This window comes from Macadamia integrifolia, chromosome 9 (assembly GCF_013358625.1).
Source record: "Macadamia integrifolia cultivar HAES 741 chromosome 9, SCU_Mint_v3, whole genome shotgun sequence".
Lineage (NCBI taxonomy): Eukaryota > Viridiplantae > Streptophyta > Magnoliopsida > Proteales > Proteaceae > Macadamia > Macadamia integrifolia.
Window position 1 is genome coordinate 655,640 of NC_056565.1, and position 60,779 is coordinate 716,418.

Consider the following 60,779-nt stretch of genomic DNA (forward strand, 5'->3'; position numbering starts at 1 on the left):
TCATGAGGAACTTCTTGGACACGGTCAAAATTCCTTATGTTATCAAGAGTCTCAATGGAAGGGGAGAGTCCACCATGCAGGCAAAATATTTCAGATTCAACCTTTGGACGGTATCAAAAAACAAAGTCACAACAAAAATACAATGTTTAGAAACCAAATGCCATGAAAGTAGAGATCAATATAAACCAAGCAAAGTACTTCCAATGCACCCACTATATAGTTTGGAGAACCAACTTAATCCAGCCTGTCAAACTTGATGACAACATAATAACAATACTGGTGCAGCCTTTTACTATGACAAATCCAACATTGATTAATGAGACTGAGTTTCTGTCCGGGAAGGTAGCGTACACAACCACTCCCTGGTTCTATCTCTCTCCTCCCACAATAAAAGGCAGATATGTCATTCAATGGGGGATGAGAGAGAGACACACATGGAGACACTAGCATATGCTATGCTCCCAGACAAAAAACATTATCCTTATTTAATATACCCAAGAAGCTACAATTACAGAAACCCAGTAGGCCGTTCAGCAACCCCAATAACTGCATGAACAATTAATTGGACCCCTCTGGACAGGCCCACATCATGCACTAGTTAGGAGTATAAAAGGATCCTGCACACTAGTATATTACATATATTCTATACTATTTGTCATCTTCTTACCTTCTTGAATCTAAAATTATATTATAAGGAACAGTACCATTTTCCCCGGCTTATATTTTGACAAAGGGGGGGAGAGAGAAGCAACAAGAAGTAAAAGGAAAAGACACAGAAAGTAATCTATTGCCTGAAACAGAAGCACATAATAGGTAGACCCCAAAATCCTACTAAAAATATAAAACTACGTAATTGTTGAGTAGATCCTACTAACCAATGCTGTCAGTGGAAAATAGTCAAAAAGGTCCGTGAAGATCTTCCATACATTTGCATTACCATACCTGCAAAGAAAGCATTTGAGCAGAGTATCAGTAAGGATTTAGAAACAGATAGGGAAAACCAAAAATTCATAAAGTAAATTGCATGGCCACAGAAAAGAATGTAAAACAGAGCCTAAAATGTCTAATCAATTATCAGGTCATTACATCAGAAATTGCACTCTAAAATTTAAAAAAAAAAAAATTAAAAGAAAAAAAAAAGGAAATTCATATGAAACTCGAATACAATACAGACTTGGGCTTGAGGAAGATTATTAAATGCTCAAATGCACTAACAGAGACATTGATCCATCATTCACACACAATTGCATCATCTACAATGATAACAAGTTCGGAATTGGCAGATAATGAAATGAACTACACTGATCAAGTGACTTGACGCCAACCATCAACACACTAATCAGGAGTAAATCCAAAACACATGCCAATGCTACAAGAAAAAAAAATTTGGAGACCACATACGTGCTGAGAATCATAGACTTAATAACATGAATAAGTTGAATAACAGAGCACAGGGACCTGACATATTATGACAATAACAGAAGCACATGAAAAGCAGAGAATCACAGACTCAAGAAACTTGATAGCTCAACAAATCAGCTACTACCAAACCAAGCCCACGACTAACAAATGAGTAAACCCCAACTAAGGCCCACTTTGTGCAAGTGCTTGACCTACTTAACATCATCTGAACATGAAATCAATTTAATAGAATTAGTACCAATTTGTATTTGATTTAAGCGCTGGCCAAGTCCCACAAAAGAACCAAGATTTAATTCCTTGACAAGAAGGCAGTTAAATACCCTAAAAAGAAGAAGACAGAAAAACGAACTGTGAATAACAAATCGCTTCTCAACACAAATATAGATCCCAGTGAAATCTAGTTTTTAGACAAAATAACCTATTTCCCCAGAAGAGAACACAAGCAATAAGGGAGAAAAGATTCAGTGGCTAAAACAGTTAGCGACACATGGAGAAGAGGTCAAGCTCAAGCTGTCATTAACAAAAAAAGGAACACTAAATCTTGCACCAACTCCTCAGATCAAAGATGTGAATAGGTAACTCACTTTCGCAGGCATTCGTCATAAAACCCATAAACTTGTGTGATCTGCAAAGTAGTGGATAAAGAAAATTCAGCAAATCATGCATTACTCAGACTATTCAACTCAAAAAAAGGGGGTGGGGGTTTAAGGACCATATTAAGTTGTCATATTATTTCACATGAATCATGCTTGCAAAGTACAATAAACAACCACTTCGGCGAAAAGCATGTTCATTAATGGTATACAATAACATTAGAACTCAGTTCAGGCCACTTGTAACTCAATTAAGCAACTATAACCCAACAATAGGAATAATGATCCCCAAAAACCAAAATATAAGATATAAATACCACATATTAGAAATATCGGATAGTAACAAAATACCTGACGACTTTCATGGTTTCCTCTGAGAATTGTAATCCGTTGAGGATATCGTACTTTCAGTGCCACCAGCAGCTGAATAACATGATTAGTCAGCATCTTCAAAAGATTACAGCATCCACCAAATCCAACAAAGAGAATTGCATTCACACATTTAAAAGATTAAGGCAGTTTCAGGACATAAATTAACCTTATACGAATAAGACCACTACTTTATCAGGACATAAATCTCTATCTTATCAAAAATGTACACCATGAATATTTTCTCTTGCAACTTCCACAAATCAGAAACAGAACGGCATTGACCAGATATAAGTACAGAAGAGAAGGACTATCACCAAACATAAATATAATGCAATAAAAGGCACTCCTTTGCCCCAGGGCAAACAGCCACTGCCCCAAGCCCGCCCACTAGCTCCTTCAAGTCCATCCATTAGCCAAAAACGGGATCTTAATAAAAAATTAAACAATGTGAACTTTTGACTACAATTTCGAATAACATGCAGTTGAGCTTCTGAAGTATCTTCTTCAACAAATTGAAGCCATCAAAATATGCCGTTCAAATCGAAGTCATTATATGTGTCCATTGAGCATTAATTTCTGCTTTTGAGATAAATATTTTTTTAGTTCTATGCCTAAATTTAGGACAGAACTAAATAGTTCCAACCCCTCCATTTCAGGGTAACTAAAACTACACGAAAGTCTGATTCCAGGATATATATATATATATATATTGGGAGAGGGAGAGACAGGCAGTCAGCGTATTTTTTAGAAAGGAGGCGCAGTCGGAGACGGAAAGGAATGGGAAAGGTAGAAGAAGAAGAAGATGAAAGAATACTGTGGAGCGACGAAATTAATTAGGTTTTGTAGGACAAAGGCTATAAACGGTTGAGATCTTTTATTTTTCATCTGACAGTCACTAAACCACTAGCATACCTAATTCCAATGTAACCCGCTAGCATTCTTGTCTTTTTCCCAAAAAAAATTATACATATATCACAACCTATAATTTGGGTGTTTGGATGACTTCAAATACTGCAATGTTACCGATACCGACGTTCCCATTATTATTCCAACAGGGCCATTACTATAAAATGTAAAGACATCGCACTATCAAAAAACACTGTGAAGAAGGCTATTTTAGTACCAAAAAAAGAAAAGTGCCCATGCAGCATGCAATGGTTCGCTCATAAACTTGTATACTTTCCAAGAGCATGTATATGAGATGAAGCAGACCCAATAATTTGAGTGGAACATTGTTAGTTTACCCTTTCCACACTAATCATCTTCACAATGGCAAAATATATCAATGATCCCTCCGTCTTGTAACTTACCGTTACAGTTTCAACTGAGTAATATCCACGGTCCACATAATCTCCCATAAATAAGTAATTCGTATCTGGACACTAACAATCAAAAACAAAGGAACCATAAGATTAAAACTGAATATAATAATAAGAAACCAATATCAGAAAGAAATTAGACAAACCAACATATGTACCCCCACAGGCATGCAAAAAGTAAAATCTCAAGACATTTATATTTACACTAATAAACTGAACATCTTCCTGACAAGAAATTCAACCTTCAACAGGGACTCGATTCTTCTTCGTTTCTTCCTCTTTTTTTTTTTTTTTTTTTAAGGGGGGTGATGCAGGGGTACTTGCTTAAACTCACTCCTATGCTTAAACATGAAAAGGCACAGCAATCAAAACAATTACCTTCCCACCAATTCGAAAAAGTTCCGCAAGATCATGAAATTGTCCATGAATATCACCACAGATTGTCACAGGGCTTTTTACAGGCTGCAATGTAGAAAGACCAAAAAAAAAAAAAAATCAAAAAGTATTCAATTTTGGCACCTCTGTGAATGCAGATTACATGTGTGTGTGTGTGTGTGTGTGTGTGTGTGTGTGCGCGCGAGAGAGAGAGAGAGAGAAATTTGCAGGCCAACAACCAAGATCATTTGCACTTGAAAACTCAATCAACATTTATGAGAAGACTAGGAAGCACGGAAACCACACCAAATAAAGAGGAAGATAAAAATTAATACAAACAAAAGAAAAATAATTAAGTTCCTCATGAGCTTACTCAAATCAAGAACTAATTTGTTCAATGGACTACTCAACTCAAAAAAAAATTGATCCCATTTGGGAACAACATAAATGATTCCCTCAACAGCAAGAAACTTATAGTCGGATAGCCTTTTGAAAGCTTGGATGATGAAAAACCAGTTGCCTTCTAAACTTCAAAGTAGGTCTGGTAGCATTTCTTGACGCTCCTTTAGTCTTCAAGATGGCACCAAGACATCATCCAAAGAAATATTTCAACAAATTTAATCCCCATGACAAAACCTATTGAATTTCTATTTCAAATTTGTTAGCCTGAAGTTGATAGTATTAAAGGCAAGACCTGGAAACAATATCACTGCCTCCACAGTCTACACCAACAGATTGTTGATCAGTTCAATAAAGAATGGAGTGTAAAACTTGACCATCCAATACTGGTAGGAAGCTTTAACTACAGTTGAAAGAACCAAACCTAATTGCTTCAACTCAACTAAAATGAATGTCAAACATTCTTATATTGCAGCAACAAAATTGTAGCACCGGACTATGCACCCAGATGGCATTGAAAAATAATGTAACTTTGCACTATCATAATTCAGCTAGACCTATACACAGCAGATAAAAGGTGGAAGAAACTAAGCCACCCAAAGGAGTGTTCCTACACAACCCACCTAGTCACGTCACATGGAAGAGTTATTTGGCAGTTCCAACCATTGGATAGATAGGGTATGATCTCAATCAACGACGCGTCAAATTTCGCAGCCAAACAAAAGCACTTATTCCCCAATGCATTGCTGTTTTCCATGTATTTGCAGCCATCCAAGTATTTTTAACCATTTTTCAGAACTAGGCTTTTTAATTGATTTCCAAGATTCACTATTCTACATGGTCTGCTCAGTTTTGGACTTTTGGCCGAAACTTGGCATATATATGGGGTACCATGCACCCTACCTGTTCACGAGATTTGTCCCTTGTCCATGATCTGCCAGGTGGCAGATATAAATCCATACAGGAAGCCTTCCTTTGGGCAGGCTGTCAAGGAACCCATTTCCCATAACAAGTAAATCCAATAATAACTAATAAATAAGCTATATATACATATATAACGCATTTAACAAAAAATAAAGTGGCAGCTTTAAATGTATCAGGGAAAAGGACAGCACCTGGACATTGCTTTCCTCCATTAAGATCTCCTTGGCCTTCTCACATAGTGCCCGAACCTGTATCAGGAAAGCAAATAATGGTGAAATATCTACACTTAGAATGAGGCCAGTAGAAAGAGGAAAAAAAGAGCTATTCAAACTATCAAAAACATCAGTTTAGTTCAATATGCAAAACCTTCCAAGTGTAAACCTACTAACAATGCAACTATGAAAAAACCGAACAATCACAGAAATTCTAAATAATTTTAAATTTAAACAAAATAAAATTTCTGTTGTTTTTTATCAAAAGAAAAATATTCAACAATTTCTCAAAAAATAAATCAAGTTGTTGTTTAATCATGGAGAATACCTAACAAATATGAGCACAGTCCAGCTAGAAAAATGCTTCTAAGACTCGACTTCTCAAAGTTCACTAAGGTTAAGTTAAAAGGAAATTGGAGGGGAAGGAAAAACAAATAAAGAAAGAAGATACATACAACATTTTGAGGAAACTTAAGTACTCAGATTTGGAAGTTCACCATTTACCACCACTGATTACACTTGAAAGAGGTCAAGTCAATCCGTGCCTGCTATAATGCAAAGAACTATCAAAGAAATCTCGCAAACACTTCGATGGAAGAAGTTTTAGAAACAAAATTCCCCAGTGATGTAGGACAGGACGAAGTAAAGTGTAAATGCCAGGCAAAAGATTCGACTAGTTCTTCCCAATGAATAACCTAATGGCTAATGAATTATCTTCTCTTTGATGGGTACTTCCACATTTTGCATAGATTCATCATTCATGTTCACAAGTCATAACGCATCAAATCTAATCCCAAATCCCAAAATTTCTTCATTTATCTTAGTTCACAATTTCAAAACCTTTTCTTTCACAGCAATGCAACTTAACTCTTCAAAAACAGTAACTTCACAAGGCAAAGTTTGATCAATTCAAATTACATATAACAATACTTCTAAAAGCTAGGTCAACTAAATTTGAGAATTTCACATAGAAACATTAGATCAATCAACACGGTTCAATTTCCCAAGGGGACTCTGTATGAACATTTCCAAAGGTAAACAAGCTCTTGAAAAACAAAGAATTAGGAACACTATTTTCTATTTCTCTTAAAGAGAAGGAGAAGTAAATGCTTCTTAAAGTATGATTGGAGCAGCTTTTACAGCACAGAACTTCAAACCAAATATATAATTTTTTTTTTTTTAAGTAACAGTAAAATAAATTTTGTCAGGCTGACCATAGGAAGAAAATGGGTATGGTTTGGCACGACCGCAGAAAGTTCGAGTTGGGATATTCAAAAGTAATATTTCTCAACAAAAGCCATGAGTCTCTCCATATTCTAAGCAATGAATTGATTCAATAGACAGAGGCAAGACATTCTCAACAGGGTAAAAAAGGGGGGGAAGGAATAATGGATAAAGGATCTAGGATCTGACTTCGTAACTGGTGCGTACCGAAATAGATATCCATAGGCATCCTTTGAAATGATCCCCACTTAGGGGCAGAATAAAAATGTAGAAGTACATCTTTCTCCATACATCTATAAACCACTAATAACTGTCCATGGTACCACGACAATTTAAAGAGGGAGAGCAACCTAAAATAACCGAATTCTGGAATAATTAAAATAATTTAAAAAAAGCACCAGATTCCCAATCCGTCACAATAAGTACACTCAATTTGGGATCACAATATAACTTCGAAAAGGGATCCTACTACAGATGGAGCCAGGGTCTACAGGAAGAATTAGATTCATCACAGAACATAATTAGGGCAAGTACCCCACGATCTCATCAAATTGCACTCCCAGATCACCAAAGAAAACCCTAACTGAACCCAAATCCTAGATCACTTACAAATGAAACCGAAATGAACAAAAAAAAAATCATGTTTCCGGACAGAAACAAGCAAATCCTCCTAAATCACGGAGATCCGCCAAAAAAGACACGATTCAAACCGGCTCAAACAAGAATCAAGAACAATAAGCCGAACATTTGGCGGGAAAAAAGTCGATTTTTTTTTCACCGGCCAAAAACAGATTGGATACGAAAAGGAAATGGCAGGAAAATTTCAAGACAATAAGAGAACCTCTTGCTCGGACAAAGGCTTGCACTGCATAAGCTGAGAAATCTGCTCGTCGAGGTGGCCATGGGAGTTCGAAGGGACAGAATCCACACTCATCTTCTTCTTCTTCCTCTTCTTCAAGTTCCTTCTTCAGCAAAGGAAATTGAGATCCCTTCTCCTCAACAGTCGAACCAGATGAAAATAATCATAAACCAGAGAGAAATGATCAGATAAAACCCTAACCCTCTGGCAGCAGAGAGATGAGCGGACCCAAAGAGTAGAGGGAGCGTGAGAGCGCACGCGCGAGCGAGCGAACGGGGGTGCTGTAACCAAAGAGGAAAACCCTGCCGCTTCTGCGATTGCCTTTTTATAAATTTTACAAAAATGGCCACCCAAAATATTCTTGAAATTATAAAATGTGATTTATATTATGCTAGCATGACTACGGGAAAAAATGAAAATACCATCCTACCCCTGTCTCAAAACAAGAAAATAACCTGATTTGTAATTTTGCCACCTGGAAGCTACAATGGCCACCAATCACAGAAAATTTTCCAACAAAAGGGTTCGAACTTCAGCTCCTACGATATCAATTAAAGAGGAAATTACACTCCCCTCCCTGAACTATGGCTTAATATCAAGTTCCCTCACTTATTTTCTTATATATCAACACTCTCCCCTCTAGTTTGAAGATTCTATCAAACTTTCCCTTTTATGTTAGATATCCCTATTAAGTGATGACAACATCACTCAAGTAGGTAATTTTCTTCCAAAAATACCCTTCCATATGAATGAACCTTTAATCCCTAAAAAGACAAAATAGCGTAACCATCTCTATCGTCGTTGCTCCTCTCCACAACCCCTTCTTCATCGTCATCGCTTGCCGTTCGCAATTCTCTGCCATCAACAGTGTTTTAATTGAAATCCTACGAAGATTTGCTCCATCGTCATTGCCTGTCTTCATCGCGATCTGGATCTGCTCCCATCATGCTCCTCCCATCGTCGATGCCCCTTCTTGAATGCCCTAATTCACAACCCTAACTGCACGAACTTGTTGTTCTCATACATAGCTTTCGTCACTATGCCCTCAATGCAAGGATTAAAGTATCGGTATCGGTCGTCGTATCGGTCGGTCAAAATTAAGATACGTATCAAAGGGTATCGTATCGTATCGGAGATACGCTGAGATACGCTAAAGATACGCACATAAATGGATAGGAAACACTTTTTTATACACATTTGCATAAAAAAATAGTTAAAAAAAGTTATATATAACATGTATTATGCATAAACAGTAAATTGAGAGTATCGCACTAAGAATCCAATGTTTGTAATTGTCCCATAAATGTAAAATCCTTGTTCCCAACTTTGATTTCCACTTTAGTTAGAGAGAAAAATGGTTGGCAGCAACTTTGGAACAAAAACACCTCAAAAAATTATGTTTTTCTAAAAAATTACCCATTTTGGCCATTTTATGACTGTATCGGTACGTATCGGTATGTATCGACCGATACATACCGATACGTATCGATACATACCGATACGTACCGATACATACCGAAACGTACATTTCACTTCAATTTTGAATTTTTCATAGAGTATCGGTACGTATCGGTGAGTATCGGTGTGTATCGTAGGATACGTATCGATACATAAGGGTTTTTAAATTTTCATGATACGTATCGGTATGTATCGTGCCGATGCCTACCGATACGGATACTTATCGGCCGATACGGCACGATACGCACCGATACTTAAAACCATGCCTCAATGACTTACTTATCCCTCAATTTCGTTTTAGACGGTTGATGGAAGCAAACGAACCAACACGATGTTGGAAAATTTCAAAATCATAATAGAAAATGGCAGCAATAAAAATTTTAGGAAGCTACTAATGGAAGTGAGCAAACGAATAGCATGTCTGGATCTTCAATGGTTCGAATTACAAAACCACTACCAATACTAACAATGATGATACAAGGGAAGAAAATGATTACAACAAATAAATAGTTTTTTTTTCATAATAAGATTAGAGAAATAGTTAATGGTGATGGCCAAAAGCTATTCCTTGCATTCATTCTCTCTCTCTCTCTCTCTCTCTCTAAACCCAAGCACCCTCTCTGTTTTATCGCAACTTCTATATGAATAGATGAATGGGGTTCCCATAACCAATCAACTCTTTCTATTTTTTAGGCATTGCCTTTAACTAATATAAATCTCTGATGGTTGAGTATGATTTTGGACATCTTAACCTATGATAGTTCGATTAGATTGTATAGAAATAGATGGTTTTGATTGTTTACTCGTCTTACGTGAGGTCACTTCCCTCCATCTTCTTCTTCTTGTACTTAGGAGTCAACACTTTGAAAGCTTTTGATGGCTTCGTGATATAGACTAAAGCGACACCTAGATGAAAGTTACGCAGAGAATAGCAAGTTCGTGCGGTTAGGGCTTAATCGAAGAGTGAAGCTATTCCAAATGATTCAAGTCCAAGTGCGATTTCTCCGACGATAATGCGAAGTAGAAGAAGTTTGCTTAAGCGCAAGGTGCGAGCTTTCTTCCAAACGTGTGCTATTTTAGATAAATGTGAATTCTGATGAAGAAAAGAGAAAGAAGGAAGAGAATATAGGTATATTGCTAAAAAGGTAAACTGGTATTTTTATATGACAGTTTAATACCATCAGTCACTTATGGGACGTTTGATAGAATCTTCAAACTAGAGGGGAGGATGCTGATATATATCTATATATATATATATATATATATGAAAGTACATGGGGGGACTTGATATTAAGCCATAGTTCAGGGGAAGGGAGTGTTATTTCCTCTTAATTAAATTAGATAACCATCGGAACAGTCAAGATCATTAATGTTATTTTTCAATATTTGTTGGTGAGTAGTTTATTTCCAATTAAAAAACAAACCAAAAAAAATAAAAAAATAAAGATTTGTTTGTGGGTATAAGTAAATCTGATTGTGGAATCAACTGTCTTGGATTGGAATCATATCGTAATTGATTTTAAATCTTAATATGATCCAACTAATGATAGCGTTTTTCTCATCGAATTGCCAAGTTTTTAGATCATTAGATGAAGAGAGCATGGTCTCGAATAAACCCAAAGGGGTAGCGCAATCGGTGAGCAACGAACCTGGTACGAGCCGTAAACTCGAACGTCCTAAGTTCGACTCCCACTAAGCACATCTTGGGCCACTCACACGGGAGTGTTTAGTACTCTTTAATGTTTTAAGTGAAAATTGAATGGTTTTCATTCAACCCTGGTATGACCCAGTCCATTTGGTTGTGTGGTCAGTATGAGTCCGCGGGACTAATCAGGCCAAAGGCTTGGATACCTGTCGTTAGCCGGAAAAAAAAAAAAAAAGGTCTTGAATATCAACATGTTGAATTTCATAATCTAATTTATCAAATGTATTTGCATGCGTCTCATTAATATCTATGCATCTGCACCAATACTTAATATCATGCACTCTCCTAACTCTTGGTGAGAATGTTTGCCCCAAGGAAAAAAAAATATGAGTAAGAATAAATGATTTACATTAAAAAAATCCTAGAAATTAATGGTTTAAATTTATCTTGTGATTTGCCCTTCTAATTCCTTGAAAAATCTAATGTATAATTCAATCAAATGATGATTTGATAAGTGGATCAAATCATGATTAGATCGTATTAGAACCCTTAATGATAAGCCATTGTTTAATTCGATTAGGTGAATTTGATCCAGATCGAACTGTGGTCCATTGAGAGCCATAGCACACATTTGAGGCAAAGTGTTGATAACAATTCATAATTGGTATATGGCTACCTTCTTATCAAAAAATAAATAAAACTGATATATAACCCACGGAAAGGTGAGTATTGTGGAGATATTGTATAAATTGTTTGATGATTTGGAGGATACTTATTTTCAATATGCTTTAAGATTTCAAGATAAATTGTAGTTGGACACATAAAATAATAATAGCTAGTGGATTTTCATTGGGAATACACTAAAAGTTTGACTTCTTAAGGAAAAGAAGAGGAGTGGGGGGCGGGGGGTTTTGAAATATTAATTAATTTAATAAAGCGAACCATGCCAAAGCGGATCAAGTTTTCATCAAGCCCCCGGTGAAGATGGAATTCCTTCATCGTTGACTGTGTTTAGATTTTTTTTCTTTTGATGGAAAAAAATTTATTGATTACGTGTTGAGCTCCATGTGTCCCCATTACAAAGAGTGGTTAACTAGAGAGTGGAGTTTGGTCACGTCATCTGGAGTTTGGTCAGATCTGACCTTGAAATGTAGGAGAAGTTACAATTTCCAGGGGCTTGAGATGACAATAGAGAAATAAGGGCTTTACAATCAAATTCCACATATAAGTTGTCAATTCCCTCTCCCAGAGCATAAAGCATTCCAGGACACAGGCTGAGGGCTTCACCATTGAGGATATTCTGGAGTTTCATAAGGTCAGAAACGGCTCCTGAGCAAAGGCCATTGCTGTCTCGGATAATAAATCCAATTTCAGATTTTCCAACCTTGGGGAGAAGAGAAGCATCACAGTTCAGCTTGTGTTTAGATCAATGATAAGGAATAGGGAAGGCATTTTGGACCTCTTAAAAAATAGGATGAGCAATAATGACGGTATCTTCATGGGTGTTTCTTAATGGGGTTGTGTTTTCTATATATTTTTCCTTTCATAAAATGACATCTATGCTTCTTATTGGGGGAAGAGAGATATAGACTTCGGAAGGATACATGTAGGCCACATTCTTGGACCAAAAAAAAAAAATCCCCTTTATTAATTAATGGGAAAAGGTTCTATGAACCACCAAGATAGAGTATGCTAACACACCCAATGCACGAGACTCCCACATGTGCGACATTCGAGGGGCGAGAACTACGCAACATTATCTCGAGAATGTCAAGAGGTTGTTTTGACCACTTGACCACCAGGTCACAACATTTGTATCTTACCAATATATCAAGCCCCTTAAAATGCCCCCATTGTCCACTAATGTATGATATTGTTTTGTCAAACCTCATTGGTGTGCTCCTTTGTGCCGCTTGCTCATAACTCTCCCTTAATTTATTTGGAGAGGGAGATATATTATCTGTGTTTCTTCACAATTGATAAATTGATTTTTTTTTTTTTTTTTTTGTATAAGTATAAGAGTTTTAGGTTCATTATTTTTGCAATCATAATTATGACATAATGCCCATGGACATAGACTATAATCTACTTGTGTTTTCGATGTTTTGTGGTCATTTACTATTAGGGGGAAATATTCACTCACAGATAATGTAGGGTATGTTTTCCAACATAATTTCACATCCTAACCATGTAGGTCTTACCATAGTTATCAATTCGGCCGAATAATGAACCGAATTTTTCCGAATTTTATCAAAAATTCGGACCGAATCCGAATTAAAAATAAAATTCTTTAAAATTCACGACTTTTTCAAAAATGAATATAAATCGCGAATAATTCGGACCGAATCCGAATTAAACCGAATTATTCGGTCCATTTAAACATTATTTAAAAAAAAAAACCCCAATAAGATTTTTTGACCGCTTTTTTGACCGAATCCTTAAATTAATCGTCCGAATTATTCCGAATAATTCTCCGTCCGAATAATTCCCGAATCCGAATTTGCTAACTATGGGTCTTACACTGACACTCTCTCATTTTTTTACCATGTGAATCCTTTACTGAAAAAAAAAAAGAAAGCGAAAAAGAAAAAAAGGAACAGACCTTGCATCGTGAGTTCGTGACTAATTTAGGGTAAGAGATTCTCCTATACCATGGATGTAAGAAACCCTCTGTCTCATCATGATGGCTATTTGTGCATTAATTAAAACTCTTATAGATATCTTGAAACACAAAATATAAGTTTAAAAAGAAATTATAGATCCAAATATTGGATTATAGATTTCCTAATAATTACAAGACACTGAAAACAATCATATAAAGGGGTGTTGAGATAAAGTTTATTCAGATGCATAAACATATATTTATATTTATATATATATATATATATATTTTTTTTAAGAAGAAGAGTTTCCAATGGATAAGGATGGCAAAACCAACACGGTGGTGTATTATTGCCAAGCATGTGATGGATAGGGGCAAAGTTCAACAATTATATGGTAATAATTTATGATCAAAACTAAGTGAAATTCTAAATTTGTTTCTAATAAATCACTGATTTCCTCAAGTGTCTTATTAATTTGTTGAAAACTCTTATTCTTCAAATCATTAGTGCAATCTATCGTGGTGATGTCAATATTATTAATTGTTGGTTTTCAATTATTACGTGCAAAATTTTACCCTTAAGATTATATTTGATTGTCAAGAGATTAATGAATTTGAGAAGAGAAATAAATACATATTATATGCACTATCATAATTATTTATTTCATGATATTATTATATCTATTAAATCATCAAGATTAGCAACACAGTATATAAGGCATGTGTTTCTCATGTTTGTGATCTTAATAATCAATCTACTATAAAAGTCATATATTTTTCCCTTCTAAATATTAAGGTCTTATACATTTCCTTTCCACTTTTAATGATTCAACAAGATTTGAAGCACTTATTGTTCGTGATTTAAATGGTTGTAATGTTTTATTTTATTTTCTAAATGACCTTTGGACGAGTAATACAGTTAAATTGCTAATATCAGTCCCATGTTTTTTGTTTTTTGTTTTTTGTTTTGTTTTATTTTATTTTTTTAATGCAAGTTCAATAACTATTAGGTCAGGTAAGATCCACTAAGGTATAAAGGTTTGCAGGATCACATTTATTGCGATACTAACTACTACTACTACTATATATATCAATAATATGAAAATAGGAGGGTCGAACCAATAACCTATCATAGGCTATTGCGTATCAACATGGCACTGAGCTTCTAGTCCATCCACCCATGCAATTGTAATTGTCAAAACATCATATTTAAAAATTGATTATTGACTAAGGTAATATAATGATTTTTGGCATGTGGTCAACGTGACAAGATATAAAATGAATTTGCAACACAATCTCTATAAGTATGATAATCAGTTGCAGTAACTATGTCATTTTTTTTTTTTTTGGTAAATCTGCAGTAACTATGTCACTTGTGGGTGAAATAGATACTTCACTTGATCAAGTATTTTAAGACTTAGATCCTCTGTAGTGCAATAGGGTATGGCGTGCAACCGCATTGGGTTCTGTGCTTGAGCATTATTTACTGTTGGATACACTCCAGAGTCCAGACACGCGCCACAAAGGAATTCAATCCTATATTTTGTTATCACAAAGTCAGTAATAAATACAATTTCATAATCAGGGCTTTAATTTCCTTTTATGTAAAAGTGATGTGGCAAATCAGACTATTAGATATATGCACAATTTTTGTATTTTTAATGATTTATGCTACAATGTTGATAGTGTTTTTTACAAGAAATGTAGCCAATTTTAATTGCAAAACTTGACAATTGACAGATAAGGGTGTATCTCACTTTAGGATTAGAGTTGGGAATCGTACCATAATCGACCTATCCATCCAATTTTTTATCTGATTCTACATCTTAATTTTGGAATTGACTATAAAAGCAAGACAAGTGCGTTCAAGACAAGAATCACAACAATTCAAGAATCGAAGGTCAATTTGGAATTGATTCGAAATAAAACCAAAAGGACCCATTTAAATTTGCTATAATCATATATTTGGTGCTGATGTTTGGATTTTTAAATTTTAAACATGTTGACTATGAGTAGATATTTGGTTATTTATACGTTTATGAATGAATTATTTAATTCCTTATATACTTAAGAGTGAATATTTGGTTTATAGTATGGTTAGTTGCAAATTGTCAACACTTCAAATAATGTTTTAACCGCTTAGGAATCGGAAAGCGTCCCAACTGTTAATAAACACTTTTGAATTTTAATCTCGGAATTGATTAAATAAACAGGTTGGTTTTTGTTAAAAAACAAAAGAGTGGGGTTTGGTGCTGATCCATTGGATCGAAATTGATTAGTAATAAATAATAAGGGGAAAACAACGCTAGCTGGTGGTGTGGACTGTACCCAAATACAGGAGTATGCGAAATTACTCACACCCCTGTAAAATGACATAAATCCATCTCCATCCTTATTAATACCCTTGTGTGTGTTCTCATTGCCTCACATTTGTTCAAGAGCTACACGACTAGTTGGCCAAAAATCTCTTTTCATGAAAATAAATTCAGAATTAGTGAATGTAAGTCTGAATCTTTTTTTAGAAATACTAGCATGATATCATAGCCACATGTCAAGCAGTCATTAGAGTTTGTCGGTATCCTAAGCAAGTCCAAAGTGGCCTAGATTTAATCTTAGATGTACAATGGCCGGTTTTGCCACCACATGCTTATTAAGCAGTATTATTTATGGATTCAGTGCATGGTATCGGATCAGAGATCAAGTAATGATAATCCTTAAAATCAATATGATACACAATTTTCCTAAAATATCAGATTTTTTTGACAGTTTCATTCTTGGTCCATATTGATTCATAGATATGAGATTGACTAGATATTAATATCAGTGGATAGTGATACTAATACACATTACACAATATATCAATACCTCAAATATGGTATTATTATTAGGGGAAAACATCACCTTTGTTTTTTTCGGAAGAAGGGAAAAAAATTCCCCATGATGCAATGATACAATTTTCTTCTCATATTAGTTTTTATTATAATTATTTTCTCTCTTACTTTGAATGTATTGACTATAGGAGTGCCAAATTATAGCCTGAAACTAGTCCGATTAATTGGAATTGACTGGTTCAATCCATGATGAACATAACCCTTATTGGTTTGGTTTAGAGTTGGGGTTTATAGAATTAGTAAAAATAAATACGAAACCAATATGATTTAATGCATCAATCGAAATTGAGAACTAGATTGAACTTGATAAAAAAGCAAGATCAAATCGATCGTAACTCGACAAAAAATTGAAAAACCAAAAACCCATGATTTTCCCATTAATATACTTATATTTACATGCCAACCTGAGAGCACCAAAGTACAAACCTGATAGTAGCTTGATTATGACTCAATAAATAAAAGAGGAAAAATTAGACAGAAATCAAAACTCCTTAATGATTTGGTTTCAATTCAATATGATAATGGACCATTATTAGTCTAAGTCAGTCAAAATCGAATTGAACTAAATTTATAACCAAATTCCTTTGAGGAACTTTCTCCCTTATTATATATAAGAGATGATTTCCTAAAAGATAGTGCGACTCTTACACCAGTGTGGAGGCCAATGGAAATACATATGAAAGTATCAACAATGATGAAATTTTTACTTTTCATAAAGGGTGGGATAGCCATTTCGTCCTCCCCTAAGATGCAAGAGTTACACTGTGTTTTAAGGTTCTTTTTTCATTATACTTCGAATATATTTTTATGGGGACAAATTAGGGAGAGAGTAAATCCTTTGGATACAAGGAAAGTCGTTGTAATGCAAAAACCTATTTTCTTTTCCTTAATAGGAATAATCTTCCTTTTAAAATAAAAGAGAGGATTTTATTGTGATTATTAAGTATGTAGAGGATAGAATCGTCAAGATGTATGTTGATATTTATAATTCAGAGTTTCTTACGACTCACCGTGTAAAAAGGCACGTTTAGTATACACCGTTCGTTTATTTATGACGTCGGCACCAACTTATACGGACAGCGTTCCTTTCCTTTTCTTCCTTTTTCATACTTCGGGTCCAAGAAAGAAAGAGAAAAGGAATTTTGATCCTAGTTAAAATAGGGGAGAGAAACAAGAAAATAAGTAGAAAGAGAGAAAGAGAAACAGAACAAAAGCTGCGTAGAAGATATTTTGGTTGGTCTTTGTGTCTGATGCGATCCTTCTGCAAGTATTTTAGGGTTCCTGCTACTTCGCTATCTTACAGGTTTCTTCTTCTCTTTCTCTGTTTCTTCTTTTTATTTTCTCTTGTGTCCTCTGTTTTGGTTTTCTACGAGTGTGAAGTTGTTTTCTTCGTCTTTCAACCTTTTCCAACGATCGTTTGAATTGCTGCTCTCTCTTTTATTCCTGTAGATCAAAGTTCTTACTTTTTCTGAATTTCAGTCTGTTTGCATTTGGTGTATTTTTTTGTCTAGATTTCGTTTATATGTATATTCTTCCCTTCCATCCCACCTGCACTTTCTGGGTTTGTTTTGCTTATATCCTTTTGTTTTTGTTTGTTTTGTGGTGGGGGTTTTGAGAAGAAATCCTGCATAGAGAAAAGAAATCTGTTATTATTGGGATTTGCGGATTATATTTACATCGACGTGGATGGTAGAAAAAGTTGGATCTTTTCGATTTGAAGATTGGTTTTGGGAGACGGATTGCTTTGGGGCTTGAAATTTCAAATTGTGGTTGTGGATCGGGGTTTCAGATTAGGGTTTACAAGAGACTTTGGAAAAGAAAAGGAGATCATTATCTAATTATGCGAACTTCGTGGGCGGATTCTGTCTCTGCAGCTGAGAATACAGCTGCTGGATCCTCTGCTAATAACGGAGTTGGTAGCACTTCACGTCCTGCAAGATCGTCCTATGTTCCTCCACATCTCCGTAACCGGCCATCATTGTCTGACCCTCCTGCTGCTCTTGCTCCTGCACCTGCTCCAGCTCCAGCTGCAGCATTTGCATCCAGTGGTTCTTCCTTTAGCAATGATCGACCTGGTTATAGTGCTGCTTTGGGTGGGAACCGTTGGGGTGGTCCAAGGTCTGATCTAGGGCGGCCTGGCTACAGCAGCGGTGGCCGCGTTGGTGGTGGTGGTGGTGGTGGTGGTGGTGGTGGTTGGAACAACAGTCGTGGTGGATGGGATCGTGGAAGGGAACGGGAGGTAAATCCTTTTGGAGAGGATGTCGACACCGAGCCAGCGTTTGCTGAGCAGGAGAACACTGGCATTAACTTTGATGCCTACGAAGATATTCCAGTGGAGACCAGTGGGGAGAATGTGCCACCACCTGTGAACACTTTTGCTGAGATTGACCTGGGCCAAGCTCTCAATCAAAATATACGGAGGTGCAAATATGTTAAACCAACCCCTGTGCAGCGACATGCCATTCCAATTTCCCTTGCGGGGAGGGACTTGATGGCTTGTGCACAGACTGGGTCTGGCAAGACAGCTGCTTTCTGCTTCCCAATTATCAGTGGAATTATGAATGGGCAGTTTTCTCAGAGACCACGTGGAGCACGTACAGTTTACCCACTTGCTCTTATTCTCTCACCCACAAGGGAGCTGTCTTGCCAGGTTCGTTTCTGATACCACTTTTTGCATCATATAATAAGGACGCCCATGCTAAATTTGAATTATCAAATCACATGACGTTATCTATATTCTTTTACTATGCAGATAAATGAGGAAGCTAAGAAATTTTCCTATCAAACTGGTGTCAGAGTGGTTGTTGCTTATGGAGGGGCACCCATTAACCAGCAGGTTTTGATTAACTTATGTTTGTCTTGGTTGTTTATTTTATATGAAACCTACATGCTTAATGATTGTTGATGGTGCTTGCCTGGTTTTTTCTTTGACATGAATTATGGAATAAATTAGTACACTATTCATGCACATTGTGGCCATGACTCTGTTTCTCTTATTCACATATTGTTGATACTTGATATGTATCTGTTTCAATGCTTCTTTGGTTACTTACCCACTTCAGTTAGCTACTTTTTCAAATTGCATCGTTAAAAATTATCGACCATAGTATTGTTTTTCAGGCTTTTGACAGTTACAATCTGGGGCTGTATCCATGTGGAGTTGGTGCTTCTTTGGATCTATAGAAAATGATTTTAATTGTTTTACAAATCCTCCTTTGAATGTGTAATGTTTTGTTTGTGAAATTCCATGTTTCTATACTACCCTTGGCTATGAAGGTGTTTTAATGTGCTTTTCCTTCATGTATTGTAACACACTCCCTTGTTCAGTGGAATGCTTAACGTTCCCCAAGGTTTACGGGTTCCATCTAGTTGTCATGGGGTTGTTCTTGTTCTTTTGGTGATAATCATTCAACATCTAATCAAATATCCATGATCTATAGAAAATGATGTTAATTGTTGTACAAATTCCCCTTTGAATGTGTAATGTTTTGTTTGTGGAATTCCATGTTTCTAAACTGTCCTTGGCTCTTGCAGTGGGATGAAGGTGTTTTAATGTGCTTTTCCTTCATGTATTGTAACACACTCCCTTATTCGGTGGAATTCTTAACGTTCCCCAAGGTTTGGGGTTCCATTTAGTTGTTATTTTGGTCATACCCATTCAACATCTAATCGAATCTCCATCTTTTGTTGGATGATTACTCTTTATACTGTGTACTGTGGTTAACATTGACTTTTAGGAAGTTATGCTTGGAAGTCAATCTGCAATTTGTTTTTATATAGCTTCCAATGTATACTCTAAATCTCTCTTTTTCTCCCTGTTAAGAAGTAATTAGTTGTTGGGCCAAGTTGTTACATAATCACGAAAGAGCTTTCGTCCCCTTTGGACGTGTAATGCACTGAATAGGAATTTTATAGCCCATGCAGAGATATTTAAAGGATAACTTAATCAATATGTGTGGATGGACTTGTTTTTATACACAAAATATGGTCTCCTAATGATTTGGTTGATAGTTTTTATTAGTTATGAACCATGGATCTAGATTGTGGCTTCAAAATATTATTACAAAGGGGTTATTTGTTTAGAAAACATTAATTATAAGGGTACACGTTCTATTCTTTTGGATACAGATGTTTTTCATGGGTCTGGCAATAAGTTCTGGAAACGTAATGTGTTAGATTTGATTACCAAAAAATACTGCAAAAGCAGTAGGAAATCCTGAGGACTAGGACTAGCTGGAAGTAGCAATTTACTGCCTAGATCGGTCCCAACAATTGATAACACATACCACAAGCTCCGAAGATCTGCATTGTAATTCAGAGAGTGAGATCGCTAAATGTTAGCAGCATTATTCTTATTGCTATAAACCCTAGACAGTTCTATCAGGCCCGGAAGAAAACCCTCTTTAACTCCAATTTTTTGACCCATTGAAAGAAAAAAAATTCCCAGATCTGGGCTTAATCTTTTTTGTTACTAAACAAATTGTATTCCCTTGAACTAATCAAGCATCAGTGATTGCTAATCCATGCAATGACAAAGAGATAAGAATTGGTGGCTTTCAAAAGTCTTTGCTTTATTGGGATGTTTAGCTAGCAATAAAGTGTTTTTTTTGCCATTAAGTTATTTAGGATAATAGCTTCCTAACTTATGATGACATTAGTAACTTTATTAATTTGGACCATATTTCCTATTTTCAAGAGAGACCGAGTTACAACTATCCCCCACCCCCAAAAAAGGGCACTAAGTTATGAATGAATAACTGCTAGCCACATGGATTCAAGTCTTGACATCCGCTTGGGGTTTTACTTTGCTATTCAATTCTTGTGCACTGTAAAAATTGAGAGAGAAGAAAGGTTTCATAGGATTCCTCATCACGTTGTTGAACTAGATATGTTAGTGATCTTGCATATATGAGGTAATAAGTCGTTAATAGTTTGAATAGCAACATTTGCAGCAGTATATGCTTGTGCTTTGTGTCTTTGGTACTTTGTCGTAGTTTATTACATCTTGTGGTACTGATTCTGAATGGTTGCTGCTTCTGCCAGGCTTGCTCCTCTCAGAAATTTATTTATCTTGATAATATAATGGGCTTAAGCTGTGGCTTTCTTTTTCGTGCCTGAATAATCATGGTACATTCACTATGTATAAATCTATGATGTACCATAACTGTTTGCTGACGAAGTATTATTATATTCGTTCAGCTGCGGGACTTGGAGAGGGGTGTTGATATTCTTGTGGCAACTCCTGGACGGTTAGTAGATTTGTTGGAGAGGGCTAGAGTGTCACTTCAGATGATCAGATATTTGGCTCTTGACGAGGCTGATCGAATGTTGGATATGGGTTTTGAACCACAAATTAGAAAGATTGTGGAACAAATGGACATGCCTCAACGAGGTGACAGACAGACAATGCTCTTCAGTGCTACTTTCCCCAAAGAAATACAGGTTTTTAGCTGTTTACAGAAATTAATGTTAGTTCTGGTTAATTGTCTCAGTTACTTTGTGATAATGTATCTGGGTTGTGTGCTTGTTGGAGTTAAATGAAGCTTATTACATTTGAATTACTTACTTAGTCCACAGATTCCCGGATTACCTGCTGGTAAAAATGTAGTGAACAGCGGAAACAATTCACTGGGAAAAATCTTGGATTTAATAACCTGAGGCATTTGTGCAAGAGGTTAGGTTCAATAAAGGGCAAACCAGTGTATGGAAGGTACCTCCGGCTGGTTTTCCATGGCTTTGGACACTTCCATGGTTCGTTCTTGGAAGGATACTCCCATGAGGGGGAAACTAAAATAAAAAGGAAAATTAATACGTAACTGGCAAAAGTTCTTGTTCATCGTCTAAGAAAATAGTTTACCCTGCAGAAAGTTCTTGTTCATATTCTATCTACTGTTGATGCTTGCAGTCTGGTGGGTTCTGGATTTAATGGTGGTTTTGTTATGGTTGGAATTAGCGTCTGATATTTCAGCTACATCTGTCAGTCATTTTTCTTTTATTTGTAATGCAGAGATTGGCCTCGGACTTTCTTTCCGGTTACATTTTCCTAGCTGTTGGAAGGGTTGGTTCAAGTACTGATTTGATTGTCCAAAGAGTTGAATTTGTTCAAGAGTCTGACAAGAGGAGCCACCTCATGGACCTTCTTCACGCACAGAGGGCGAATGGAACTCATGGCAAGGTAATATATGGATTGCTGCACAGCTAATTTCATGGGGGCTTTTATACTACCAAACCTCCCTCCAATTATATATGCCTTTTGGGGATGCATGGCTGTGCAGAAGCTCCTTGTATGGTGTCCACAGAATGAACAGGGAGAAATAGAAAGCATATCTTTATCTATTTCATTTCACCAATCCCAACCCCCGCCACCCCAAAAAAAAATAAAAATCAAAAATCAAAAAGGAAAAATCATGTCTTTTTTGCCACCAAAAGCAAGTGTATGAAGGCACTATATAGAGCTCCTTGTTCTTACTTTATCTTATTGTTCTTTTTGCAGCAATCTCTGACTCTAGTTTTTGTGGAGACAAAGAAAGGAGCCGATGCGTTGGAACACTGGTTATGTATGAATAGTTTCCCGGCAACTACTATTCATGGTGATAGAACACAGCAGGTACGTTGGAACTATTGTTTATGCTGTCTTTTACAGTACTGATATACCATTTATCAATTTCTGAACTGAGGATGTATGGAGTTGTTAGGTAGTTATTGTTATTTTCTCTTGTTTATGTTGCTTAGTTGTTCTGAGAATTTATTTGACTACGTTAGGTGATTGCATAAAACCAAGGTTTCTTAGGGAACATAGTTCTTAATTGGTATTTATGTGGGCATGTTAACAAATTTATGACTTGGCTTCGACGTCTTATTTGAAAGTGGACTGGCTGGATTAATTGGGCCTCAAACTACATCTTGCATCAGATTGCGGGTGGGTAGTGCCCATGGAAAATGGCATCTAGGGCCGAGGACCGGGTGACTTGCGGGATTGCGGAAGTACTAGTATTTTTACATATAAATGATTCTTGCTCTTCTTGTGATATCAATCTCGGGAATGTTGAATCAGTTGGGGTAAGCTTTTGCCTCTGGAGAAGGAAATGTGGCTTGTGTCAAAGATTTACCATTTTTAGTAGAGAGACCTAGTCACCACTCACCAAAACTAACCTTATTTTCTCTCTGGATAGATGACCAAAAAAAAAAAAAATTTGTTACTAGGAGAATTACCTCTTGGGGTACTTGGTTACAACTGGAATGGTGGTTGTCGAACCTAGTGAAATTGGTTTGGGCTTTGTGAATTGTGATTTTACACCATTCCCACCCCTCATCATCTCATCATCCCAGGCTTGATCCAATTGCCCACCAAATCTCTTGATCTCATGTGAATTTTTTCCCTTGTAAATTTTGAATTCTATACGATAGCAGCCAGCTCAAACTTGCCTGATGTGGATGTTGTGGTAAGTTTGTCTAGCAACAGAATACCTCTTACATACCCCCCCCCCCACCAAAGAGGGACATACAAACACTCAAGGAGAGGTGTGAGAATAAGTTAGAATTACCAAGATGGCCCTGATTTATGGAGATTGAACGTGCCCATTTAGTTGGATCTGTTTTCTTGTCACCTATAGAGATTAGAGACAGGAATCGTTTCATCTATATGCAGCAACTGCGTGCTCATAGGTTATGTAGATACCTTCAAGAGGTGGTGATGTGTTTATTCTATCTTCTGCAGGAAAGAGAGCAAGCATTGAGATCATTTAAGAGTGGTGTAACCCCAATTTTGGTGGCAACTGATGTGGCAGCACGTGGTCTTGATATACCTCATGTTGCGCATGTAGTCAACTTTGATCTTCCCAATGACATTGATGACTATGTCCATCGGATAGGACGGACAGGGCGAGCGGGTAAGACAGGTTTGGCCACTGCCTTTTTCAATGAAAACAATGGCTCGTTAGCTAGGCCATTAGCAGATCTGATGCAAGAATCGAACCAAGAAGTACCTGCGTGGCTCACTCGTTATGCATCCCGAGCTTCATATGGTGGTGGTAGGAATCGGCGTTCTGGTGGAGGCCGTTTTGGTGGGCGTGATTTCCGTAGAGATGCATCATTTAATAGAGGTGGGGGTGGTGGTACAGATTACTATGGTGGAGGCAACAGCAGTGGATATGGGGCCGCTCCTGGAGGTTACGGCGGTGGCGGCTATGCTAGTGCATGGGACTAGACATCTAGTATTTAGAGGACTTTTTTTTCTCAGAATATAGTTTTGACATGAGGTGCATACTTTTCTTAATTTATAGGTTTAAAGGGTAATTCTTTTGTCTCATCAGTGTTTCTGAAGTCCCCTTCTGGTTGTCCTGCTGTTGGAAGTTTTATATTTTTCTTAGGTAGAGGGGCTGTCCCTTCAATGAGTTCACGCCAGGAGAATTTGGGAGAGTTCTAAGTTGAGTGAGATTATGGTGGGGTTGATACTGAGAAACAACTAACAGGTTTAGGATTTTCTACGTCTCGTCACTTTTTTGTGGTCCTCTTAAATTTTGGGTGGGTCATGGGTTGCAGAATATGTAATGAGAGGGAGGGGATGCTCCAATTTTGGCCCTTTTTTCATGTGGCATGTTCTTTACAACCTGATTGGATGAGCGAGACTAGTGATTGACTGGTGATCATCTGGATTTGTATGGGATTTTCCATTTTCTTGCTCGTTGGGTCTTTTGCCCCTTTTTGCCTGGAGCCTGGAGGGGTCTCCAATCATTGTAATTTTCTGAGTGACTCAAATAAATTCAGAGCACTTCCAGAAAAAAGAAAAAAAAGTCTCATTCTCCTGGTGTTTTCTTTGCGTCAGATATGATAATCGGCTAAGACTCTAAATTAACCAGATGTGCGAGTGAGGCCATCCCAATCCTAATCAAATGATAAACATTTTATGTTCTAGTTTCATTTTTTTTTGGTGCTATACAGTTTCCTGCCACCCTTAACAAAATCCCCCATTCCCCTCCCCAGATATTAGAAAATAAAAAAGCCACAAACTTCTCTAGAGATGGGATTTGAATTCATTCGATCTATGCTCTTGGTGACCCCCACTTTGATTTCTATTGTAAGTTGGTGGTATAATATGTAATTGAGACCATTCAGGGTCACTCGGATTTCTGTACCTTGGCTCATTTGGGGAGGCTCCCCTATCCGATGGTATTCGGTTCTGTCAACTTCTCATTGAGTTTCGTTCATGTTCAAATCTAGGAAACCATTTGAGAAATGGGAGGGACAGCCTACCTGGTTAAAAGCAAGTACACCAACTAATGATCTTCAATCAGTTTATACAAGTTATGAAGTAGGGTTTTGTCACTGCATACCCAAACTCTCAAATTCATATCTGCTAGACTGCTACCCTCTTAATTAAACTTTAGAAGGTAATATACTTCAATTATCATCAATCTAGAAGCTTGCATCGACTCTGCTTCTTATAGCGGGATCTTAACCACTCCAATTAGAGTTCTTGAAATTTTGAATCTTGATGCTTCCCAGAAAAAAAATTTAATGTCACTCGATTTTGGCTTGAGGTTTGTGTTTGCAAAGACAAATAATACAAGCCCTTATTTTTTATTTTATTTTTGGTATGCAAGCCCTTATCAGTCATCCTGTTTTGAGGGTCTCAAAAAAAAGTTGTAACCACTAATGCTAATATGATGATATCTGTGCTTGAAGTCAACATACCGAGAAATTTCTTTAAGCGATGGAGATGTCACCTGTTTATTGCTCATTGATAGTCTTTCCTGTACCTTTGGCTCAACATGGTCAACGCAAACTTGGGAATTTATGAATTGAAATGCCAGAACATCCACCTATTTTCACCAACTTGTTCGACAAATGATGCTGCCTGATAATTTATCTCTGAGCATCGTTGTCTTTGTCTTTAAAAAATCTTTTGGTTCTTGCTTCTTGTCACTTGACATATTATAGAGTACTTGCTCAAGCTGATTCTCCTGTACAGCCTCTAAATTGAGAGGAAACCTGTATCAAACAAGTCAATTATTTGGAGCCAGTCATAAATGAAGATTGAACCGTCTTGTGCAAATGCAGGGTCCTTCCTTTTTTATTTTTTTATTTTTTTTATTCAATCATTTATATAGCATAATGGTTTTATGTGTAAAGGATTCATCAGAGTATTCTTGACAAGTGTTCTAAATTTCTTTAAAGAAAAAAGGAAAGAGTTCTGGGTTCTTTCTTTGTTCTTCTATATCTCCTGGCGAACTACAAATTCTAGCAATGCTCCTGTCCTATACATAATAAAGCTCCTTTCCATCTCGCTGATCAATTAAATGAATACACAACAGAACCATGAAACTGTGTTGATATTGAACAAGAAAATGCATGTATTAAGCCAACACTTGCCTAACATAGATAAGCAGCCAGTGTTTTTTTTTTTCTTCTAATAAGAACCCAAACAGAACAGAAAAATAAACATGATGAAAGAAAAGCATTTGTGATGATAATACAGGATAGGTTAAACCATATTTATATTAAGTATATTCCTCAGACAACTATGAGCAGCCAATACTTGAAAAGTTAAGGTGAACACAATGTAAGTGAATGCATTCAGATGGTAGAATTTTATTGGGGACCTGAGAAGAAGTTGGTTATCATATGTTGCTCAAATACCTAACTGCATATTATATACAATACTGGAACATCAGAGAGAGGCTCCTTTAAGGTTTAGTGGAAACCAAAAGCAGTTAAATCCTACCCAATAGATCCGGCATGGCTTAAATTCACCGCATATTCAACTTTCTAATTTAAACAAGACTAGCTTAAAGCAAATACTGTGACAGTAAACATCATGCCAGAAAGATGCAGCAAATCGATCTTCCTCATACTTATGCTTTGAGTAGCAATGTCATCATAGCTTGAAAGGTTGAGTTAATGAGGATTCCTGTAAAGAAGGTAGTAAAATACCCACTAGGCCAAAACATCAATTTAAGAATGCATTCTGCAGAAACCCTAATTACAAGGAGTTTGTCATCTGGAACCAGGGCAACCCCAAATGGTACCTCTATTGCTGTACCTGTTCAAATGATGATAGAAACATTGGAATTTTTCTTTTGCTAAATATGGTTTAAAATGGTATTACAACATCATACTAACCACAAAATATGGCTTCATAACATGTATATATTCACCTTTTTTCATAATTTAGCAATACCCTACAAATTGCATATGCAATTCCTATTGTGTAATTGTCCTCTTTTTCCCTTTTATATTTATAAAGATAACTGGTATTAATCAATTGGAAAGCCATGCCACTAAACATTCCAATTGTCATCATATGCCAATGTATTCCAGATCTTAACTAACATTCCAATTGTCATCATATGCCATTGTATTCCAGATCTTAGCTTGCAAATCAGATGTAGAAAAATAAATGAATCTTCCAACATATAAACAGCTTAGGAAGAAAAGAATCTATAGATTATATTCTATTAAGAAAACGCAAGACATGTAATAATTTAATGAAATTCCCGTAATAGAAATTACATTTTGCATCTCTTATTAACATTTTAATTTATTCTAATTGATGACATTCCCATTTCCATTCATATAAGAAACTAAACCAATCAAAGAATATAGAAGTCAAAAGGAATAAAAGCTCCATCAGCTAAAGTACATGAAAAGAAGACAGTAATTAATTAGCAGACAATAAATTCATTCAAATCCATGAATATGAAACTTAAGAATCACAACTTAAATGCAGCTTTCAAAGATTTGCAACTCATTCATGCATCCTTGTATGTACAGAAGATACACTGGCATGCTAATCCTTACCACAGGAACAAGCTGTCCTCATGAAATATTTTCAGATAATTGTGCTAATCATCCTCACAATCCTCTGAGATGTCCTCCTCATAGCATTCATCGCTTGTCTCAACACCTTCCTCCTCTGGGTCTGATTCTTCGATTGCAACCTCTTCCCCATTAATCTGACCCTCCTTTTCTGGTATCAAGTTCACACCTGTAGCCCGATAGAGCACCCCAGTCCTCATGACATGGGAATACTTGTCCCTAATTCGGGCAAGGGGATGTGGGTCTGCTAACTTCCCCCTCCTATACCCTTCTTTTAGTGCCACAGTCGTAGTTTTACATTTCAAAGAGAGATAAAATATCCCTGGGTATCTTGTAAAAATCCGTGTAAACCTATGGGGTAGATTCAGTTCCTCTCTCAAAGGCCTCAAGTAGTTCCTCTTAGTCTTCTTGTGAATAGTCAAGCTCAAAAGCTCATGCAAAACCCCGACAACCCGTTTCTCCATAAGATCACTATTTGGGTCGATCTGTGAAGAGTCCTCGTATGGTGAAATGTAAGGCAGCTTCTGACAATCTTCCATCCAAGCCTTCACCTTGTTCTGTGCGCCGTATCCCCTTGGGAAACTCATTGGGAATGCCAACGCTGTTTTACCCCTCTTAAATTGCCGATACGCATCACTCAATTCGGCATTCTCATTGCTCTTTTGCAATGCGGACAACGCATATTCGTCTCTCCATTGCGCAAGGCTCAAACACGAAAGACCGGTCTGCGACTTAAGGATACGAAAATGATCTGGGTATTTGGGAACTATAGTGGTGGCGAAACTGTCAGGCAAACCCAGATCCCATTTCCAATGGAGGAGCGATCTGAAGGGAATGGCCTTGCTTTTGAACATCATTAAAAGCCTAGAGAGCCTTTCGACCGTATGGATCTCTTGGGCTTGGTGTATACTCTCTTCTTGGGTGTCCAACAGCAGAGCTGTGTCGGTAAGGCGAAAGCAAGGGAGGCTGGCATAGCGGGAGTGAGGAAATTCATGGAAGAGAGTTGGGTACCTGCGGATGAAGCGGAGGACGGGAACGGTAAGGCCGAGGTGCTTCTGCCATTCGGAGAGAGACCTGGCGGTGATGAAACCTGTGGGGGATCGTTTGATTGCGTCTTTGAGGAGAGAAGCAGCTTTGAGATCGGTCTCTCTGTCTATGATATGATCGAGGCCTCTGTTTTTCACCCATTTCAGTCTCACCTTCACCAGTCCCCGCCATTGGAGCTGTTGGTGAAGGTGAAGCTTGCCAATCTCACGGGCGAGGGCTGAACCAAGATTCGGTAGAAAAGAGAGAGCTGCACTTGTCAGGCTCATGTGGGCTGAAGCCTGAGCCGCTTGCTCCGTGTTCTTTCTCTTATAAATCTTCCTCTCATACGGTTTCTTACATTCGGTAGAAAACCTATGTCCACTGATTGCCCTGGACAACTTTCTAGTGTTTGTTCAAATTCAAGAAATTTATATACCTTCTTTAAAACAATTGGGCAATAGGCACATGCGAACTAGGAACATCTATAGAAGCATTATTTTCTATTTCAAGGGGTAAGTTGGTTATTTCAATTTTCATGTGTTTGGGCACAAGGGTCACATTCCTCGGAGAAAATATTTCTTATATGTGAATGCAGATATGTGAGAAACCAACTTATGCGTTGATATATCGAATTTGAAAAGAAATAAATATACAAAGAGATAAGAAGATGAAACATTGGTCTCACCCATGATATAATTTTCTTTTGTTTGTTATCTTTCAAAGTAGGAAAAAGAATTTAAGAACTAATTATTTTACATGTACCAGAGTCATGAATTAATATGAAACATATAATGCTAACTATTATATGTTCTATAATTATTTTTGTGTTTGAAACAATGGATATCAACTATATACATAGTTGCATAAATACACCAGATCTATTATTATGATCTATTCCACATTTTCTTATCACTAAGAGCACCCATCACCTTTGTTGGAGTATAGCCATCAGACTTTAAAAGAGTTTTGATGTTGTTGGAGCATCTAACCCAAAGCCTCAAGGCATTAGATGAAAAGGGATTCACAAGTATACGAACGCACCAAGACCTATAGAACCGATGTTGAACTATAATTCTATGACTCCCAACATCTCAATTCTAAGCCATGCTGGGCCTAGTAAACAATGTTGACAATTCCAGCCTTTTATTTAAAAAAAAAAAAAGAAGAAAGGGACAATTCTAGCCCGAACCCTAGCAATCAAGTATGGATCATAATCAAAATTGGGATCAACTGATTTTGTCGATTCCAACCCTTTCCTCAAAACATGCTACTAAAAAGCTCTTCCTCTACCCCTACCCTTTGTTAAAATTTGGGTCAATACTAATTAATTTTGGTTGATCATGAGATGAAAAACTTGTCGATAGCATGGTGTTATGAATCGATGTCAGATTGGCCGTATCGGCCTATTCGTATTAGTATTGACTGACCTATATCAATACTTGATCTATATAGATTAGTTGATACAATATTTATTTGATGAAAATTTGATGTTTTAATCCGAAATCGGGTTTATGCGAGATTGGTTTCGATTACCATTACTGATAACTAAATCTATGGTCGATAGCAAAACGATTGCCACAACCTCTGCTAATCTATCTCTTTTCTCCCCCATGTGAAATGATTTGTATGGGTAGAGGAGAGAGAGACTGTAGGGGGTGCTCATGGAGATTGTTCTCCCATAGAAAATATCTCCCTCGAAGAATATAGCTTTTTTATTTGCGCACCAGATCGCTAGTGCACCAACCCCTCCAGTATACATCAGATGGCTGACAACATTGCGACACGCACTCCAAATGTTTTACAACCGTCCGATGTACGTTGGAGATACTGACGAATTTAGAGGATCTTGTTCCACACAAATCTAGCTGGTAGCATCTATGTAGGACGAAATACCTTATATCCATGGTAGATTAATTCTGATTTTGTTTTTCTCCCAACCCCACCTTAAAGGAGTTTTTTTTTTTTTTCAAACCACTTTAACGAGTTGACTGGTAAATATTAGTTTTTTAACTCTGATCTTATGTTCTTATTGTCTAGTAGATATGAAAACCATTGGGGAAGGAAAATGGGTCCAGCTGTAATCTTCAGTCCCAGGGAGACACGGATGGAAGAGAAGGGTCACACTGCCCTCACGTTTTGATGCTGTTGTTTGTTGCTGTTACTGTTGTTTATTGTTTGTTTGTATTGGAAGAGATATAGACAAAGCTTTCCGTTTGTGGCTTTTGTTTTTAGGCAGATTCACCGATTGAAGCACGAGAAGCTCGATCCAAGACTCCTGAGCTTCTATAACCCCTTTGCTGATTCTGGATTTCGAAGGCAGTTTGTAGATGAACTTGCTCTTCTGAGATGGAGGCCGTTCAAACATCTTCGAATGCGGAAAGAAGGGTCCGAATTCAAGCTCCATTGGTAAGCTTACTCCACTATCCCAGTATTATTGTCATTCGTTACTTTCTTATGTAATCCATTCACCTTCCTAAGGTACCCAGATGAAATTGTGGTTGAATTTGCAACCTTTGACGAAAGCTTTGAAATTTGATGTACTTGAATATTTGAAGATCTACTGGGTTTTTGCTTTCCCTTTGATTTTGCTTGACGTTTTCTGGTTTTGGGTTTCAAATCTAGGGATACTTTGGGTTTCAAACCCAGGGATGTGGAGGTGTGCGAGCGCTACATTTTCTTGTGGATGCCCTGCAAACCTAGGATGTAGGTGTTGGAGGGTGGGGTTGTGGAATTCTCTTTAAATCAAATGATGGACAGAGTGGATATTGGATCTGCTGGTCTTGGAAGAATGGTGGGTTCGGTTTTACTGCTTTTGCTGTAGGAGATGAGTTTAGTCGGCTCGGTGGTTTAAGTGCTAAGTATGGGGCTACCGGTGTTTCTAAGTTTGATGGCAGTACTTTGCTTGAGGGTTGGGGCTTGGGGGTGGGAGTGGGGGTGAGGGTTAGGTGGGAAGTAGTAACATTAGAGTAGTGTCTGTTTGAGACAAGGATCCCATTCGTGCTTTAGCCCTGTCCTTCACCTATTTAGGTGGATATAATATTCACTTATGTAATGAATTTATTGTCCTACCGTGTTGTATGTTTGGCTGTAGTTTTCTCATTTGTTTCAGGCATAAGTATCTACAGGCGACCCTGTGGTATATTTGGCTATAGGTTTCTCACTTGTCATAGGCGTGAGAACCTGCTCGGTTTGGTTCTCATACTACTATTTCAAGCCTAGTTTTTGTTTTCTGATTGATGCTTTTGGTGCCTGCTCCTCTTGAAAGACCTTCTGGCTATAACCCCCTTTCTTGCTTTTTTTTTTTCCGATCGGTATTCTACTTACTGTTCCTCTTGTTTGTACCTACTGCATTGTACCTCTGTTGATGTATCTTTGAATTCTTCGGGGGTTCTTACTTCTTAGGACAGTTGAACATCAACTATTGGATTTCATTTATGTTTTCATATTCACTATCATCATGACCATGATCAGAACTCTACTAGGATATCAGTTAGGGACTGTAAAAACGATTCTGATGCCATATTGATGGAGGCTGGGATCAAACAGCCTGGGGTTCCATTTATTTCACCTTAGAATATTTTCCTGGAAGATTATTACTGTTTATAACTTATTTTATATTTTCTTTTTATTTTTTTGTTTTTGGTTTGACATGACAAGGAAGCATGTTTAGGCTTTGTTGAGGCAAATAATCCGGCCATTTGCTAGGGTTGGAGTCCTCCATGGGTGCCAAGTATATCAATGTCCAAGTCTCCAAGATACTGCCACTTCTTCTTTGGGAAACAACATCCTAAAATTTAAAATGGAAGTGGTTTCCAACCTTCTAATTTTCCTTTCACAAAATATTTGTCCCCTTGATCCATATAAATTTTGTACAAGTTATTCATGTAATTCAATAATATAGGGTGGTAGATCCAAGTTGATGCGGATCCGGATTCCAATAGACTGAAATCGGTTCGCTTAGGGCCCACTTAAACACCCAATAAAACAAAGGCAACACCCAATAACAATTGTATTGAAATAAAGCTTCAACTAAATGGCAGACTTGTAATTAAGCTGAAGTTATGAAGGGGTGGCAGAATTGTAAATAACCAGATTAGTTAATGAGCTATTTGGGAGATAGGACTTAAAGGGAATTAATGATTATTTGATGGGATAAACTAGGAAGTAAAATAAGAATAGGGATATGAGAGAATTAAAACAAATATAAGGGTAATATAGGAAATCAAGATAAGAGGGAATAATCACCATAAACTCACGATTAGATCATCTTCTTCCTAGGACCAAAACAGGGGCGGAAGAGATGGGAGGATTTAGATCGGTAGAGCTTCATCAAGAGAGCTCGGTTTGGGCTGAAACTTCAATCAAAGGGTCGCAACAGCAAGTGTACTATGAATCCAGCACCAGAAATCTCCGATAGTCTAGAGCAAGTATTTTCGAGCTTGCAACTAGGTCTGGCGGTGACAAAACTATCTGAATCTGATTTTGATTTCTCACCAGCAGGACCAAGCTTGGGAGGAGATCTTCTAGGGTTTGTGTCGCCTAGGAGGTAGCAACCTTCGGTCCAAATCTCATAGCCAACCGGTAAGAGACAAGGGTTCAACAAGCTGCCCTTTGGTGCTTGGTATTACCATCCGAGAGAGAAGATGAACAGTATTCAACAGTTGAAAAAAAAAAAAAAAAGGAAATAAAGAAGAAAGTAAGGGAGATGAAGAAGAAGAACTAAAGAGGAAAATAGGAGAGGGAAAAGAAGAGATTAGAAGGTTTCAAAGAGGGAGAAAAAGGGGTCGGCAGCCATGGTTTCAAAACCAAAAAAAAGATTCAACCAAATTTCTATTCATCAAGTCTAACCACTGAGTTCATCCATTACATGACTAATATAAAGAAGAAAAATCAAACAATTAATGGAAACTACTTGAAAATGGAAACTATTCTAAAATTAGAAGCTAGCTAATTTCATAGGAAATTATTTCTAAAAACAAAATCAAATCAAATCAAAAGATTTTTTTTCTAAGTCGATCGTGCAACTGCATCACAAGTATCTCAACTTATGGTGTTTTCATTTTTTACCTTAAAATATGGAAGCCTGCGTGTACTGGTGTTGGGAGAATATGATATGTTGGTATTCATTTTGTACATAGAAAGTGAACTAGGTGCAGGTGGAGTCAGGTTGACTAAGACCTGAGCCCTATAAAGTGCCATTACTCAGTGCTGGTCCCGCCTATGCAAGGCCTTTAGGAGGGGGAGAGTTTGGAGTCGGTCCTAACGTTTGAAATTTTCTTACAAAGTGAAGAAAAAAAATTATGTAGAGGCACCCCCATCTATGTGGCAATACATTGTCCTCAAATAAAGGCTCTTAAAAAGGAACTAACTGAAAATTTACCACTCCAACCCCTATTCCACACTGTCACATCCCTCCCCTCCTTAATGTTTTGGCCCTTCCAACACTTGCTCGATATACACCTCCCTACCCATCTCCCATCATCAAAATTCCTCCTGAAATAGAAGTCTAAATCCTCCCTCCCACCCCCCACCCCCCGCAAAAAAAAAAAAAAATCCATATGATCTTCTATTTATGCATTCATGTTCCATGCAATGCCAAATGTGTCTCCTTTAACATTCCATCCCCCATCGAAGAATTATGTCAAAATTTCATTCTCTTCCCCTCGCCAACCGTGAATTTGACTTCCTTTTTGAACTTCTCATTAACCTTCTAGAATGCCCTTCCACGCTCCTTGCCCATAAGATGTGTTCACTTCCCTAATCTCCCACTCCCTTTCCAACAATCCAAACTTAGCAATGATCACATCCTTCATAAAGCACCATCCTCCACCCATCTTCATAACGATTTCCCTAACGAAACTGCATAGACTATACTTGTCTACTTTCCTACAGATAATTTCCAGCTATGATTTGATCAGCTGGGGGCCTGATGCAACAATAAGGTTGCTCCATTGTGACCTCGTGGTCATGAGTTCGAGTCAGGAAACATTCTCTTCGTGAAGCAGGGGTAAGACAACATACATTATGCCCCTCCTAAGACCCCATAGTGGCAGAAGCCTCGTGCACTGGGTTAAGCCCTTTTTTTTATTTGATCAGCTGGTGATTTTAGTGTCTATCATATTTGGTGGTAGGCAGTGATGCGGTAAAAATTGACCGGATGACCTTCCCTGCAGTTCCTGATGCTTTGGCCGACCTGCACAGAAGAGAGGACAGGGGAGAGCCAGGTTGACCCGACGGGGGACTCTCCTATGCCTAAGTTAGATCTTTCCACAGCAGATGCTCAAGAGAGCTTTTCTAGTAAAAGGAGTGAGTGATCGATCCCCCATGATGGAGGCTTACCTTGGTATTTATAGGCTGCTGATGGAGAGAGGAGGGGAGTTTGTGGAGAGTTCGGCTCAGGCGTAGAGTCCTTGAGGGGAGTGGCTCTGTGATTCTGGGAATATTCCGGGTTCCAGGGAATATTCTGGGAATATTTTCCATTGATCTCGGAGGTGTAAGTCGTGAGAGGGGTGGACGCCTCTGATGACGTGTAGTGGATAGAGTCCTGCCCCCGTGATCAGGGATTACGTTCCTTGAATGTAGGAGTGGACGAGAGCACATTTCTGGGTGCCTTACTTGACTGTGCAGGGCCGAGGTGACAGCACGACCTGATGGAGGGCCGAGGTGGCAGCACGGCCTGATGGAGGGCCGAGGTGGTAGCACGGCCTGATGGGATGCCGAGGTGGTAGCACGGCCTGATGGAGGGCCGAGGTGGTAGCACGGCCTGATGGAGGGCCGAGGTTGCTGCACAGCACGAGAGGCCGAGGTGGTGGGTCAGTCTTTTATCCAGGTTTGGATACACGCTTCGGTCGTGCTGAGGAAGGGGACATATTTTGCCTCATCACTAGCCCCCCACTCTAGTATTTTGGATCGATCTGCTAGAGCATTTAATTCGATCTTGACTTTCGTACGGCGTCGTTGTCCAGTTTCGGATCGATCTGCTCGCGCTGATCCCCCTCCCTGGGCAACTTGCGCATCTGGCCTGGTTTGCTGGGGTCCTTGTGGAGGGGTCTCTGCTGGGACATTCTCCTCCTCTGCCATTGGTGGTGAATGGGGACGTCCAAGTGGTAATTCGTGGGTGGATCTTACTTGTGTTGTTGTAGAAGAAACGACCTTCTCACTCAATTGCATTAGTCCAAGGTGACTTTTTGTAACAGTTTCCCACGGTCGACGCCAATCTGATGCGGTAAAAATTGACCAGATGACCTTCCATGCAGCTCCAGGTGATTTGGCTGACCTGCACAGAAGAGAGGACAGGGGAGAGCCGGGTTGACCCGACGGGGGACTCTCCGATGCCTTAGTCAGATCTTTCCACAGCAGATGCTCAAGAGAGCTTTTCCAGTAAAAGGAGTGAGTGATCGATCCCCCATGATGGAGGCTTACTTTGGTATTTATAGGCTGCTGATGGAGAGGAGGGGAGTTTGTGGAGAGTCCGGTTCAGGCGTAGAGTCCTTGAGGGGAGTGGCTCTGTGATTCTGGGAATATTTCCTATTGATCTCGGAGGTGCAAGTCGTGAGAGGGGTGGACGCCTCTGATGACGTGTAGTGGATAGAGTTTGCCCCGTGATCAGGGATTATGTTCCTTGAATGTAGGAGTGGACGAGAGCAAGTTTCTGAGGTGACTGGTAGCATGGCCTGATGGAGGGCTGAGGTGGTAGCATGACTTGATGGAGGGCCGAGGTGGCAGCATGGCCTGATTGAGAGCCGAGGTAGTAGCACGACCTAATGGAGGGCCGAGGCAGTAGCACGGCATGATGAGATACCGAGGTAGCAGCCCCGCCTGATGGAGGGCCGAGGTGGTAGCACGGCCTGATGGAGGGCCGAGGTGGCTGCACGGCACGAGGAGAGGCCGAGGTGGTGGGTCAGTCAGTCAGTCTTCTGTCCAGGTTTGCATACACGCTTCAGCCATGCTGAGGAAGGGGACATATTTTGCCTCATCACTAGCCCCCGGCTCTAGCAGTTCGGATCGATCTGCTAGAGCATTTAATTCGATCTCGACTTTCGTACGGCGTCGCGGTCCAGTTTCGGATCGATCTGCTCGCGCTGATCCCCCTCTCCTTGGGCAACTTGCACATCTGGCTTGGTTTGCTGGGGTCCTTGTGGAGGGGTCTCTGCTGGGACATTCTCTTGCTCTGCCATTGGTGGTGAATGGGGACGTCCAAGTGGTAACTCGCGGGTGGATTTTACTCGTGTTGTCATAGAAGAAACGACCTTCTTACTCCTTAATTGCATTGGTCCAAGGTGACTTTTTGTAACTGTTTCCCACGGACGGCGCCAATTTGATGTGGTAAAAATTGACCAGATGCTCTTCCCTACAGTTCCTAGTGCTTTGGCCGACTTGCACAGAAGAGAGGACAGGGGAGAGCCGGGCTGACCCGACTGGGGACTCTAGCAGATGCTCAAGAGAGTTTTTCCAGTAAAAGGAGTGAGTGATCGATCCCCCATGATGGAGGCTTACCTTGGTATTTATAGGCTGCTGATGGAGAGAGGAGGGGAGTTTGTGGAGAGTCTGGTTCAGGCGTAGAGTCCTTGAGGGAGTGGCTCTGTGATTCTAAGAATATTCCGGGTTCCAAGGAATATTCTGGTAATATTCCCCATTGATCTAGGAGGTGCAAGTCGTGAGAGGCGTGGACGCCTCTGATGACGTGTAGTGGATAAAGTTTTGCCCCCGTGATCAGGGATTACGTTCCTTGAATGTAGGAGTGGACGAGAGCACGTTTCTGGGTGCCTTACTTGACTGTGCCGAGCCGAGGTGATAGGTCAGCCGAGGTGACTGGTAGTATGGCTTGATGGAGGGCCAAGGTGACAGCACGACTTGATGGAGGGCTGAGGTGGTAGCACGGCCTGATGGAGGGCTGAGGTGGCAGCATGACCTGATTGAGGGCTGAGGTCGCAGCACGGCCTGATGGAGGGCCGAGGCAGTAGCATGGCCTGATGAGATACTGAGGTGGCAGCCCGGCCTGATAGAGGGCCGAGGTGGTAGCACGGCCTGATGGGATGCCGAGGTGGAAGCACGGCCTGATGGAGGGCCGAGGTGGCAACACGGCCTGATGGAGGGCCGAGGTAGCTGCACGGCACGAGGAGAGGCCGAGGTGGTGGGTCAGTCCTCTGTCCAGGTTTGCATACACACTTCAGCCGTGGTGAGGAAGGGGACATATTTTGCCTCATCAGGCAGTAATGAACAAGCTCAAAGGAGTGCATTCTCTGAGTGTTGCACTTGAATGAGGACTGAGGAGTTGAGTGGTTGGGAGGTTGGGGGGAGAGAGAGTTTGTGAGAGGAATTTCCTTTTATAATTTAACCGAGGTATTTTTTTTCATGAAAACGTATACTAAACAGTCAAAAGGTCATTTGTACTTTACAGATGGATAGCCTTATTGCTTTAGCTGTCACATTCATGCTCGTCTCTTATAGATTTCATAATACACTTCTATATTCCTCCCAATTTATTTAGATCCCCCATAGAAGTTAGTGACTTGAACCCCACTGGCTTCCCCACCTCCCACCTCTAATCAACATCTCAGCCAATATTTTAAAAATTGAACCTGGTAAAAGGGGATCATTGCAGTCTGACTGGGGGGAGGGGGTTGATGATGCTGGTTAACCTGGTGAATTCAGACAACTTAAAAAAATGAGGAGGTCATATATAAAGTTAAATTATGACACATATATATATACATATTTCTATATCCATATCTATCTATATGTATGTACATGTGTAGGTGTTAAGTAGATTTGATTCGTTGCTTTTGTGGATGGCTTGACCAGTTGGGTGGGTTAATAGTCCAATAACTTCGGATGCATATCCAGCTTTGAACTCTGCTTTCTGACCAAACTGTTTGGAGAACTGCTTCCCATTCATAAATGGGATTTTAAGAAATTGAGTCATACAATACAATGAATCCACTTTACTGATTCAAACTTCTAGGTTCTATTTACGGGCAGCATAAATGACTTGCTTCTTCAATTTTATGTATTTTTGCCACTTTCCTGTAATAGATTGTGGTTCTGTTCACCCCCCCCCACCCCCCCCCCCCCAACATCCAGAAAAAAAAAAGAGAGAGAGAGAAAGAAAAAGAAATGTTTCTTACCGTGGAATTCATTGCAGGTTGAATCTGTTTCGTGCTATTGTAGAGTAGATGCAGGCTTAAAAACAGTTGCTGGGGCAAGGAGATTTGTCCCAGGATCAAAAATTTGTATACAGCCTGATATCAAGACTCATGCACACAAAAGCAAGAACTCCCGAAGGGACAGGAGCAGAGTCCAGCCTCCCCTTTTGCCTGGTCTTCCTGATGATCTCGCCATTGCGTGTCTCATCCGGGTTCCACGTGTTGAGCATAGAAAGCTTCGTCTGGTCTGCAAGAGATGGTATAAGCTTCTTGCTGGTAACTTCTTTTACTCACTGAGGAAGAACCTGGGAATGGCAGAGGAGTGGGTGTATGTTATCAAACGAGACCGTGATGGAAAGATATCATGGCATGCTTTTGATCCTACCTACCAGATATGGCAGCCACTTCCCCCTGTTCCTCCGGAGTATTCTGAGGCCCTTGGATTTGGGTGTGCAGTTCTGAACGGTTGCCATCTCTATTTATTTGGAGGCAAAAATCCACTTAAAGGATCTATGAGAAGGGTCATTTTCTATAGTGCCCGGACAAACAAATGGCATTGGGCGCCAGATATGCTTCGAAAACGCCATTTCTTTGGTTCTTGTGTCATTAATAACTGCCTATATGTGGCTGGTGGAGAATGTGAAGGGATCCAAAGAACACTGCGGTCAGCTGAGGTTTATGATCCTAACAGGAACAGGTGGAGTTTCGTTGCTGATATGAGCACTGCGATGGTGCCCTTCATTGGTGTTGTTTATAATGGGAAGTGGTTCCTAAAAGGGCTTGGTTCTCATCGCCAGGTCATGAGTGAAGCCTACAGTCCTGAAACCAATAGTTGGGTCCTAGTTAGTGATGGGATGGTTGCAGGTTGGCGCAACCCGAGCATCTCTTTGAATGGGCAGTTGTATGCATTGGACTGCAGGGATGGGTGTAAGCTACGTGTCTATGATGGGTCCACGGATTCATGGAATAGGTTCATAGACAGTAAGCTCCATCTTGGAAGCTCACGGGTCTTGGAGGCTGCTGCACTTGTCCCCTTGAATGGGAAGCTTTGCATTATTCGCAACAACATGAGCATCAGCCTGGTTGATGTTTCGAGCCCTGATAAACATGTGGAGAGTAACCCTCATCTTTGGGAGACTATTGCAGGGAAAGGTCACTTTAGGACTCTTGTCTCTAACTTATGGTCCAGTATTGCTGGGCGAGGTGGTTTGAAGAGTCACATTGTGCACTGTCAGGTGCTTCAGGCATAAACCCTGGTGGAAGGCTTCCCAGGAATCTGCAACTCCCTTAGAAAGTTTCTTCGATACCATTACTTTGTCACCATGAGGTTTTTGCATTGAAATATATTCATTAGCAACAGTGCATCAGTTAGCAGCTGTATGCTCCTTCCTGGCATGGTGTATTCATTTTGTGGAGATTGAATCATCAGTTTGTGTTTTGAAAATGAATGAGGATGCTCAATTTTGGATGGGTGTCTTGCCTTTGTTTCAGTCTTGGTAGAAAGATGGTGAATACAGCAGCCAAGTGTAGATGAAAAGCAAGAGATGATAGTTTAGAGGGTCTTTTTAACCTAGCACTCCTTTCAGACTGTGGAAAGGGTCTGGTGAAGAGATGGTTAGAAGCCATTTTGAGATATTTTTTTGGGGGTGGGGGTGGGGGTGGGTTCCAAAACAACATGCAAGAGCCATTGCACTTTGCAACTTGTGGCTTTGATGTGTGTGTGTGTTTTTTTTTTTTTTGGGGGGGGGGTATACCATAGTATTATGTACTCTTGCAGAATGTTTTGTGAATACAACGGGATATAGAGATCAGCTAATGAAATCGTATACGTATATACATTTGGGGGGCTTCAATCAATTTTAATTGCCAGACCTTAACATGTTATTTGCATGCTTTTCCTGTTGGACTTTTGTCTGATTTTCCACCGCATCATATCATTGGTCGCCTAGGTGGAAGTCCTGATCAGAAGGAATGTCATGTGTCAACTAAATTGGAATGTGTCGTGTTGAACTATATGCTTAAAGAATGCTTGCGGTTTTCTATTTTTAACTCATAATAACTTAGAAGAAAGAATGCTACCTTCAGTGTGTAACAGCACTAGGACACAGCGGGTGCAAAAAGATCGTGCTATCCTGCGCTGAAGATGAATAATTCTCTGCTGCTAAGGAAGGGAGTACTATATGAACTGTTAGATGGATCAGATGGATAGCAGAAAATTGAGAGAGAGAGAGAGAGAGAGAGAGAGAGAGAGAGAGAGAGAGAGAGAGAGAGAGAGAGAGGCTATAGTTTTGGCGTGTAAGACCTTCAATCCTCGACTTTCAAAAGCAATACACTGTCTGGGAATGAAGAAGGAATGATCCCCTAATAATTGCCTATGTTTCATGAATATAGGATCAGCCACCTATGTTTCATCTCTTGATTCTGAAAAGGGAGAGGAAGAAAATAAACAACCCTGTACCTTATCTCATGGCCCCGCTTAATGAATCAATTAGACCAAATAAAGATTGAAAACCGATAATTCCTATCATGTACTTTTTCTGTATCCATTTGAATGGTAAAAACAATCCCTAGGCACTAGTTAGACCGAAAGCCTGGAGACTCGTCGTTAGCCAAAAAAAAAAAAAAAAAAAAAAGATCCCCACTGATTCATCCTTGTGCAGGGGCCGTGCTAATCATAACTGTAACAATAAAATTTTTTGGATGTTCCCATAGGGACCATCCAACTGTTGGGCTATCTTCTGGACCTAAGACAAACGGCTTAGTTATTGGAGCCCTAAACCTATGCGTGGTCTTGAAGCCACAGAACATAAAGGTAACACGCTTCCTTTAACAAAAGCAGCAATTAGATACTGGCTTGTCCACTCGAATTTTGATTTTGAATTTTCCAGTTCAAGTATGAGAACTATCGGTGTGGAATATTCTCCCGGTAACAGAAAAGTTGCCCCCCTTTTTTTGGGGGGGGGAGATTAATTATACTTGCCAGTTTGATGATAACTGAATAATTGTAAAAAGAAAAAATATAAACTAAGATATTCAGTAACAGTACAACAAATCACCCATAAAATTATCACTGGGGTGTAACAGACGGAGGGAATCATCTCTGGTTCCATCGATACAGTTTTAATATATATATATATATATATATATATAATGTAGAGGTTAAAGATATCTGTCACCATTGAGTGGTGAGAACTGAGAACAACCAGCTAATAAATGAAGATTTCACAATGGCTGAAAGTGTACAGAGCCATGACAAATAAAAATTTGATATAGACAAAAAACAAAATTCTTGCCCATATTTTGTTTGAGAGGAAACACAGGACTTTTTTCTACTTCAGAAAGCCTCATATAAGTCTGTGACTTCCAATTTGAACCATAACATGAACCGCCACCACAGTTGCACCAACTCCATCTTATTGCAACTTCCTGGCGGAGCCATCTCAACATTAAGTCAGCAGGAGCTTCATTACCTCAAGTCAAGTCAACAGGGGCTCCATTAAAGGTTTCAATATAGGTGTATGAAGGTCCATGGTGTATGTAATTACTGATCCAAGAAGTGCACAAGATGCAGGAATGAGACCCAATCCATATCTTGTAATGGACAAACATCCTATGAATGGAGGACAGCCTAGTAGACTTGAAGAAGAACCTGCATTAGAAAAGTCACAATGATAAGTGGAACCTTTGGAGTCACTGTTAGAGCAAACACCAACAAAAATGAAAATAAATAAACACAGATTCGCGCAACACAAAGAGATTTAACGAAGTTCACACACCGATGTGGTGTGCTATGTCATCGGGCGAAGAAGAAGATGTTTCACTATGTAAAAGAGAGGTTACTTTCGAGATTGCTTAAGAACACCCAAACAGTGGCAAGAAAACTCGCTCTGAAACCCTAGCTTGAAAAACCCCCAAATTACAATGCTTGAACGACAAGACGAAAGTACATTATATACTCCTCCAAGTCGCGGGTCGATCCATCGGGTCGCAGTCGATCGGTAAGGAAAAAATCCCATTCGGTTCGCCACCAAAATATGTTAAGAGTGGGTCATTTTTTAAAACAGGTCAAGAATTCGAGGCAAACATAACAGTCATATCCACCATGAGTAGAGAAGGATATATGACCAACTTTTGGATGAAGTTCACACACACGAGAAATTTGTATTGAGAAAACCAAATGATTTCTACTAAATAGTATAAGATGGGAATGCAGGTATGGCAGCAAATATGCTGCTGAGAAATCTCCATAATTGATAACATGGAAAATCACTGATTGTCTGTTTCTATTATTCTAAGGGCCCGTTTGATAACGTTTCTGTCGTTTCTAGAAACAGAAACGGAATTGAAGGTGTTTGATAAGTCATGTTTTTAGAAGTCGATAGTAACCAGTGAAAGAATCGCCACAAGTCGTTTCCAGAAACGGCTGAACTTGTTTCGCCTGGGTCGTTTCTTGAACCATAAATAAGTAAAAATTTATATTTCTATTTCTGAAAATAAGTGAAACGAAACAGTTTTATCAAACGCTTTTTACTCCGTTTCTGCTGTTTCTGGAAACAGAAACGGCAGAAACGCGTTTCTTGAAACGTTATCAAACGGGCCCTAAATATCACTTCTACCAATTAAAGAAAGAGTTATTCTAAACATCTGACATTCGTTGAGCCGAGAGCAATGCACAAACTAAACATTTTGCCAATTGGATGATTAAGAACATCTAGTAGCCAATAGTTATAAATACCATGTACACCTATTAACGGACCAGATCACCCGCTTCATAGATGATGAATGATGAAAGATTCAAAAAGTGAGAAGGGAAAGGAAGAACTTCAATGATTGATAGTATAAGGCACTTCAAGGAGACAATTTATTGAAGTCCGAGTCACCTTCAGTGAATGGACTGGTGGATCAATAGTGTGCTTGGAATTTTTCATTTCATTGCCAAGCTGAAGGTCCCATAGCCTAGCAAGCAGACTCTTTCATTAGTTTAATTCCTCTGCCATTGCTAGGCTGAAGGTCCCATTTGGTTGAACTCATGTGAACCAGTCTGATGGAGAACCTTAGGGAAGGGAAGGGAAATCAGAGTAGAGATGGAAAAAAGGAGGATCACACTCACACGTTCATTCAATAATCAAATTGCTCTCTAAAACTTCAATCGATTACAACTAATATATAGGAAAATAGTAACATGAAATTAGAAACGTAACTGGAATGGAAACTAGCCTAAACTAGGAAACAACTATAAAAGGAAACCAAAGCAAGGAAATAAATCCTACTCCTACGTTCAAGTCTGAAAACTAAAAGCATGAAATAAAATACTGGGTAAACTACTAATTTTATTTCCAACCCTTGTTGGACCAAAACCCTGGGCTGGACCGGTTCTTCTTGGCTCTTGGCTTCCAAAGCCGGTCATGCTGGTCCAACCAAGAAAGGGCAGCCGTATCTGCATCAACTCTCCTCCTCTGAAAAGAACTCGACTCCGTCGAGTTAGGGAAAGGACCGAGGAGACCGTCTGAAGGAATACGCTGAATGAGGAATGATCCCACCATCTTCTTGAGCTTAATTTCAGGGAGATCTTTGGCAGGATGAAACTTTATAGTCTTGTTGGCATGCTTGAAGGCATAGGTATTGGCATAGCCACAATGCTGTACTTTCTTATCAAACAACCAAGGTCGACCAAGAAGGATATGTCACACCTTCAGAGGGAGAACATCACATTGGACTGTATCCTTAAATCACCAATAGAATATGTGACTAAGCACTTATCTGTGATTTTAAGATTAGTGTTGTTCACCCACGCAACCTTGTAAGGATTAGGATGTGGTTCTGTATTCAATCCCAGCTTACGAACAGCGTCTTCAGAGACAACATTAGTGCAACTGCCTCCATCAATGACCAAGGTTAGCAACTGATCATTGCACTTCACACGAGTCTGAAAAATACTACTGCGGCGCCAATCTTCATTTTCAGTGGCCTTTTGAGTGGTCAACACATGACGAATGACATAAAAGGGATGTTGGTCATCGTCACGAAGAGTGTCATTGACTTCACCTGTTGCACGCTCTTCTCTAAAATCAACTGTGTCAGAACCAAGTTGCTCTTCGGGAATATATGGTATAGGAGAATTCTTATCAATAAAAGCAACCAAACGGCTGGGACATTGGGCACTGATATGTCCAAATCCATGGCATGAGTAGCACCGAACTGTAAATTTTGAAGAATCAGAAGGTTTATCTGAACCACGCCGAGGGGGTGAGTATGGGCGAGTAGGTCATGAAGATGACATTTCAGAAACATGTCGAGGTGGAGAATACGGCCGACTAGGTCGTGAAGAAGCCATAGATGTAGCACTTGCCTGTGGCTTGCTAGATGACCTCTCTTGGGTAGGAGACTGTTGCCAAACGGAACTAGTACCTCGAGAAAAAGTATATGCAAAATTTCTCCGGTTGTATGGGCGTTTCAGACTTTCCTCAACCTGATATGCCACTTGTACGACGTCTTCCATTGTAGGTAGTCGACTAAATGCAAGGGCAGCACTAAGTTGAGGGTGCAAACCATTGCGAAATTGGGCCACTAAGACTTCTTCATCCCACTCAAAGTCAGAGCGAGTGGCCAAATAATAAAATCTAGCAACATACTCTTCAACGGTCAAATTCTCTTGTTTCAACTGTGCAAACCTGAGATGCATGCGTTGCTTGTAATCAGAAGGCAAGAATCGCCTATTCATGACTTCATACATTTCAACCCAAGTAGTGACCAACCCAATGCCTCGGATTCGGTTATGTTGTTGCTTGATCCACCAGACTCGAGCCGTGCCTTTCAGTTTGGCCTCTGCAAATAGGATCTTTCGAGCCTCAGTCAACCCGTACCATCTGAAGAATGTATCTAAACTGTGAATCCAGTCAAGGTACAATTCTGGATTATTGTCTCCATAAAAATCAAGGACATCCAGTTTTGCTGCTCTTTCTGCTCCATCATCATGCCTACCAGTCCCATATGGTGGTGGAGGTGGTGGTGGTGGTGTTACTGGCAGATCCTGTGGAGTGGTGTTGGAAGAATCCCTAGACTGAATGGGACTCTTTCCTTTATTTGCTGCCACTAAACGATCAATAGAAACTTGCATAGACTCCACCATTGTTTTTAGGGATGTGACCATGTTAGTGAGAGCATCAAATTTTGTATAAGTTTCTCCTTTATAAGAATTCAACTGCTGAACAACTTCACTATTGGCAACCATGGTGATGATTAACAAAATAGCACTCAAGAATATATGGTAGAATAGGAAATAACTCTTTTTTTTTTTTTCATTCAATAATCAAATTGCTCTCTAAAACTTCAATCGATTACAACTAATATATAGGAAAATAGTAACATGAAATTAGAAACGTAACTGGAATGGAAACTAGCCTAAACTAGGAAACAACTATAAAAGGAAACCAAAGCAAGGAAATAAATCCTACTCCTACGTTCAAGTCTGGAAACTAAAAGCATGAAATAAAATACTGGGTAAACTACTAATTTTATTTCCAACCCTTGTTGGACCAAAACCCTGGGTTGGACCGGTTCTTCTTGGCTCTTGGCTTCAAAAGCCGGTCATGCTGGTCCAACCAAGAAAGGGCAGCCGTATCTGCATCACAGTCTCTTTCACAAGTCAATGATGTTGATGATGTTTGATATACATAAAAAATAATTCACTGATTGTCTTTTCCCGTAAATGGGATTCACTAGATTTTGACCAAAAAATCAAAGCAGGAAGAAGTTTTTTTTTGGGTAACCTGTGCATATCGGTACCGTATCGCTTTGTAATGGTTCTGTACATGCCAATCTTGATACATATCGGCCGTATTGGGCCATATCACATCAATGCTTGATACCATCTTAACATAAAAGTACTACAGTAATGGTCACATTTAGCATTATGCAGCAATTTACATCTTAATTAACAAACCATTTCATGTAGAAAAGAATGAGCAAAAAGGATAATTAATTTGATAGGACAACTTAATATCTTAATTATTAAAATGTTTTATTTGGAAAAGAATGGAAGAGACAAGGTACTCACTCTGATAGGATTCGAGAACATATAACGCAAGCCCACATGACATTTTGTCCAAGAAGCTCAATGACCCATAAACAAATGCACAACCATTGAGATCCTCTCCAACTAGAATACTTTGCATGCTCACTCCTGTTACCTGGTACTCCATAGAGGCACAAAATGAGAGACTCTATAAGAAAGTTAATAGAAGGCAGGTATTTTCACAGTAAATCTAGCTTGATTTGAGAGTTTTAAGAACCTTTCAGATCCAATTGGTTGCTTTCTCTTTTGAATAATTAATAAATTTCTGAGGGCAACTCAGGAACCTGGAGTTACATGGGCTATTAGGAAAAACAAAAGGGGAAAAGCACCAAATGGCATTGTTTAGATAACCACCTAAATTAGGATTCGTGGCCAATATATGCCTCCATGAACCACTGCTGTTTCATGAAAAAAAGGATGAGGTTTGTGATCAGCTTATGGAATTTTTTACGTGTGAGGCACCACCAATTCCACAGTTTTCCATAGGTCCTTTTACCCACCCACATATCATATTCATAATTTAAGTTTCAACCTTAACAAACCATTCAACAACAATGGCCTAGTGCAGTTGGTGAGCTGTGGTGTACAAAAAACCCATGCTCACCAGGAGGTCTTAAGTTCAAGCCTCTTGGCTGTTACCTACTTCCCTCGCGACCTACCCAAAAAAAATATATATATATATATATATATATTATAATATTTTATAAACCCAAGGGGGTAGCGCAGTTGGTGAGCAACGAACTTGGTACGAGCCGTAAATTTGGACACCCTAAGTTCGACTCCCACTAGGCACACCTTGGGCCACTCACACGGGGGTGTTTAGTGCTCTTCACTGGTTTCAGTGAAAGTTGAATGGTTCTCATTCAACCCCGGTATGATCCAGTCCATATGGTTGTGGGGTTAGTAGCGGGACTAGTCAGGCCAAAGACCTAGATACCCGTCGTTAGCAAAAAAAAAAAAAAAATTCAGTAAAAAATTTATAATAAACATCTAAACTGATGATGGAACATACCAACTCAACTCAACTCACTCAACCTTATCCAACTAAATGGGGTTGACTTCGTGGATCTTCTTTATCCAATCAACTCTATTCAAAGATATACTATTTACTAAGTCTAAGCTATGCATGTCTTTCCTCACTACTTCTCCTGATTGATACATATCAACATCAAGATAGGTACTTTCTGAAGTACCAATGAAGGAGAAAGAAACCCAGGACAGAACCATGGCGTGCAGTTCTAGTTTGGAGCCTTTAGTACCAGTAAAGGGTTGGTCCACCCACTACTGTTACTAGTTTTATCCTTTTATTCCTATCTTTATATTAGTTATATAAGCTGGAATAGGACTTCAGAGTTCGGGTTTCAAAGAAGTATGATTTCTTTTATCTTATTAAGAGTTCCAATAAAATTTGGAATTCTCTTGCTTACTGTTTAAGAGTCCTTCTCTGGGTTGTTTTGTTATTTTATTTCCTTATTGTAAACGAGTTGTTTTTTTTTTTCCTATCGGCTGTTACCTTATACTATGGCTAATTTTAAACAAACCTACGCTGTTCTATAAATAAAGAGGAAGGGGAACAGCTTCCCCATGATTTTTATGATAATAAGCTTAGATTTTGCATCAATAGTTTTTGAGATGTAGAATCCTGTTGTGTAATGTAACAGAGATGCTAAGGTAGGAATGGTGGGATTCCAATCAAGTTCCAGGTGAGAGGCATGGTCCATATCATTCTACATCTCTTACATTCTTCTTCATATTATTCATCATCAAAGCAGGTCAATATTTTCTGGTTTCTATTTTGTTTTTGTGCATACCCTACTTGCTGGAATTTTAATTTCTCCATTGTTTCCATCTGAGATTTCAAATCAAACTTCAGATTGGAAACTGGATAGTATTCTCTTCACATTAACGGCATCAAAACTTTGATTTTTGTCCTGATTTCTTAAAGTCCTACCCAAGTGGGATTCTTAATTCTACTTGTTTTGAAGGTCAGATTTAGGTTACTATGTCAGATTGTTAGTCTCTTCCAAATTCTGCTATCGGATCTTTAATTTTATCTTTTGTGTATTATCCAATTGGACCTTTAAATTTCTGATTTCACTATTTCCAGAAACCCTACATTCTAGAATCCTATTTTTGGCCATAACTCCAGATCTGACAGTCCAATTTCAGTCAGATTTTGAGGAGTTATTCCTGATCATTGAAGTGTCTTTCGATCAGAATTTCAGTCTATTGAAATTCTCTTGAATCTGGTCTCTTCCCCCCCCCCCCTCTTCACTGCAGTTCTGGTTATTTTTTTCAAATTGAGTTTCTGAACCTAATCTCTTAGGATTGTAGAAACCCATCACCTAGAACCCTTTCAGGCTACCATTGGCTCTTTTTGCTCCTCTAATCTGAAATATATCATTGCTCCTTACTGGAGCCATTCAAAAGCCTCCATTGTACATATTTGTGCCACCTCAAACAACATTCTCTCAACTTATCTTGTCTTAGAGCTACTCCTAAATTAGCCCTAATTTATTTGTTCCTTATTTTATCTTTTTCTAGTTTTACCACTCATTGATCGGGTCACAATTATTCATAAAATTAATATTCAATTGTTAATTTTAAGTTGATTTTCATGAGTAATTTGACCACATATTGGGATAATCTTTGGTTGTAGGGTTTTCAAGAGATGTGCACAGGTTTGATGTTAAATGGACAGATGTGGTTCAGTCTAGAAGCAAGGGCGAAAGGTCAAGGGCAGAGTTGGAATTTCCAAGAGAAGAAAAGAATATAAAAAATAAAAAAATAAAAAAAAGGAAAATTTAGGGAGAGAGGGAGAACCGTGGGGCTCTCCCTCTCTCCCTATTCCACACGTTCTCTTCTCCCTCTCCGACTTTCTCTCATCTTCTTCTCTTTCCTTGTCTAAGATAGAATAGGAATCTCTCTCTCCCACTTTACCTAAAACATCTCCCATGTTCTCTCCCTATTCTTTCTTTATCTCCCATCTCCTATTTTCTCTCCCCCATCCCACGGTTTCTTTCTCTCCCACCGAATTACACTTTAGTCGATCTCTCCCATCTCTCACCTAATTTCTTTAGTTTCTTTTCCCTATTTTATCTCCCTCTCTTTCCTAATCCCTCTCTCCCACCGAATCTCTCCCTCTTACCATTCCTATGTTATCTCTCCATTCCATATCTCTCTCTCCTTCTTTTCCTTCCTTCTCACGCCCTCCATTACCCACGTCTCTTTCTTCCTAGATACACTGCCCACGATTCCTCTCTCCCTAATTCACACGCCTACATCCTCTATCCGATCTCTATCTCTCTCTATCCCAATCCCACACAATCTCTACCACTCCTTTCCCTATTTTATCGCCCATGCACGGTATCCTATTTTCTCTCCATATATCGGCTAGCATACACCCTTATATATACGATCCCTCATTCTTGAGCCGATCTGCCAGGCACCACGGTTCCCTCTCCCTCTTGGAACTAGCTACACGCCTACACATACTCATTCTATAGGACAAGATTTGGAGGGACAACATTGCACACGGAGGATTACCATGGCGCCAAAAATTCATCACCATCATCATTATTGTTGCCATTCATCCATTAGTACCATGAGCGGCTAAGTTCTTTTCTATCTTTAGGTTTAGATGAAGTTTTGAGTATTGTTATTTAATTTCTGGTTTAAGTTCGTACTTGATTGTTTGATTTCTAAGACCCATTCCCATTATGGATGATTTTTAATTGGTAAATTAGTTTAGAATAATTGTTTTTGTGATTCAATTATTTTATTCAAGAAATAGTATTTCATGTGATTTTTGGTAGACACTAATGATAGCCTTTAACCAATCAAACTAAGCGTGCTAAGCGAAAGGGATAGACGATAGTGCTTGACAGGATAGGTTATGCTTAGTGTAGTCAAAGATTGTGTTTCTGTGGTTACACTGAAACTATTTGGTTACACTGAAACTTGTAGTTTCAGTGAACCGAAGTATCAACCAAAAATTGGTAATAATACCAAAACGGATTCGAGACCTAAGGATAGCTTCTTCTCTTTGATTCTTATTCTTGTTAATTGGTTTACTTAGTTTTAATTTTAATTCTGGATTTTACAAATTTTATTTTTTTAAAACAACATTCATCTCAATCTTAGTAGATTTAGCCTTCTAGTTCTCTGTGGGTTCGACCCCTTTCTTACCACTATCTCATAGTTTAATTAGGGTTTATTTTGATTCGTTCACGACAACGATCACTCATCCATCTAAAATTTCTCATTTCAGTTACACTAAGTTTATTTATATGTTGTTTCTTCACAACCCAACATTTAACTCCATACAGCATTGCTGGTCGTATAACTGTCCCATAAAATTTTCCTTTTGAGTTAGAAAGGGATACATTGATGACACAACACTCCGGACACAATTCTCCACTTTATCCACCGTGCTCTAATTCTTTGTTCAACATCATCCTCTATTTGTCATCCTTTATCCTTGATTGAACTTAAGTACCTACCATCAATTTTGACTACCCATTTTCGGTTGTACTGTTACAAAAGATACCATATATCAGAGTATCAAAGGACTAATTTGCACACCAAAATTAAACTTACTCAAAATAACCCCACTACATGGAACACGTAACCCAAAATGCATAAAAACAAAAAATAGACCCTCAAAATCTTGGTATCACCCACTTCAATCCGACAAGTCTCTATGCTGGAAATCAAAGAATACTTCAGAATTATAAAATAAATCTGTAAGCATGTAAAACAAAGAAAAATCTCAATTTTAAACATTTAATTTTTCCAGACATGGCTGAGGACTAGAGATCAGTGTATTAGTAAATTGTTGCTCACTGAAATCATGGAGGAAATTGGAAAATGTATCACAACTTAGAATAGCTCTAAAAGCAAATTAATGATGATCAAAATATACATTAAAAGAAAACATGAAAAAATCAGAGAGATAAAAGCATGACAATATAAAGCAATTTAAGTTCACATACAATTACAGAAAGCCAGCACAAACCGATCTAATGAAAATTTGCAAAACCATATAAAATAAGTACTCAAAAGAAATTAATAGAATATATGTTGGAAGACAGACAAACTCTGAATATAAGCAAACCCCTTAATCTTTCTTAACTTGCGGGTTTTCCCTCCCTTTTCTTGTAGTTATCCCTGATGTTTGAAGCACAGAAATAGGGTTATTTTGGGCTATTTGTCTTACAGCTCTTCTTAGATGAGCAACCTGGAGGGTGTTCATAGATTTTTAAAGGTTGAAAAATTGGGATTTTGAAGAGAGAGGATTTTGGGGGTGTAAGTAACTTTAAACTTTTAATCAGATTTGGCCAATATAAGTACCCCATGCTCCTCTAGCGTCAGTATTTGAATGGTCCATATTTGAGATCTAATCCCCAAAACTCATCAGAAGATCCCACAGAGTTTTCCCTTTCATGCGAAAGAAAAATTAATGCAGCCTATATCCACTATATATGGATATTCATTACCCACAAAACTAAACTCTCATTTTCATTTGGTCTCCAGCAGCCCAGCCCTTGAATTTGATTTGTCATTCACCATCTACTCAATCAGTTAATGTCAAAAAATAATCACAGCGAAATGGGAAAAGAGAGTTTTCCATGATCTAAATTGTTATGTATGAAAAAAAAAGATGAACAAGTGAAATAAAGCATGAAAATTGAGAAGGAATTTGTACATACTGTCATTAAAGCATTGGCCACACCAATAGTTACTGATAGAAGGTACATAAAACCATGCATGCTGCTTGGAAGGACAAGGATTCCTGCACCAGAAAATATCCAAAGAACGCCACCAGCAGTAAAGAAAGCCTTGAGACGTTGGCCCGTCCATCTGATTTCCTATTATATAGAGGATAAGTAGTGGCTCAGCATTAGAAAGGGAAATGATAGCAATTTATCTAATAAAAAAAATTAATCTTTTGATATTTTAATTGATCAAAATGATGTTCCAGTGGGGATCAAACTTGGTTTTGGTATTCAGGGAAGATAGTAGAATTTATGATGTAGTGTGATTGTAAGAAGATGTGGATGTTGACCTCTGGACTTGGGAAGTGGGCATGCCTTAATAACTGTCCATGCATTATAGAGAGAGGGATCTTGTCAGTCGACAAACTATGCTTTTGGGAAGATATTTGTGGGTGTGAACCACTATCTATGTTTTACATCCTTGTATCATACCTCAAGAGACATAGTGCTCCAGAATTGTTTTGAGGTACTGGAGGGGAGGGCAGTCAGAAACCAAAGTTTTGATGATCAATGTTTTGGAGGTAGATATGCCATCAATCCTAGTGGGAAGATTAGAGCAGACCGACAACTAACATAATGCAGATGATAGTTGATCCAAAAGTTACTTTTTACCGCTTGAGGAAGTTTCTTTTTTGTTCTAAGAATATATAGAGCTGAGATATGCTTTTTAAGAATGCTTTTATGTGGACTGAGTTGCTTGACAGAATTAATAGTTGATGACTTGAGTTTGGGGTGATTTCGTGATGATGCATTCTAATGATATGTTTCCTATGCCAGAAAATTTGAGAATCAGTTGTTGTCTTTGGCAGCAAATATGAGTTCATGTATCAAATATGGACCATTTTTTGGAAGAAGTTTGGGGTTGAACCAGTGCTGCCTTCTTCAGTTTTAGTCCTTATTGCCATATGGCTAGGGGTAGGTTGGTGGGTAAAAGGGCCAGACAAAACCTGTGAAATTTTTTAAACCCAATCAGTGTGTCTGTTTTTTTCCCCCCTTTGGATGGAGAGAGCACTAGATTAAGTTTGAGTTGTAGTTGGTCAGTTTGAGTTATTTCCCTGCTTTGGAGAACACTGTAATATGTTACAGCATGTAGAGAAAGCATGATATTCAAATGTTTGGAAGGTGGGTGGGTTAAGGGGATTGACCAAGCCTCACAGTAGTAGTGCAAAGACAAGCCCAACCAAGAAACCCAACCTTGAGTTACCCAACCAAAACCCAGCAGAGATACGTTTCTAACAATCACACCCAAGTATAGTTTTAGGTTTGACTTGGGTCAGGCTTAGGTGAGTTTGGTCAAGATCAAACTACTTCCCACTCAAAACAGTCCACCAAAACATATATGTATATTACAAATTTTTAGAAGAAACACCATCACAACTTAAATTTATCAAAATCAAATGCCCAATCAGTTCATTAATTCCCTAATCTTTTAACATAAGTACAGAGAAGAAGGAATTTAACTTATCATATGGCACTTGGATTATCCAACAGGTCATTGAAGAATTATGCAACCACTTATTACGAGTCTTGGCAGTTTGGAACCGACTCATGACTTTTTGGGCTTTTTCCGAAATAGTTAAGCAGCGTGTACCGAGTATTTGATTCAAGGAGTTGGTCAATACTTTCTAGTGAAAGTGAAGGATAACCAAATTACACATATGATGTACCTACAACGGTTCGCTTATGAATATTACAATGTCATTAAATTTTTAAGATTGAACTGTAGGCCCAGTCCTTTTGAAATAGGGTTTAATGTCCAAACTATGAAATGGTGGACCATAAAATTGGGCATATGGTCAACCAGGAATATGTCCCATATAATCAGTGGTCCATATTGGCCACCCCAAGCGGCAGAAAAGGGAGAATTCACCTGGTATAAATCCCACCTAGAAAACATATATAACAAAAAAAAAAAAATCCCACCTTGTAAACTTCTCCCTGATACATGTAGGCTCTGGACTAGGATTGGTTTACCTAGGCCTCAGCCCAACCAAAAGCACTCTAGAAGTAGCCCAACCCAGGAAGAAGCTTGGTTGGATTGGTCAGGTTTGCAATTATCCTGACCCAAGCTGCACCCTAAGTATGATCTCCTACAGCTTTTAGCAAGATCAGATAAACCATTGGGAATTTGATCCCTTCTGACACTTTTTAGGTGCAGAATGAGCAGAAGGAAAGAGCTTACATTTGGATCACATTATTGAAAAAATTCATTCACTGCTGTTATTGGGGGTGGTCAACCCAGAACAGTTTGATGGATGTCCACACTCTAAATAGAGAATGGCTGGTCAAATAATCTGCTCAAGTAACCTTAAGCAAAGAATATCTTCTTAAAGTAAACTCTACTTTTTTCCTCTTTAGTAAAATTTCTTCAGAGAAAAAGGAACTACAGTTTTACCTGAAGAATGACAGATACTACAAAGCTGCAAATGTAGATGATGGCAGGTACCTGCCACATCATTTGGAACGTACAGTCAGTTCTTTATCTCCTACTGAAAAAGATTAAAGCTGAACTGAATGCAACATTGTAGGTTTGTAGGTTTACCAGAGCTTTAGATGATTGAACCATTTGAAGATCATGAATAACATAGAAGGCAAGAAGTGCCTGAGAAGAAAAAACAGTATTAATGTGAAATACAGCACTTCTGAAACCAATTTCTCAGAGACCTATTTGTACATTCATCGTAACAACTGTAACAAAATACATTAGTAACTGAAAGATACCTAAGATTCTCTTTTCATGTTTGGGAAGGGAAAGAGTGCATACCTGGGAAACATTTGTTACTAGTCGAGTGAGAACATACACAAGTGCAACTTGATAGTATAGAATTTTCTTAAACCAATGCGTCCATGAAATCCTATGACTAATTTTTCCTTGAGTACCTCGCTTCAATCTACATAACACATTCACATTTAACAAAAAAATTTCATTGTAAACATGGCAATTAATATGTTCAAAATATTAAACAATATGACTGAACAACTGATATGAGAATGCTAATTGAAGGATAAAATGTCGCAAACCTGGGTTCTCTGGTTCCGAAAAGAAAAATGCCCACAAAAAAGCATCCAATAAAAATGGATATATACGCAATCCACCGGTACTGTTCACTTACAACAGTGCAAAGAGTGAACACAAAAGAAAATACATTAAACAACGAAGCAGAAATTCTGTTTATGGGGGACCCAAAAAATCATTGGCACCACTGGATAATTTCTTTTGAGGCAATCAATTTCATATTTGAATGACATACCTGATTTTCAATATCAACACGTGTCCTGGGTTTATAAATATTGAACACAGCCAAAGCTACTGCATATAGGCTAAGATTTGCCACCTCCAATAACAATTATGTAAAAGAATCATAACCATGATAACAATGTGTAGAATCAAAACTGACATGATTACATGAAATCAAGATTGAGAGAAATGCTAACCATTGTAAAAGCATTACGACAACTAGCTAGCACAACTCTGCTTGTATGATTTAGTGTGATGCAGTTGACCATAGACCTTCAATGAGAAGGAGGAGAAAGAAAGGAAGAAAACTAATAAGTATTCCTCAGGCCACAGCTGCAGATTAAAGAAAAAGGTTATGAAATTGAACAAATTAAGAGGTAATCGCATAAAAGGATTATTACATGTGTGAAACTTGGGTAGCAGCCCAACCAACATTGAAAATTGCAGCAAAAATGCTGTAACCAACTGTTTGCATAGCAGAGGAATTAGTCCCAAAGATTCTGCAAGGTAGGCAACCACCAAAAACAGAAGAAAAGGAAATGGTGACCAGAACTGATCCTGCACCATGCCATATTTTGAAATGTCCAAACCTGTCTATCTAGCATGTAAGAAAAAAAAAGTAATAATCATTTTCAGTGTAAAATCAAAAACTAAAAAAAGATATTTTACAACAAAAACAAATCACGTTGCAAGTCAGATAATGTAGTAAATGAATCTGACTGTACCAGTTCCCCTGCAAATATGGTTGTAAACCCATCAGCAACTTGACCCGACAGCATGACTATGGCTGCATCCCTATGGATAAGAACCAACACAGGGATTAAAAAAAACTCCATGTAGAAACTGTTGGAAACTCCCTCATAATAGTGCAAGAAAAATTTATAAGAAGACTCATTTCATAAGTAAAATATGGTGGTTAATATATAAACCAGAACTGCCAATAGAAACATAAAAGTGACATTTGTTATGTGGTAATGGGCACCATATGCCTGTCAAATAAAAGACTGCTTCCACAAGAGAAACAAAAATGACACTTTTCAATAACAGATTCTAAAGCTTATAGATGGAATTATTTAATGATACACCAAATTATTTGCAGGAAAATTTGCAAGTAATTTTTGTTATATGTATAATCTGAATGGAGATGTCATTTATTGGTAATATGATAAGGAATAGTTGCCATTTTCTCAACTGATATCTCTGTTCACAACAGGGAAGGTTATAAGCAACTTGATCCAGATCATGTTTGTGTAAGACTTAAAAAAAATCATTAATGCAACCACAGCTGATGACTCTGGGGTAAAACCAGAATCAGAACTTCATAGATTAACAAAGAAAGCAACAGCATTTTCTAAGATCAGACTAAATGCTGCAGCATTGAGGACCAGCAATCGAATTCTAATGACATGGGCCAAGACAAGTCTGCATTGAGATGTGGCAAGTAGTAATGAAATTAAAAGAAAAAGGTAAAAACTACATATTGTGAAGATAATCTGGCAACAGTCTGAGGGTCTGTACAACTGTTTGTTGATTGAATGAGAAATTAATGGTTAAGCCAACCATGGAACTGACTGATGACATTAGTAACGCAAATGAGTAGTCAATTTCTCATGCATTCAGATTTCCTGTCCAAAAGAGGAGGTGCCCAAAAGAATATAAGAAAAACACTGCTCCATTGCTTCAGTAGGAGTAGGTGATGCTGCATAGAAGATGATGAGGAACTCTATTCTTCATATTGGGGAAAGTTGAGAGATGCTAAATTTTGCTTTTTCTGAAGGAAGACACATAATGCTAGTCCTTTTATTTGGTTTAACTGATGAAGAATATCAGCATATTCAACAGTCAGAAGCTATGTGGAGGCATTATTTGAAAGTATAGTTCACCCCTCCTTGTAAGAGCATAAACATGTTTTCACATAACCATGGATGAATAACAACTAGTTCAACCAACATTACAGAAACCAGGCATCAATCGAGAGCTTGAGTATGCATTAAAAAGAAAAAATACTGACAACAACAACAAGCAACAACCCAAAAATAAATTTCATATAAGCATCACACTTCCATCTAGCTTCCTACTACTAGGACAAGCATTGAAAATATTCTGTGATCTAATTCTCCATGAAGAACTAAAGTGAAAATATGAAGAAATGAAAGTGCAATCAAAGTTTACAGAAAGCCCAAGACAAATGTTATATGACATGAAAGTTAGGTAACAAGAAATGTACCTTGGGGACAGTCCAATATCTGTCAAGAACACTAAGAGGTAAGTAAACCAACATGCAGATGTGATGTCATTGAGCATGTGGCCAACACCGTAGTAAACCACAGAAACTCTTCCGAGGGGTTTACTGCAGGATTCCTCATCTTCCGAACTATTAACCATGTTGATACACCAGATTACAATTTATAAACAAATTAAAACATGTCTAAGTTGTTCCACCCTGTAGAAACTACTGCATGGGAGAGATCAGGGCTTCATTAATAGAAAGCACAAATTTCATAGTTATCTAATCAGACAAATAAAAAACAGAAAATAGATCAAACTAGACATTGTTACACATCAGCCAAACCTTTTGAAAGTCTATCTACAGCTCAGAGTAATCCAACAAGAGAAATAACTATCACCGTCCTAAGTACTAAAAAATAAACCAGCTTTGATCAACAACCCGCAGAAGGCAGAAATTTCCTGTGAACCAATAACACAATTTTGTCAATCCTGCACCCATCCCACTAATAACGAACAAACATCCTGTGATTATGTTAAAACCAATCAACAAGAAAGTAATTCAACATAACAGATTCACACCTTTCCCACGAACTAAGATTTAATTCCAGGAGAAGAAATGTCAAAACCAATCAACAAGAAAGTAATTCTAGCGTTTATAAATATAATATAAAGGATTGTGTGATTCCTCTCCTTTTTTCCGTTAATCCTGGAGTTGGGTCTCCGCTCAAAACAAGTATAGGCTCAAAGTTCATGTTTTTGTAACTAAGTATACAATCTATCAATGAGAGAGAGAGAGAGAGAGAGAGAGAGAGAGAGAGAGGTTACCTGTTTTGTATCAAGAAAAGACTTTTCATGGAATACCCACTTCTCGGGAGAGGAAATGGTGTTAAATAGTATAGAGAAAGAGAAAGGGAGAGGGAGAGCGAAAGTGGGTGGGAGGGATGAGAAAGGAAGGGCTAGCGGTCACTCTCTTCTTTGTGTCTGTCTTTGGCTCACTCGGTCTCTATGATGATTATATAGTGCCTTAATTTTGGATGTTTACTTGTTGTTTTGGGAGAACTTTGAAGAAAAGGTGAACCAATCTCCATCACGTCATCTTCTGCTACTCTCTCCATATTTACTCGCTTCCTAAAATTCCAATTTTAAATATGTTTGCTTCTCCTTGGCCTCTTGGGAATAGATTGACTTTCCAGTTTCCATGAGGAAATTGACTGGCGGATAGAGTTGCGAGACTGATGTCAGCCCTTTATATATAGGAATTTGCATGTTGAGATTATAATGGACAAAATTAAAATTAAAATTAAAACTAAAATTAATCTTGGACGTTCATAAGAGTACCTACCGCACTAAGGAAAGTTGATTCTGTTCCTCTATTTTCTGAAAGACACAAGGTCATCGTTCATTGTTTCCCAGTGGCCACCATTGGAGAATCCAGACGGCAACAGCCCCTCTTCCTTTTTTTTTTTTTTTTTTGTTGGAATTTAGGAAGAAAGGAAAGTGGGAGGTGGGGTGAGACCCACTGGAATAACGGTTTGTTTGGATTTTATACTTTTATTTTAAAAGGGTCTACCCAAGTCCCAATAACAATTTATTTATTTATTTTGTTTAAAATTTATTTGTATCAGACACTGTATGAGCAATTGGGCATCTATAACTTGGGAATTTCGCTCATCCTCGTCATATTTTCCATAGAATCTTGGATCAGGATTGACTCGTAGGTCCCACACCTTTTTTTTTTTTTTTTTTTTTTTTCTGTGTCAGATAAAGATCATTACTTCCCCCTTACTCCAAGATTGAATTTGGTCGTGGAATGATCTCCATTCATCACCATATCCAAATGAAAGGTGTCAATCGGTCCAATTTGAATTTTAACACCTCTATCCTCATATAATATATGCTTGTCATGTTTGAGATGATTCTATCCAAAAAAAACGGGGGAGAAATAAACATATTTTTATTGCGACTCTTGCATTCAAATATAGAGGATAGTATAATGACACTTTTTTTTTTTTTCGAATTTATTATCACTCTCTTACACTTGTCTCTCTCTCTCACATCCAGGCAGATAATCTCTAGTCTCTACCCACCGCCACCAGTCACCATACTCACCACCTTCTCCCCCTTTTCTCTCTCCTTCACCCAAGTCAATTATTTCTGTCCACCACCGCCCTCTCTCTT

General features: G+C 38.5%; 5 protein-coding genes and 1 non-coding gene across 16 annotated transcripts in view; 2 read left to right on the plus strand and 4 right to left on the minus strand.

Annotated features, from left to right (window-relative positions):
* LOC122089244 (serine/threonine-protein phosphatase PP2A-2 catalytic subunit-like) overlaps nt 1-8,015 on the minus strand; it is a 9,280-nt gene extending 1,265 nt beyond the window's left edge. Inside the window, exons 1-8 of the mRNA XM_042658821.1 lie at nt 7,682-8,015; nt 5,596-5,652; nt 4,085-4,168; nt 3,698-3,769; nt 2,367-2,438; nt 2,007-2,047; nt 876-942; nt 1-101 (exon numbers count right to left, since the gene is read on the minus strand). The exon at nt 1-101 is cut by the window's left edge and continues 91 nt beyond it. Of these exons, the coding sequence (XP_042514755.1) occupies nt 1-101; nt 876-942; nt 2,007-2,047; nt 2,367-2,438; nt 3,698-3,769; nt 4,085-4,168; nt 5,596-5,652; nt 7,682-7,774 (587 nt within the window). The 5' untranslated portion in view covers nt 7,775-8,015. The remainder of the gene's footprint in view (nt 102-875; nt 943-2,006; nt 2,048-2,366; nt 2,439-3,697; nt 3,770-4,084; nt 4,169-5,595; nt 5,653-7,681) is intronic.
* A 9,397-nt stretch (nt 8,016-17,412) lies between these two features.
* Nucleotides 17,413-25,091, plus strand: LOC122088539 (DEAD-box ATP-dependent RNA helicase 11-like). Its single transcript, XM_042657835.1, has 7 exons — nt 17,413-17,598; nt 17,915-18,945; nt 19,048-19,131; nt 21,495-21,737; nt 22,303-22,470; nt 22,789-22,902; nt 24,013-25,091. The coding sequence occupies exons 2-7, from the start codon at nt 18,136-18,138 to the stop codon at nt 24,499-24,501; spliced, it is 1,908 nt and encodes a 635-aa protein (XP_042513769.1). The 5' UTR covers nt 17,413-17,598; nt 17,915-18,135; the 3' UTR covers nt 24,502-25,091.
* A 776-nt stretch (nt 25,092-25,867) lies between these two features.
* Nucleotides 25,868-29,549, minus strand: LOC122088540 (protein WHAT'S THIS FACTOR 9, mitochondrial-like). Of its 2 annotated transcripts, none has more exons than XM_042657836.1 (2): nt 28,095-29,549; nt 25,868-26,285 (listed from the first exon to the last, which is right to left on the minus strand). In XM_042657836.1, exon 1 carries the CDS (start codon nt 29,423-29,425, stop codon nt 28,139-28,141), a length of 1,287 nt encoding a protein of 428 aa, XP_042513770.1. In that variant the 5' UTR covers nt 29,426-29,549; the 3' UTR covers nt 25,868-26,285; nt 28,095-28,138. The 2 variants fall into 2 exon arrangements, with proteins under 2 accessions (XP_042513770.1, XP_042513771.1); XM_042657837.1 differs by lacking the exon at nt 25,868-26,285 and adding an exon at nt 26,931-27,336.
* A 1,608-nt stretch (nt 29,550-31,157) lies between these two features.
* On the plus strand, nt 31,158-40,751 carry LOC122090010 (F-box/kelch-repeat protein At1g55270-like). The gene is made up of 2 exons (XM_042659826.1): nt 31,158-31,544; nt 39,283-40,751. The coding sequence occupies exons 1-2, from the start codon at nt 31,485-31,487 to the stop codon at nt 40,531-40,533; spliced, it is 1,311 nt and encodes a 436-aa protein (XP_042515760.1). The 5' UTR covers nt 31,158-31,484; the 3' UTR covers nt 40,534-40,751.
* Nucleotides 40,752-41,902: 1,151 nt separating this feature from the next.
* On the minus strand, nt 41,903-42,000 carry LOC122090210. Its single transcript, XR_006143452.1, has one exon. It is a non-coding gene; the product is annotated as a U6 spliceosomal RNA (small nuclear RNA).
* Nucleotides 42,001-42,282: 282 nt separating this feature from the next.
* LOC122090005 (major facilitator superfamily domain-containing protein 12-like) lies at nt 42,283-60,092 on the minus strand. Of its 10 annotated transcripts, none has more exons than XM_042659822.1 (14): nt 59,944-60,092; nt 58,945-59,060; nt 58,600-58,746; nt 57,098-57,167; nt 56,774-56,970; nt 56,570-56,645; nt 56,386-56,469; nt 56,156-56,235; nt 55,899-56,025; nt 55,677-55,736; nt 55,530-55,580; nt 53,069-53,227; nt 47,340-47,472; nt 42,283-42,932 (listed from the first exon to the last, which is right to left on the minus strand). In XM_042659822.1, exons 3-14 carry the CDS (start codon nt 58,674-58,676, stop codon nt 42,760-42,762), a joined length of 1,287 nt encoding a protein of 428 aa, XP_042515756.1. In that variant the 5' UTR covers nt 58,677-58,746; nt 58,945-59,060; nt 59,944-60,092; the 3' UTR covers nt 42,283-42,759. The 10 variants fall into 10 exon arrangements, with proteins under 10 accessions (XP_042515756.1, XP_042515751.1, XP_042515750.1 ...); XM_042659817.1 differs by having other exon boundaries at nt 58,600-58,824; XM_042659816.1 differs by having other exon boundaries at nt 58,600-58,827.
* Nucleotides 60,093-60,779: the final 687 nt, after the last annotated feature.

Bases quoted from the DNA above. Each gene is read 5' to 3' on its own strand.
- LOC122088539 (XM_042657835.1), top strand. From the start codon at position 18,136: ATGCGAACTTCGTGGGCGGATTCTGTCTCTGCAGCTGAGAATACAGCT. The intron at 21,738-22,302 runs GTTTTTAGCTGT...TTTGTAATGCAG, and splicing joins CTTTCCCCAAAGAAATACAG to AGATTGGCCTCGGACTTTCT. The intron at 22,471-22,788 runs GTAATATATGGA...TTCTTTTTGCAG, and splicing joins CGAATGGAACTCATGGCAAG to CAATCTCTGACTCTAGTTTT.
- LOC122088540 (XM_042657836.1), bottom strand. From the start codon at position 29,425: ATGAGCCTGACAAGTGCAGCTCTCTCTTTTCTACCGAATCTTGGTTCA.
- LOC122090010 (XM_042659826.1), top strand. From the start codon at position 31,485: ATGGAGGCCGTTCAAACATCTTCGAATGCGGAAAGAAGGGTCCGAATT. The intron at 31,545-39,282 runs GTAAGCTTACTC...AATTCATTGCAG, and splicing joins TCCGAATTCAAGCTCCATTG to GTTGAATCTGTTTCGTGCTA.
- LOC122090005 (XM_042659813.1), bottom strand. From the start codon at position 59,455: ATGAAAAGTCTTTTCTTGATACAAAACAG. The intron at 56,971-57,097 runs GTACAGTCAGAT...CTTACATGCTAG, and splicing joins CCATATTTGCAGGGGAACTG to ATAGACAGGTTTGGACATTT. The intron at 47,473-53,068 runs GTATGTACAAAT...ATGGAGTACCAG, and splicing joins TGGCCAATGCTTTAATGACA to GTAACAGGAGTGAGCATGCA.